This window comes from Haliotis asinina, chromosome 12, assembly GCF_037392515.1.
Source record: "Haliotis asinina isolate JCU_RB_2024 chromosome 12, JCU_Hal_asi_v2, whole genome shotgun sequence".
NCBI lineage: Eukaryota > Metazoa > Mollusca > Gastropoda > Lepetellida > Haliotidae > Haliotis > Haliotis asinina.
In genome coordinates this window covers 7,276,082-7,348,170 of record NC_090291.1, presented here as the reverse complement: position 1 = coordinate 7,348,170, position 72,089 = coordinate 7,276,082, and the positions used below count along the sequence as shown (strand labels likewise).

The following is a 72,089-nucleotide window of genomic DNA, read 5'->3' as shown; positions in this document are numbered from 1 at the left end:
TACAGGTATCTATTAAGTGATGTACAGGCTTCGATTGATTGATGTACAGGCTTCGATTGATTGATGTACAGGCTTCAACTTGTGTACAGGCTTAACTGATTGGTGTGCAGGCTTGTGTTGATTAGGTTAACGAGTTACAGGTAAAGATGTTTGGATAAAGTTTAGTCACTGAGGATAAGGTGGTTCCATACATTGGGTAAGTAACCCCAGAAAACCTCCCTCCGACGGTCAAGACCACCTATTGCTACGATCCTGCATGAAGCCAGCAGCAACATACTGAAACACCAGATAAGCAACCTGAGGCAAGACAGGAGTCACCTTCACTAAGCCATACAGAATGGTAACTCAACCCTTAAACACCAACTGGAGTCAAACATATATGAGAAGATTCAGAACATCACGGCTACCTTAACTAAGTCACTTCATGACCATGTTGTTTCGAACACGTTTTTCTGAATATCTCGAAAATATCAGCCAGCAATAACACGTCCAAATCATGGTAATCACCTAGATTCCTACAGCCCAGTGTTTCCTTCATTAAATAACAGGAGGGGCAGTTTGACCATCACAACGAACGGCCACATACACAAACCCACACGCTTCATGTTCTTGCACCTTTCGTGTGAAACTTTGATCAGTGGATTGAGAAACTGTATCAATTCTAAGGGAGACATGCGCATACAAATCTTTCTATGTCTCCCTTGAAGGACCGTGGCTACAAGTGGACACTTTTACTCTTTTTAATCTTTCTAGTCGTTACAGCTGAAGTCAATTAGTAGTATAATCAAACACTAAACGCTAATCAATGTTTTGACTTGCTGCGTTATTGCACCCCTAACCAAAGTGAAAAGGAAGCCAAATATTTGGGTAGTATTAGTGATAACCGTTCAACTTAAAACTAAAAGCCTGAAGACACTAATTCAAAGTATGGAGGTGACCACACAACCATCTTACTCTAACACGGGCCATCGTCCAGCTCAACACTTGGTTGCTGCTTCATCATGTATGGTAGAGCATGGAAAAGTAATTTACAAAAGCCATCATCTTCATCATCAAGGCCTTGCTTTGCAGCTTCAAAGAACATCCGACAAACAGACAGACGGTTTATTCAGTATCGTAAGGTCCATAATAATACAATGTATCTGTTGACAATAAAGATCTTGCATTCTATCAAGAAAGGGAAACTTTTCAAAACAAACTTTTATAATAAAAATCAGTCTGAATAAATAATGTGCTACACAATTTGATTATTATTACCCAGGGTAACCCACCGGGTACCCATTTTCTGCTGGGCGAACAGAAACAATTTTGAACAAACGCACTTGCCAAGGGTGAGACCACATGTATTACATGTGGTTCGTTGTGAGGAAATCCCAGAAATTCCCAGGAGCCAAGCTGCCAAACACGATCACCCATCCAAGGACTCTCCGCGTTCAGCGTTGCTTACCTTCAACTAGCTAGTGATCTGAGCTCTATGCACAGGACCACATACCAAAACAACATATTTTGTACTATTATTTGTATAAAGAAATACATATAATTTCTGAGGACAATATTTTCGTATGACGCATACACCATGAACATCTAAGGGACAAACACTTATCAGTACCTTTAATCAATCTTTCTGTCTTATCAGTATGTTTTATAGACACTATCTTAAATGTAATTATCTGATGTACGACTTAGTACAACAGTCAATAGAGGTAATGGTTTCTGCACATTGTATTCGTAATATATCGGGTTCCTTGTTAATTCTGCTAAAAATAACTCTTAAGGCATATTCTGACTCGCACGACCTCTCGCGAGACGGGACGATAACAAACAATTGATCTTCACACAACTTCATCGCATATTCATAAAACAGCAACGCCCCACACGGTACATCGTCGTCATTGACTGTGACCTTGGTAGTGGGACATTGTGATAAAATGGATTTTTTAATCAATTCACCTTCTTCAATATCGTCTGATATTATGCGAACAGATTTCGATGGCTTAAATTTACTACCAATTCTGTTAGCAAAATGTGACAGTTTAACATTTGTATTTATCTGCGGATGATTTTCATTTAAAACTGGCGATGCACATAGACACCAATTTTGGTCAAAATTGCAAACTACTATTGGAAATGGCCTCAAGAGAGGTGGTATTTTGCCAGCATTTTCTTTTGAATCTGTTAAATTTAGGATGTTGTTCTGACCAGAAGAATTAGACAATTCCGAAACAATTAAGTTTAATGCATATTTTAAAATGTATGACTTCTTCCCTCTTGTCGGTATAAAAATAAAATATTCAGATGTCGAAATACACTCATCAATATTTTCTATTTCTGTTTTACTATCATCAAATGAATGATAAATGTCTATCACATTGCTGCCTAAAACACTTTCAAGATATTCACGAATTGTAATAATATCAGTGTTTTTATCAATTTTGTCAAAAACTAAACACACTTGCTTTATTTTAGACAGAAATGTACTCAGTGACTTAATATCAAGAGACAGATATCCTTCCTCTAAAACTGGTTTGGTTTTAACAAACCTGTCTGTGCCCTGTGTGGAAAACAAAGAACAAGGAAATAATATTTGACCAGGCCATGATTCAATACATGAATGCATACTTTCCAAGGTTTTACCAAGAGGAAATGCCTCAGTCTGTATCATCAACAACAAATATTCAGCTTTAGTCCCATATTTTTCATATTTAAAATACGAACAAATATATGGCAAATAAACATCATACCTTCTGAGAGGTGTATACACAAACACAAACAGCGAAGGAAGATCATAACTATGAAAAGGTATACCTAATTTCATAATATATAACTCCAAGATGTTTTTAAAATGTCTCATTAAGACATTGTCTCTCATTGTCCCCACTTGTAAAACAGTTTCTTCAAAATCATCAAGAGGCAGATATCCTTCCTCTAAAACTGGTTTGGTTTTAACAAACCTGTCTGTGCCCTGTGTGGGAAACAAAGAATCGAAAACCATCCAAGGAAATAATATTTGACCAGGCCATGATTCAATACATGAATGCATACTTTCCAAGGTTTTACCAAGAGGAAATGCCTCAGTCTGTATCATCAACAACAAATATTCAGCTTTAGTCCCATATTTTTCATATTTAAAATACGAACAAATATATGGCAAATAAACATCATACCTTCTGAGAGGTGTATACACAAACAGCGAAGGAAGATCATAACTATGAAAAGGTATACCTAATTTCATAATATATAACTCCAAGATGTTTTTAAAATGTCTCATTAAGACATTGTCTCTCATTGTCCCCACTTGTAGGACAGTTTCTTCAAAATCATTCTTTTGCTTGAAGATACTTATTCCACTCTGATGTACATCAATTGTGCCAGCTTGTGAAACAGTTTCTTCATTGACATTTATTTGTCGGTAGATTCTTATTCCACTGTGTTGTACAAGTGCTTCAGTTTCTTCCGTCTTCTGCACAGTACCTGGTTTATTGCACAAGGTTGACTGTTCCTTTCTTTCTGGCTCCTGACCTAAATAAAGAAAACGTAGCAACTGCGTCAGGAATGCATCAAGATGTAATTGTCACAACTTCCAAATGTATGGAACAGGGAATAGACAACCAGTTCGACCTATATAATTTTTTTCAGTAAATCGAAGCGACAACACCAGTACTCTCAACAACACCAGTATTCTCATTCTCCTCCCACAGAGGTTACTTGTCATATCTTCCTACAAACCTCTGTTCTAATACGGTCATATTTCGCGGTTCTCATAAAATCCCCTAGCGGCAGAAAATGGCGGCAGATATATTTCCCATTTTTCTGTCCAATCAGAACACGTGTACATCGACTCAGATTCAACTTGACAAGCAATGTGGAAAAACAGAAATGACATGACTGAGTTCTGTCTAGAAGAAACATTTGAGCATCACGCTTGGGAAGAGGTTCTACTTTTAACGATGCATTCGGAAATTACCGAGATCTTTCGACCGATCACTTTTGAAACAAGGTCGCTGACTGCACTAGTAAATCTGATTGCCTCCAATCACGAGTCTTGAGCACTCGCACCTTGAAAGGGTCGTATTAGAACAGTGATTAGTAGGAAGATGGGACAAGTAACCACTGTGGGAAGAGAAAGCAGTAATCTCTGAACAAAGGAGAGTCGATTGTTCAATTACGGCAATATACCTCAGGTTTACCACTCTCCCTTAAGAAAATGGTGATATCAGGTGGGTTTCCTGGTATGTTCATACGGGAAATTTGAATCTTGTAAAGCCACGCAAACATTTTAGAGAGGCAACAATTTTTGTCAACTGCATGTAACACCTCGTCAGTTGTCGTTCATGTATTGACCTAGATTATGTAACCAGTTTCCTACTTTCTCATCCATTTTCCAAGTAAAACAGTTCATGTACAGTTCACTGGAATACATGCGAGAGAACAGCGATTTTAATCGTGTAATCTTCTGTCAACTGCATGTAACGCATCGCTCGGTGTTGTTCATGCATTGACATGTTTTATAAAACAAGTTTCCTACTTTCTCTTTCATTTACCAAGTAAAACAGTCCATTTACAGTTCACTGGAATAGAGGACAGTGTTCTATAGGAACAAAACACGTATCTTTCAGAACATCAATATACTCAAAGATTGTTTGATTGAGCCTCTGATGTGTTTTATAAATAGCAACAATAGAATATTTGTATTGTGCCTTTTCCCATACTATTATGTTCATTATTGTTACATGTCAAGAGGATTGCAAATAGCGTCACATGACCGTTGAATACAACGCCGTAAAGAAACATGAAACGGTTCAGGTAAAACATCTTTAAGAACGTGCCTTCTACTCGCGCAGGAGTCACTATGAAAAAAATCACTTATTAAGAAAAACATGTCCGGTGGACCCGTCATGTAATCACACATACAGCACAATTCAAAATATGGACAGTAATCAATTAATGTTAATGTAAGAAAGATAAAAAATATAAATCGTAAAAGTTATAAAAGAATTGTGCGTACCAAATCTAGGATATTCCTTCAGGATTAGAAATTCGAAATGTGGATTTCGTTGGACAGCCATGACAGCCGTCCACCCAAGGGTATGCACATGCGCAGTTCTTTTGTTGCGCAATTTATCTTGTTCATTACGAGGCTGGCAACACCAGGAGCGAGCAATGACTCAACTGCCTTACGTGTTTACAGACGAATGATAGCTTTGCCACCAATCAGCAAATGACACACAACGTTGTTTGCAACGCAGTCGTTGTGTCATCGTGTAGGACGGTATCACACATGACAGACGAACTGACCTGCTCATCGTGGTTTCACTGGCCAGAGATGTGTGGACGGGACTTCGTCTTCCATGGCATAGGATCACCGTTATAGTATTCAATTCAGTTCAGTTTATTGTATTCATGGCCTCAGGCCCATATACAAATAAATGTAATGTCATACCTATATACATTAGTAATGGTAATGTAACATATTTGTTATGTATCCTTTACAGTTATTCTTTCATCTTTTCGTATCTAATAGAAAGGGCATGTTTCCAAACTTACAGACGTTCCACATAGTTTCGGTATTGCTATTAGACATAAGTATGCAAAACATGACAGGATTACAATTCTTAATGTTTTTCTGTGGAATATATTGTTGTCAAAATTCCATTATACATCTTACAATAACAGTTAACCTGCAAAATTTGCAAATCTTGCAGTTCTTAGTTAAGTTGTATCGTCTCAAAATTGAAAGCTGAAAATTTGTTTCACATTTTTCTCAGATTCTGAGAAAATATTGTGTTTATAAAAAGAATATTTAAACTAAAAGTGCTTTATGGTTCAACTTCTTTATTATACAAGGTCACCACGTTTCGAGACAGATTCTAGTCTCTTCTTCAGGTGAAGTGAGGGTAAAACTAAAGGGTTGTAGTATATATACACATAACAGTGGACCGATAACAATGGGTAACAAGATATACAGGTATCTATTAAGTGATGTACAGGCTTCGATTGATTGATGTACAGGCTTCGATTGATTGATGTACAGGCTTCAACTTGTGTACAGGCTTAACTGATTGGTGTGCAGGCTTGTGTTGATTAGGTTAACGAGTTACAGGTAAAGATGTTTGGATAAAGTTTAGTCACTGAGGATAAGGTGGTTCCATACATTGGGTAAGTAACCCCAGAAAACCTCCCTCCGACGGTCAAGACCACCTATTGCTACGATCCTGCATGAAGCCAGCAGCAACATACTGAAACACCAGATAAGCAACCTGAGGCAAGACAGGAGTCACCTTCACTAAGCCATACAGAATGGTAACTCAACCCTTAAACACCAACTGGAGTCAAACATATATGAGAAGATTCAGAACATCACGGCTACCTTAACTAAGTCACTTCATGACCATGTTGTTTCGAACACGTTTTTCTGAATATCTCGAAAATATCAGCCAGCAATAACACGTCCAAATCATGGTAATCACCTAGATTCCTACAGCCCAGTGTTTCCTTCATTAAATAACAGGAGGGGCAGTTTGACCATCACAACGAACGGCCACATACACAAACCCACACGCTTCATGTTCTTGCACCTTTCGTGTGAAACTTTGATCAGTGGATTGAGAAACTGTATCAATTCTAAGGGAGACATGCGCATACAAATCTTTCTATGTCTCCCTTGAAGGACTGTGGCTACAAGTGGACACTTTTACTCTTTTTAATCTTTCTAGTCGTTACAGCTGAAGTCAATTAGTAGTATAATCAAACACTAAACGCTAATCAATGTTTTGACTTGCTGCGTTATTGCACCCCTAACCAAAGTGAAAAGGAAGCCAAATATTTGGGTAGTATTAGTGATAACCGTTCAACTTAAAACTAAAAGCCTGAAGACACTAATTCAAAGTATGGAGGTGACCACACAACCATCTTACTCTAACACGGGCCATCGTCCAGCTCAACACTTGGTTGCTGCTTCATCATGTATGGTAGAGCATGGAAAAGTAATTTACAAAAGCCATCATCTTCATCATCAAGGCCTTGCTTTGCAGCTTCAAAGAACATCCGACAAACAGACAGACGGTTTATTCAGTATCGTAAGGTCCATAATAATACAATGTATCTGTTGACAATAAAGATCTTGCATTCTATCAAGAAAGGGAAACTTTTCAAAACAAACTTTTATAATAAAAATCAGTCTGAATAAATAATGTGCTACACAATTTGATTATTATTACCCAGGGTAACCCACCGGGTACCCATTTTCTGCTGGGCGAACAGAAACAATTTTGAACAAACGCACTTGCCAAGGGTGAGACCACATGTATTACATGTGGTTCGTTGTGAGGAAATCCCAGAAATTCCCAGGAGCCAAGCTGCCAAACACGATCACCCATCCAAGGACTCTCCGCGTTCAGCGTTGCTTACCTTCAACTAGCTAGTGATCTGAGCTCTATGCACAGGACCACATACCAAAACAACATATTTTGTACTATTATTTGTATAAAGAAATACATATAATTTCTGAGGACAATATTTTCGTATGACGCATACACCATGAACATCTAAGGGACAAACACTTATCAGTACCTTTAATCAATCTTTCTGTCTTATAAGTATGTTTTATAGACACTATCTTAAATGTAATTATCTGATGTACGACTTAGTACAACAGTCAATAGAGGTAATGGTTTCTGCACATTGTATTCGTAATATATCGGGTTCCTTGTTAATTCTGCTAAAAATAACTCTTAAGGCATATTCTGACTCGCACGACCTCTCGCGAGACGGGACGATAACAAACAATTGATCTTCACACAACTTCATCGCATATTCATAAAACAGCAACGCCCCACACGGTACATCGTCGTCATTGACTGTGACCTTGGTAGTGGGACATTGTGATAAAATGGATTTTTTAATCAATTCACCTTCTTCAATATCGTCTGATATTATGCGAATAGACTTCGTTAGTTTAAATTTACTACTAATTCTGTTAGTAAAACTGGACATTTTAACTTTTGTATTTATCTGCGGATGATTTTCATTTAAAGCTGGCGATGCACATAGACACCAATTTTGGTCAAAATTGCAAACTACTATTGGAAATGGCCACAAGAGAGGTGGTATTTTGCCAGCGTTTTGTTTTGAATCTGTTAAAATTAGGATATTGTTGTGACCAGAAGAATTAGATAATTCCGAAACAATTGAGTTTAATGCATATTTTATGATGTTTGACTTCTGTCTTGTTGGTATAAAAATAAACAATTCTGATGTCGAAATACATTTATCAATATTTTCTATTTCTGTTTTACAATCATCAAATGAATGGTAGATGTCTATCACAGTACTATCTATGACACTTTCAAGATATTCACGAATTCTAATAATATTTTTATCAATATTTTCATTATTTTCAAAAATTAAACATACTTGCTTAAATTTACTTAGTAGCAGTTGTGTCAGGAATACGCGTACACAGGTTTATACACATGTAACCTGTCACAGCATCCAGACGTGTCGAACAGGGATGGACAAGCAGTTCAAACTGTTTAATGTTTCCAGTAAATCAAAGCGGCTAAACCAGAAATCTCTGAACAAAGCAGAGTCGATTGTACAATTCCGACTATATCATATGTTTATGATCACTCTGAACACACACACATTCATGGTCCATTGGTATTATTGGACCTATTCACAAACATGGGGATGAAAATCAAACTGGAAATTTTAGAGGCATTGCTCTTCTAAGTATCGTCAGTAAAATATTCACATCAATCATCAATAAACGTTTAGTATTCAGGGCAGAATCATTTGATAAGATAACTGAATACCAAGCTGGTTTTAGAAAAGAATATACTACTATTGACAACATGTTTGTTTTACACTCACTTATGCAGAAATACTTAAATAAGAAAGGTACGAAATTTTATGTTCTTTTTGTAGATTTTGCAAAGGCTTTCGATTCTGTTCACAGAGAGAAGTTATGGGATCTTTTTAAGAAGTATCTATGATGACGTAAAGATGTGTGTGAGAAACAATAATGAAGTATTTTGAGAGCCACATAGGAGTAAGACAAGGTTGTATCTTGAGCCCTTTTTTATTTTCTTTCTTTATCAATGAACTAACAATGCAGATCCATGAAAACTGTTCAAATGGTATCCAGGTATATCCCGACATAGTACAGCTATTTCTTCTATTATTTGCTGATGATATCATACTTTTCTCTAGCACTATCCTCGGATTACAAGCAGAAATATATGAATTAGGAAAATACTGCAATGAATGGAAATTGACCGTAAATAGAGACAAAACTAAAATAGTCGTTTATAAGAAAGGGAGGTAAACTTGCTGCAAAAGAGAAATGATATTATAAAGGTGAAAAATGGAAACAACTACGTCTTATATATACCTAGGAGTTTATTTTTTAAACCACCTATCGTGGTCCTTACATGTCAGAACTGCATCGCTGCAAGCAAAGAAACTATTAATTATATAACTAGATACATTTATATGTTAGGAGACTTGTCACACAAATCATTTATTTTTAAATTTTCGATGCCAAGATCAGTGCCATACGTTTATACGGTTCTGAAGTTTCGGGACTCCAAACATTTGATGCGTTAGAAAAAGTACATAATTATGTATGCACATGTACATAGTATGTATGCAAGAGATTCCTCGATGTGAAAGTTAGTACTTCGAATGGTGAATGTGGAAGATTTCCATTACACGTTGAATACAAAATTAAAGTATTAAAATACTGGTTAAAAACCTTACATATGCCATCTTACAGATTACCCCCAAAATGTTACAACATGATGATATTGTACGACAGAAATGGAAAACACAATTGGGTTACAGATGTTAAACATTTACTGTTTCCTACTGGATTCGGTAATATATGGCTTGAATAGTGCATAGACTCGCAGCCAAATTTTCTCATATCCTTTAAACAAAGGTTACAAGGTATATATCTCCAGACTTGGCTTGAGACCCGTGAAGGTCCCGGGGTAGAATAGGCCTTCAGCAACCCATGCTTGCCATAAAAGGTGACTATGCTTGTCGTAAGAGGCGACTAACGGGATCGGGTGGTCAGACTAGCTGACTTGGTTGACACATGTCATCGGTTCCCAATTGCGCAGATCGATGCTCATGTTGTTGATCACTGGATTGTCTGGTCCAGACTCGATTATTTACAGACCGTCGCCATATAGCTGGAATATTGCTAAGTGCGACGTAAAACTAAACTCACTCACTCACTCACTCACCCAGACTTGGCTTGATCAATTATCTGTGTCAAATAAATGTTTTTATTACAGAATGTTTAAGTAATCTATATACAATGAAACCTACTTATCATCCTTGAATGTTCGGAAATATAGAATCACGCTTACAAGATTTCATTGCTCCTCCCATGATTTGTAAATAGAAACGGGTAGACATGTTGGAACAAAAAGAGACGATAGAATATGTAAAATGTGTGATTCGAATCTATTGAAGATGAATATCATTTCCTGTTTACTTTGAGAAGTAAGTATATTAAGAAATATTACTTTGTACATCACAATATTAATAAATTTATGTCACGACTAACCTATTCTAGTAAGGAACATCTGGAAAAGTTGTCAATGTTTCTGCATCATGCCTTTCAACACAGGAGAAATGTCCTCTCTACTGCCTGATAAGTCAGTATATTCAATGCACTATAGGCCTGTGGCCTCTTAAGTGGAAATAAAGCATATTGACCTAGATTATTTCCTACTTTCTGTTTAAGTTTCTGTAAAGGACGACAAGGTTGCATAAGGAAGCGTTGGAGTTGATCGGACGGTACGGCCCATATATGGCTAACAATACTTTGCATTATGGCTTGGAACTGCGTAATGCACGTAAACAGACATGGTGTCATATTTAGAATTGGGTATCCCACCTTTGACCAAGACTTGTTGGCTTGGCCATCTTTTCGTCAGTTTTATTCTCCACGTCTTTTGGAATATATTTTAGCAGCAGACAGTCGTTTTTCCGGTAGAAAAGAAAGCTTCCATTTTATGGCGTGCGCATAAAACTTGCTTTAGCTATCGGCAATTTGAGGAAACAATACGGAAATGGAATTTTGTTCGGTAATACCCGACACCACTCTAACTGTCACCTATATAGCAAGATTCAAAATCTCATCAATACTCTATTATTTTTAATGTCAGAAAGAAAAAATAAAGATATTTGACACAAGTTATGAAAAATAGCACTTACCTGTGGCGGTTACACAACCATTACAACTCATATCCAAAGAAAACTACATATATATGTGCATGTCGGTGCACATGCGCAGTTCATTGTAGGAAAATTACAATATTAGCTCTAACATTAGATAGGACAGGTATCACACGTCCTGAGAGAAATGTATCTTATGCTCAGGTGTGTAGTTACTACAACAGATCGAATGATACAAAAGAATGTTCATTAGACTATATCATATATATATATAAATGATCTCCGCACGACTGATCTCACAGTAAGCTGCCGTATCAAGTGAAGGTCTTGGAAATCGTTTGAGCGAGGTGGCTCATACACTCTTAGCTCAATATTTCAGTTGTTGAGATGTGTGGCTACATAATGGTCTAAACGAATCCTCAACGTCTCCTAAACAATAAACCGGAAGTTGTTATCCATACTTTTGTACATTTTTATTTACACATCACTTTCTGGAATGCAAATTAAACATACAGTGTGTGTTTCAAAATGGTTTACGTGGCCATCACATTTACACATGCTTATAACAGAGGCCAGGTTGGTGTTCAACAAGGCAGCGGCCTCAGTCCTATTCTATTTTCGTTGACCATCAACAAAGCGTCACCTCCCCCTTAGTTGATGGGTATAAATGTTAGTTTATATGTTAAGTCGATAAGATAAACGGAATGATATTAAGTGTGTGTGGCATATACATGTTCTATGTTGAATATGCAACGAGCAGTCTTGATATTTAAATTTAGGTGGACCCGATAGTGACAGGAGAGTTCGGTTCGCCACTTTAAGTAATATCAAAATATGAAAGTACACCAAAGTTGAGCTTCACCGTTTTACCCATGAGCAACCCTAAGCTAGAATGAGCAAACGTACGTCTACACGTCTACTTTTGCGCACGTTAACATCTTTGTTATGACAAACCCCGATACACTATGTCGAGTATTTCTTTATTAGAGTGTCTAATGCATGCCTGATATTGGATAAATAGACAAGTAAAGTAGCGTTGTTTTTCTTTTTCATATCAATACACTGCAATTAATTAGGTTTGATTTTGGATAAGGTTTTTAGTTATGAATATCCAGGACATTATATGTCTATTTCGTTAGAATGGGGGTACTCATCACCCGAATCTTGCGCTCGTTAAGGTGTATGTTACAATACTGAGGGTTCCATTTAAGTGCAACCAGGGATAATCTACAACAGGGGGATGGGTCGCTCATTGCTTTCTTTACCATCTGTGCTAATTAACGCGTTCCTCGTCATGCTCCAACGCACACAGTGACTTGGTTCGTTTGAAGGGCAACTTCGATTGCGTTTAGCACTACTTCAGCCAGTGCGTTTTGGATCAGTCGGAATTTTACGATGAATGAATGAATTATAGTAAGAATAAAGAACAAGAATGATACGTGAATGAATGAAAGAATAAATGATACACCACGGCCATCCCTTCCAGAACATGTTAAAGAACGCAAAAGTATGGCTAGAACACATGTGTTGACATCAGCCGTCCATTTGTATAAAAAATCTACTTTAAGGCATTTGTTTACATTAATTATTAATTCAGATATCTTATTGCATGTGGGGAATGGCGTGGATATTAACATAATGTTAACTAACACTGTCACTCACCCCTAGAAACAGAGAGTTCACAAAGCGTTGTAAACAGCTTACCATGTTTTTGAATCAAAGGGAGACAATCCACTTAAATTACCTTTGACAATAATAAGATCAACAGGAAAGAAGAAGTAATGGAACTCTAACACTCAAGGACTCGTGAAGGTCCCGGGGTAGAATAGACCTTCAGCAACCCATGCTTGCCATAAAAGGCGACTATGATTGTCGTAATAGGCGACTAACGAGATCGGGTGTTCAGGCTACTGACTTGGTTGACACATGTCATCGGTTCCAAATTGCGCAGATCGATGCCCATGTTGTTGATCACTGGATTGTTTGGTCCAGACTCGATTATTTACAGACCGCCGCTGAGTGCGGCGTAAAACTAAACTCACTCACTCACTCTAACACTCAAGCACTCTAACACTCAAGCCTCACAAGCAAACCAATTTACTTGTGGTTGACATATATAACATTGAAAACAAACATAAAAACAGATGTATCGATATCGTTGTCCTGGTGAGGATCAGAACGGTTTGAAAGCCCCTCGTATGTTAAGTAGGTATTCGTGGTCAGTGACAATGCACAAAATGCAGTGAATACAGTAAAACCTGTATAGTCACGATTCTATACAATGTGGCCTTGCTAGTGCATTACAGACATAATAATAGACTGCATGATTAATGTCGCCAAACCAAGCCGCACCCTATATTTATATCCATATGACATGATGTATGACGCGCCGTCACGTCTCCCCAGCACGCCATCTGTGCTGTTGGCTGGTACACACGCACCCTCACAGCCACGTCATGTCACTCATGGTGGTATTCAGTCACCAGTATATACACATGTATTGTACCGGGTTTCAGTGCTTTATTTAAACTAGGTGACAGCGGCTTATAAATAGTTAAGTACTTAGTGAACGAGAAAATCAAGTACATTTTGAATTCCACTACTGTTTTGAAGAGCATGTGAGCATATATTCCACTGTTTTAAAAAGCGAAAAAAAATGGAAATCCAATTTTCGCAACACAGTCTTAATTTCGGAGCAAAGATTTCTTTTGCAGTGCGCCAAGCATACATAAAGGTTTCTGAACTTTCCATGAAGCTCGGAGGCCTCTGTCCAGCAGAATGAGTCGGTGAGGTAGGAGATAAATGTACCGGTCCGAAACATTAAGAGAAGGGCAAAGTGTCACCATCATTCTCAATAGTCGTAGGAGCTTTCCAAGGACTTGTTGCTTCGCAATGCTTTTCTTAACGATATTGAAAATACAACCCTCTGGTCAAAATTTACTTGCGTGAGGTCAATTCATCTGAGGGGTTTGCACTTTCTAAACCAAAGACTAACTCTAACGAAAACATATTGCTTCCACCAACAATTTATGATAATCATTTCATGTTTACATTAGACCCCCTCCCTCCCTCACACACTCACTCATATGAACAGATGGTGTTCTGTCTATATGGGTAAAGTCAATTATATTTAATGAAAGAGGCCAAATATTGCAATACTGCGACGGTTTATAAATTGCCGTGACAAAGGATATAAGTGTCCCCTTTGAACCAGCAAAATATAACACACACAAGTCTAAAACGTTCAATAATATATTGAGCTAACAATGAACAAGTTACAATGATTCACAATACAGATTTCTAGCACAATGCAATTGAGTAACAAATCTAAGGTAATGAGTCACAAATATCAAGTATTAACTCACTAGAGTCTTGGCATTTACAGTGAGAGCAGAAATACTAAATGCAATGAATGGCGTAAGGCACTAAGTGTAAATCTTAAATGAAAGTCAAATAATGTTGATAGACAGACGACGAGGCAGACCGATGTATCCAATGAAAGTCCGTGTGTGCCCGTCACCACAACTACTAGCCTTTATATACTATTCTCTCAGAATCTTCTCCTCGTGTTTATCACAAAACAGATACATGCATGAAAGATTGCCTCAAGGGAGGCAACTCTGAAGCGCTATATACATTGAACTCATATGATGCAAGATGTGAACCATAATAGCTATCACCTAATCAATGATTAAAAAAGACAACACACCCTCGTAACAGTATCAGAATCACACAAACATGTCTGATATTATTCATAGAACCACACATCGTTACAACATATCTGACTAGACCCACCCACTAGACTCACCTGTTAAAACAGGTGCCCCTGTATTGGTCATACTGACACTACCAGGTAGTGAATCACTTTCAGATAACAGTAAACAAGGGGATCCTTGTTCAAAACGATACAGTAACGAAACGGCATCCAGTGTCAATTTTGTTTGATTTTGCGCTGCCTCATTTACCTCGGGCAAGCAACTTCACGTCCGAATGGGTTAAAACCAATCTGAACATTACAATCAGGATCAGGGTGTTCGACAGGGCAGAAGTTGTTTTCTTAATTTCTCCTAAACTAAAAAGCATATTAGATGGTTTTTAACTAATTCAATAAAAATATCCCTATACGTGAATGTTTTTCTATGTTTTTCATTTTTTTGTATCCCTATACGTGAATGTTTTTCTATGTTTTTCATTTTTTTGTGGTACAAATATACGCACACTTACAAATCTGTGTCAACAGAATTGATAGATGGTGCCTTAAAAAGGGGGTTTGAATTTTCTTAATCGAAAACCAATGGCATCCATATCTGCAGAAATTATAAACGACACTGAAGAGTCTGAACTATTTCTAAATGGCAGCCTTAACCAAATTGTAAAGGAAGTGTTTGGGCAGCATTACTGAATGACTATATAACTTAATTCTAAATGTCTGAAGGCACCCGATTTGTGGTAAATCATTTCTAATTCAAAGTAGGGATGTGGTCACACAACCATCTTGCTGTAACACAAGTCACTTGATTGCTGCTTCATCGTGTATGTACAGCACTGAAAGGTAATTTACAAAAGCTAGATGCTATCCATCATGAAATTCTGAGGCGTTGCCTTGTAGCGTCAAAGAACGTCAGACAAACAGACAGCAGTTTATTCAGTATCTTAAGGCTTAATAATAATACAGTATATCTGTTTCCGGAAAAAAGACCATGCATTCTAACAAGAAACGGAAACATTTAAAAAGGAAACAAGCAAAAAATAATAATATAACTTAACTTATAACTTAAGTCTCTTACGCAGGACTTACTATCTCCTACGGAGGACTTACTACTTAGTATCTCCTACGTAGGACTCAGTACTTAGTACTTAACATCTCCTACGTAGGACTTATTATCATCTACGTAGGACTTATTATCTTTTACGTAGGAGTTAGTATCTCCTACGTAGGTGTTAGGAATACTACCTTCTACGTAGGACTTACTACCTCCGACGTAGGAGAAAGTAAGTCCTACGTAGGTGATTGTAAGTCCTACATAGGTGATAATGAGTAGGACTTAATATCTCCTACGTAGGAGTTAGGAATACTATCTTCTACGTAGGACTTACTAACTCCTACGTAGCAGATAGTAAGTCCAACGTAGGTGATAATAGGTCTTGCGTAGGAGATAGTACTTAATACCTCCTAAGTAGGACTTACTACTTAGTATCTCCTACGTAGGACTTAGTACTTAACACCTCCTACGTAGGACTTACTAAGTCCTATGTAGGAGATAATAAATCCTACGTAGGTCATAATAAGTCCTACGTAGGTGATAGTAAGTCCTACGTAGGAGATAGTGACACCAAAATTATTTTCACCGTGGCCCTAATACGCCGCCGTATGTATTACATGTGCTTCGTTGTGAGGAAATCCCAGAAATTCCCAGGAGCCAAGCTGCCAAACACGATCACCCATTCAAGGACTCTCTGCGTTCAACATTGCTTAACTTCAACTAGCTAGTGATCTGAGCTCTATACACAGGACCACACACCATAACAACATATTTTGTACTATTATTTGTATTAAAAAATACATATAATTTCTGAGGACAGTATTTTCGTAACGCGTATACACCATGAACGTCCAAGGGGCAAATACTTATCAATATCTTTCTGTCTATCAATATGCTCAATAGGCCTTGTCTGAAATGTAACTACCTGGTGAACGACTGAGTACAACAGTCAATAGAGGTAATGGTTTCTGCGCATTGTATTCGGAACATATCGAGTTCCTTGTTATTTCTGCTAAAAATAACTCTTAAGGCATATTCTGACTCGCACGACCTCTCGCGAGACGGGACGATAACAAACAATTGATCTTCACACAACTTCGCCGCATATTCATAAAACAGCAACGCCCCACACGGTACATCGTCGTCATTGACTGTGACCTTGGTAGTGGGACATTGTAATAAAATGGATTTTTTAATCAATTCACATTTTTCAATATCGTCTGATATTATGCGAATAGACTTCGATAGTTTAATTTTACTACCAATTCTGTTAGCAAAATGTGACAGTTTAACATTTGTATTTATCTGCGGATGATTTTCAGTTAAAACTGGCGATGCACATAGACACCAATTTTGGTCAAAATTGCAAACTAATATTGGAAATGGCCACAAGAGAGGTGGTATTTTGCCAGCATTTTGTTTTGAATCTGTTAAATTTAGGATGTTGTTCTGACCAGAAGAATTAGATAATTCCGAAACAATTAAGTTTAATGCATATTTTAAAATGTATGACTTCTTCTCTCTTGTTGGTATGAAAATAAAATATTGTGATGTCGAAATACACTCATCAATATTTTCTATTTCTGTTTTACTATCATCAAATGAATGATAAATGTCTATCACATTGCTGCCTAAAACACTTTCAAGATATTCACGAATTGTAATAATATCAGTGTTTTTATCAATATTATCATCAATTTTGTCAAAAACTAAACACACTTGCTTTATTTTAGACAGAAATGTACTCAGTGACTTAATATCAAGAGGCAGATATCCTTCCTCTAAAACTGGTTTGGTTCTAACAAACCTGTCTGTGCCCTGTGTGGAAAACAAAGAATCGAAAACCACACAAGGAAATAATATTTGACCAGGCCATGATTCAATACATGAATGCATACTTTCCAAGGTTTTACCAAGAGGAAATGCCTCAGTCTGTATCATCAACATCAAATTTTCAGCTTTAGTCCTATATTTTTCATATTTAAAATATGAACAAATATATGGCAAATAAACATCATACCTTCTGAGAGGTATATACAACAACGAAGGAAGATCATAACTATGAAAAGGTATACCTAATTTCATAATATGTAACTCTAAGATGTTTTTTAAATGTCTCATTAAGACATTGTCTCTCATTGTCCCCACTTGTAAAACAGTTTCTTCAAAATCATTCTTTTGCTGGAAGATACTTATTCCATTCTGCTGTACATCAATTGTACCAGCTTGTGAAACAGTTTCTTCAAAAACATTCACTTGCTGGAAGATTCTCCTTCCACTCTGCTGTACATCAATTAAACCAATTTGCGAAACAGTTTCTTCAATAACATTCAATTGCTTGAAGATTCTTATTCCACTCTGCTGTACATCAATTGTACCAGCTTGTGAAACAGTTTCTTCGTTGACATTCAATTGCTTGAAGATTCTTATTCCACTCTGCAGTACATCAATTGTACCAGCTTGTGAAACAGTTTCTCCATTAATATTCAACTGCTTGAAGATTCTTATTCCACTCTGCTGTACATCAATTGTACCAGCTTGTGAAACAGTTTCTTCAATAACATTTAACTGCTTGAAGAGTCTTATTCCACTCTGCTGTACATCAATAGTACCAGCTTGTGAAACAGTTTCTTCAATAACATTCAAGTGCTGGAAGATTCTCATTCCACTCTGCTGCACATCAATTGTACCAGCTTGTGAAACAGTTTCTTCAATAACATTCATTTGCTGGAAGATTTTTATTCCACTCTGCTGTACATCAATTGTACCAGCTTGTGAAACAATTACTTCAATAACATGCAACTGCTTGAAGATTCTTATTCCACTCTGCTGTACATCAATTGTACCAGCTTGTGAAACAGTTTCTTCAATAACATTCATTTGCTGGAAGATTCTTATTCCACACTGCTGTACATCAATAGTACCAGCTTGTGAAACAGTTTCTTCAATAACATTCAATTGCTTGAAGATTCTTATTCCACTCTGCTGTACATCAATTGTACCAGCTTGTGAAACAGTTTCTTCGTTGACATTCAATTGCTTGAAGATTCTTATTCCACTCTGCAGTACATCAATTGTACCAGCTTGTGAAACAGTTTCTCCATTAATATTCAACTGCTTGAAGATTCTTATTCCACTCTGCTGTACATCAATTGTACCAGCTTGTGAAACAGTTTCTTCAATAACATTTAACTGCTTGAAGAGTCTTATTCCACTCTGCTGTACATCAATAGTACCAGCTTGTGAAACAGTTTCTTCAATAACATTTAACTGCTTGAAGAGTCTTATTCCACTCTGCTGTACATCAATTGTACCAGCTTGTGAAACAGTTTCTTCAATAACATTCAAGTGCTGGAAGATTCTCATTCCACTCTGTTGCACATCAATTGTACCAGCTTGTGAAACAGTTTCTTCAATAACATTCTTTTGCTGGAAGATTCTTATTCCACTCTGCTGTACATCAATTGTACCAGCTTGTGAAACAATTACTTCAATAACATTCAACTGCTTGAAGATTCTTATTCCACTCTGCTGTACATCAATTGTACCAGCTTGTGAAACAGTTTCTTCAATAACATTCAATTGCTGGAAGATTCTTATTCCACTCTGCTGTACATCAAATGTACCAGCTTGTGAAACAGTTTCTCCATTAATATTCAAGTGCTTGAAGATTCTTATTCCACTCTGCAGTACATCAATTGTACCAGGTTGTGAAACAGTTTCTTCAATAACATTCAATTGCTGGAAGATTCTTATTCCACTCTGCTGTACATCAATTGTACCAGCTTGTGAAACAGTTTCTCCATTAATATTCAACTGCTTGAAGATTCTTATTCCACTCTGCTGTACATCAATTGTACCAGCTTGTGAAACAGTTTCTTCAATAACATTTAACTGCTTGAAGAGTCTTATTCCACTCTGCTGTACATCAATAGTACCAGCTTGTGAAACAGTTTCTTCAATAACATTTAACTGCTTGAAAAGTCTTATTCCACTCTGCTGTACATCAATTGTACCAGCTTGTGAAACAGTTTCTTCAATAACATTCAAGTGCTGGAAGATTCTCATTCCACTCTGCTGCACATCAATTGTACCAGCTTGTGAAACAGTTTCTTCAATAACATTCATTTGCTGGAAGATTTTTATTCCACTCTGCTGTACATCAATTGTACCAGCTTGTGAAACAATTACTTCAATAACATTCATTTGCTGGAAGATTCTTATTCCACACTGCTGTACATCAATAGTACCAGCTTGTGAAACAGTTTCTTCAATAACATTCAAGTGCTGGAAGATTCTCATTCCACTCTGCTGCACATCAATTGTACCAGCTTGTGAAACAGTTTCTTCAATAACATTCTTTTGCTGGAAGATTCTTATTCCACTCTGCTGTACATCAATTGTACCAGCTTGTGAAACAGTTTCTTCAATAACATTCATTTGCTGGAAGATTCTTATTCCACACTGCTGTACATCAATAGTACCAGCTTGTGAAACAGTTTCTTCAATAACATTCAAGTGCTGGAAGATTCTCATTCCACTCTGCTGCACATCAATTGTACCAGCTTGTGAAACAGTTTCTTCAATAACATTCTTTTGCTGGAAGATTTTTATTCCACTCTGCTGTACATCAATTGTACCAGCTTGTGAAACAATTACTTCAATAACATTCAACTGCTTGAAGATTCTTATTCCACTCTGCTGTACATCAATTGTACCAGCTTGTGAAACAGTTTCTTCAATAACATTCAATTGCTTGAAGATTCTTATTCCACTCTGCTGTACATCAATTGTACCAGCTTGTGAAACAGTTTCTTCGTTGACATTCAATTGCTTGAAGATTCTTATTCCACTCTGCTGTACATCAAATGTACCAGCTTGTGAAACAGTTTCTTCGTTGACATTCAATTGCGGGAAGATTCTTATTCCACTCTGCAGTACATCAATTGTACCAGCTTGTGAAACAGTTTCTTCAATAACATTCAATTGCTGGAAGATTCTTATTCCACTCTGCTGTACATCAATTGTACCAGCTTGTGAAACAGTTTCGTCAATAACATTCAATTGCTGGAAGATTCTCATTCCACTCTGCTGCACATCAATTGTACCAGCTTGTGAAACAGTTTCTTCAATAACATTGATTTGCTGGAAGATTTTTATTCCACTCTGCTGTACATCAATTGTACCAGCTTGTGAAATAATTACTTCAATAACATTCAACTGCTTGAAGATTCTTATTCCACTCTGCTGTACATCAATTGTACCAGCTTGTGAAACAGGTTCTTCGTTGACATTCAATTGCTTGAGGATTCTCATTCCACTCTGCTGTACATCAATTGTACCAGCTTGTGAAACAGTTTCTTCAATAACATTCAAGTGCTGGAAGATTCTTATTCCACTCTGCTGTACATCAATTGTACCAGCCTGTGAAACAGTTTCTTCATTGACATTCTTTTGCTGGAAGATTCTTATTCCACTCTGCTGTACATCAATTGTACCAGCTTGTGAAACAGTTTCTTCGTTGACATTCAATTGCGGAAAGATTCTTATTCCACTCTGCTGTACATCAATTGTACCAGCTTGTGAAACAGTTTCTTCGTTGACATTCAATTGCGGGAAGATTCTTATTCCACTCTGCAGTACATCAATTGTACCAGCTTGTGAAACAGTTTCTTCATTGACATTCAATTGCGGAAAGATTCTTATTCCACTCTGCTGTACATCAATTGTACCAGCTTGTGAAACAGTTTCTTCACCATCGTTCCTTTGTCGGTAGATTCTTATTCCACTCTGTTGTACACCAAGTGTTTCAATTTCTTCCGTCTTCTGCACAGTACCTGGTTTATTGCACAAGGCTGAATGTTCCTTTCTTTCTGGCTCCTGACCTAAATAAAGAAAACGTAGCAACTGCGTCAGGAATGCATCTAGATGTAATCGTCACAAATTCCAAAAGTATGGAACAGGGAATGGACAACCAGTTCGACCTATATATTTTTTTTCAGTAAATCGAAGCGACAACACCAGGACTCTCATTCTCCTCCCACAGAGGTTACTTGTCATATCTTCCTACGAACCTCTGTTCTAATACGGCCATATTTCGCGGTTCTCATAAAATCACCTAGCGGGAGAAAATGGCAGCAGATATTTCTCCCATTTTCTGTCCAATCAGAACACGTGTACATCGACATGACTGAGTTCTGTCTAGAAGAAACATTTGAGTATCGCGCTCTGGAAGAGGTTCTAGTTTTCACGATGCATTCGGAAATTACCGAGATCTTTCGAACGATCTATTTTGAAAGAAGGTCGCCGATTGCACTACTGATTGCCTCCAATCACGAGTCTTGAACACTCACACCATGAAAGGGTCGTATTAGAGCACAGGTTAGTTGGAAGATGGGACAAGTGACCACTGTGGGGAGAGAATGCAGTAATCTTTGAAGAAAGGAGAGTCGATTGTTCAATTACGGCAATATACCACAGGTTTACCATCCTCCCGTAATATAATCGTGATATCAGGTGGGCTACCTGTTATGTTCATACGGGAAATTTGAATCTTGTAAAGCCACGCAAACATTTTAGTGAGGCAACAATCTTTTGTCAACTGCATGTAACACCTCGTCAGTTGTGGTTCATGTATTGACCTAGATTATAAAACCAGTTTCCTACTTTCTCTTTCATTTTTCCAAGTAGAACAGTTCATGTACAGTTCACTAGAATACAGCGTTCTGTAGGAACAAAACATGTATCTTTCAGAACTTCAGTATACTCAAAGATTCTTTGATTGAGCCTCTGATGTGTTGTAATAATAGCACATAATAATACTAACTTATTCCACTGTGTTGTACACCAAGTGCTTCAATTTCTTCCGTCTTCTGCACAGTACCTGGTTTATTGCACAAGGCTGAATGTTCCTTTCTTTCTGGCTCCTCACCTAAATAAAGAAAAACTAGCAACTGCGCCAGGAATGCATCTAGATGTAATTGTCACAAATTCCAAATGTATGGAACAGGGAATGGACAACCAGTTCGACCTATATAATTTTTTTCAGTAAATCCTTGCGACAACATCAGTAATCTCTGAACAAAGGAGAGTCAGTTGTTCAATTACGGCTGTATACCACACTTTTACCACTCTCCCTTAATATAATTTTGATATCAGGTGGGCTTCCTGGTATGTTCCTACGGGAAATTTCAATCGTGTAAATCCATCTTCTGTCAACTGCATGTAACGCCTCGCTCGGTGTTGTTCATGCATTGACATGTTTTATAAAACAAGTTTCCTACTTTCTCTTTCATTTACCAAGTGAAACAGTCCAGAACATCAATATACTCAAAGATTGTTTGATTGAGCCTCTGATGTGTTTTATAAATAGCAACAATAGAATATTTGTATTGTGCCTTTTCCCATACTATTATGTTCATTATTGTTACATGTCAAGAGGATTGCAAATAGCGTCACATGACCGTTGAATACAACGCCGTAAAGAAACATGAAACGGTTCAGTTGAAACATACTTGTTTAAGAACGTGACTTCTACTCGCGCAGCCGTCAATATAAAAACATCACTTATTAAGGAAAAAAACATGTCCGGTGGATCATGTAATTACACATACAGCACAATTCAAAATCTGAACACTAATCAATTAATGTTAATGTCAGAAAGATAAAAAATGTAAATCGTAAAAGTTATAAAAGAAGTGTGCTTACCAAATCTAGGATATTCCTTCAGGATTAAAGATTCGAAATGTGGATTTCGTTGGACAGCCATGACAGCCGTCCACCCCAGTCCACCCAAGGGTATGAACATGCGCAGTTCTTTTGTTGCGCAATTTATCTTGTTCATTACGAGGCTAGCAACACCAGGAGCGAGCAATGACTCAACTGCTTTACGTGTTTACAGACGAATGAAATCTTTGCCGCCAATCAGCAAATGACACACAACATTGTTGCAACGCAGTCGTTGTGTCATCGTGTAGGACGGTATCACACATGACAGGCGAACTAACCTGCTCATCGTGCTTTCACTGGCCAGAGACGGGACGGGACTTCGTCTTCCATTTCACAGGATCACCGTTATAGTATTCAATTCAATTCAGTTTATTGTATTCACGGCCTCAGGCCCATATACAAATGAACGTAATGTCATACCTATGTTCATTAGTAATGGTAATGTAACATATTTGTTATGTATGCTTTACAGTTATTCTTTCTTCCTCTCGTATCTAATGGAAATGGCGTGTTTCCAAACTTACAGATTCCACACAGTTTCGGTATTGCTATCTGACATAAGTATGCAAAACATGACAGGATTACAATTCTTAATGTGTGTCTGTGGAATATGTTCTTGTCTAATTTCATCATACATCTTACAATAATATGGAATCCATCTTCTTTTACATTTAAGTCGCAAAATTTGCAAATCTTATCTTCTTTAGGCATATTATTTCTACGTCCAATATCTACCAGGCGCCTACAGTTCTTAGTTAAGTTGTATCGTCTCAAAATTGAAAGAGGAAAATTTGTTACACATTTTTCTGGGAAAATATTGTGTTTATAAAAATAATAATTGTCGTATCTAGTACTCTCTGTTATAACTCAGTCCCGTTCTTGTATAGAAACATCTTTAAGTCCCATCTTTATCTCGTGTGGAAATAACTGACAATGGCCTGCTTCTTGGTGTATCCATGCATATCCGAGACGAAGTTTAAGTAGTGATTTTCTAATAAATCATATCCAGTTAACTCTTTTTGTATATCTAAACACAATATCATATTATTGAATCCTGTTATCTGTCATGTGTAGTAATGATAACCAATAACTACTGCTTCTGGTAAATGTATCAAAATAAATTGGGAATCTACCACATTCACCAGTAGCCATTACATTTGGTGTATTACTCGGTACTCCTAAACGTCTTTTACAGGCTATTGTAAACGTTTGGTATCCCTACAGATCTTCGTTGTACACACAAACAGGTTTTATCTTCGTATAGAACATTTTAAAGTGCAACACGTACGATAGCTTGCCCAGCGGCTTCATTGATTTCAGTAACTCATATAGTGCAGCTTTACCCTTAATACAAAGACTTTGGACAGATTCGTGCACATGGAGTTTATATGAAAACAAATCCCCAAGGTACTTATATTGTGGAACTATTTTAACCTAATCGTTTCCAAAATACCATTTTTCACATTTTCGAAGACCACCATGTTTTCTATACACGACAATATTAGTTTTTTTGTAAATTGTCAGTTGTTGAGTAACCTTCCCGAAAACCCGCCTGTTCTTATAACTTTACAAACTGCTTTGCCCATACTGTCAGTCTGAGGTTAACAATCGATTTATATATCTTGCCAAGTACACTCATTAGGTTGTTCATCTGTAGTTGTCAGGATTCATTCTGTCACCAGGTTTATAGATAGGTTATACCCACGGACCATTGTTGTGGAAACAAACCATTCTTGTACGTGGTTGAATAACTTTAGCTGATAATATATTGTTTTCCTTCTTTGAAAAATTCAGTTATTATCACCTCTTTTCAGTCTACTTATTTCTTGCTTGTCTCATGTTCTGTGATCACAACATTAAAACCTACTCACGGGTTTCTTCATTTAAATCATCAAAATCTTGATCTGAAGATTCATCTTCAACATACAATATACAATATACATACAATATACAATATACATACAATATACAATATAGAAAAGTATTCAAACCTTTCATCAGTACTAATATTACATACTGTACGGGAAGTGCCCCGAAGCTTCTTAAAACTATGCTAAAAGTGAGTTAAATCATTTTTAGCAAATCGTTCAAAGCTAGTGAGGTCTTATGTCTGTATTCAATCTGTTTCCTTCTTCTCAAAGATTTATATCTGTTCCTTATGGTTCTGTATGCTGTAAAGTTTTCTCTCGATGTGTTACTACCTAGTTTGCGTAATGCCCGCTTCTCTTCACGTCTGTCCTGCCCAGTCCCATGAAAACATTTCCCTCTAGTTCGGCTACCAGAACTACTACTACTGATCTCAACCCGGAAACATTCTGCAGCTTTGTCTATAGCACTTGTAAATAGATCTATAGATTCATTTGTATGTGTAGTTATCATATCTTCTGCAGATTTGATTGCACCGATGCTGTCATCTGAACACAGGTTTGTTACAAATATTTCTTACTTATCAATGTCCAGACAAGCTTGTTGAATGTTGAACGACTTTCATCCCTGCATACAATTGCATTATAAAAACATGGTAAAGGTAAATGGCATGATTCCGATCTGTTAACAACATTGAAAACCGGTAAACGGTCACTCACATCTAAAGATAACAAACAGTAATCTATCAGACTCGCACTCATATTGCCGAAAAACGTCATTGTACCTACGTCTGTCATTACCATATCCACCATTCACGATATGTGAACCAAACACTGAGCAGAGGCCTATTAATGATTTGCAGAATGTGTTAACATAATTATGGTTGGTTTCTCTTTTAACAATGTCCGTTTTAATTACATCCACATCACCTCTAGTACTGTCATCAATATCAGGAATACTCTCCAATAAATCATCCGATCTTGCATTAAAATCACCACCAATCAAAATAACCGGATCTAATGTAAAACTTCTAGGTGTTCAACAATGACGTGCTCAAGATGAATGATTCCATTATGTTCAGTCACATTCTCATAATATTTTCAATATTGAAGGGGATATATACACAACCGTAATATTATATAACACATTTGTATAGCGCCAATATCCAGTTCGCCTGTTCAACGGCTCGAGGGCGTTTTGTGTGTCCCCAGATCATTGGATGTCCATCACAACGGTACATCGTATTTTCAATCACAACTCCCTGTGGATCACACAACCCTTTCAGCCTTCTATTAGCACATGGCAGGTGCACACAACATGACAAGGGCTCATACAAATGACAAGGGTCATACAAATGACAAGGACACTCGCAACATGACAAGGGCACATACAAATGACAAGGGCTCATACAAATGACAGTTAGCCCCTCACCACGGTGAGCTGAAATTACACGACAAACAACGGAAGCTTCTTCTTCCCAACGTAATGCGTTCTACCTCTTATTGTGATATAACACTGTTTCAAAGTAATTGAATCCATAACATAACATATTTACATGTGTAAGGTTATAACGGATACATGTAGTTACTTACACAGCATGTGTCACAAGGACTCTTAGTTATACTCATGTTCATATTAACATTATGTATTTGTTCTGAGTAACATAAGGGATGTTGTGCATCTTCAGATGTAGATTCTGGAGGAAATAAAGAATCCCATTCATTCATTCAGTCCTTCTTTGTCTTCGAACTTTTCCTCCCTTAACTGCCTTAGGAGTTGAGCTGACTTGAAACCAATAACGTACAGAACCTGGTGCTTTTTATAACCCATTGCGTTTGAAAGCCAGTTCTAAGATAAGATGAGAGATACCGCGCCATATTTTCCCATGCTAAATACAACTGGTTCTATCCTATTTGGCTCCGTTTTCCTTGCCGTCTGATTTTGACCTTTTTGGGCATACCGACAGCATTGTATCGAACAGCTTTACAATTGTAACCGGGTGTAGGATTTTAAATTCTTTGATCTCCATCTTCCCCTCTGCCGAATTTTCTCATCAGACCAGCCTTTTAGCGCTGTAGAACTCGCGGCCCCTATTCTAAAACTGTGCCCTTTGTATTTGGTAGAATGTAGATGAATGAAGTTGAGAATATTCTGAACACCGTCTGATTGAATTTGGACCTCCAATTCGGAGGAAAGCAATTGTCACAAAACATTGGACTCGGGTCAGCGTCCTCCACATTAGGTATTCCCGTAGAGCCGCCACTGGATACATTCCCTAACTTCTCCAACGTCACCACTTTGGATGAATTTGACTTATTACGTTTAAAGCTTGACATGCTCATATACGCTGCATTATCAGAGAAAGAGATGCCTTGCACCTGCAAAGCTGCCACCCCTCCCTAACTATGCACTGTAACCTCTCTATCCGGAAGAACCCATAAAAGGCGACAAGGAACATTGTCCGAGACAATATTCGTTCGAATGGGTTACCTATAACCCTTCTCATTTCTCAATCTATTCTCGATTTTCTCTTGAATCCGGTTAGCCTCTTGAAGCAAAGTCTGAAAGAGGAATGAAGTTGAATTGTCTTCTAAACCACGCAGCTTGTGTATGTAACCCAACGCAGATATATATGTTATTGTCGTATCTTCTTGAAGCATATAAGCCTCAAAAAGTGAGTAGATTGATGCTGCTATCGAGAGCTCCGACTCTCTTTTCAAACAGTCCATACACACAGATAACAAATAATTCCCATGCTCTTATTAGTGGCAGATTCTATATCCGATTTAGCCATGTAACAGTCTTTGCCAAAACTAACGATATTGTCCATATCTTCGTCTAAAAATATATATTGTACCCTACAGACCTCTTGCGAAATTCCATCATAAACAGAATTCCCAGACAAGAATGTACCCGTTGTAGGGCCTGCCAAACAAATGGACTGGCCTTGCCCTTGTCTGCTAACAAAGCGAAGTCGTTACCTTAGATTATAGCCTTAACTTTGTCTGGCACCCCCATGCCCAGTGGAACAGAACCAGATTCACATTGATGAAAATCATTACTGCTCATTGATAATGTACCTCAGTTCTCTATGGCAAAGGAATTAATGATAGCCTCACCGTCGTCTACTTCGTAAGCGGAGGTACTGACACCATCTGAAGCTATCCATCGTTTTCTCTCCATTTATAATCAACCCGTATATCTTATACCCGTCACTACGAAGTGTGTTTACCTGGTGTTTGAACGGTTTCTTCTGGAATAGGGCCTGTTTGTAGAGGACATCTTTAATATGTCGTCTCACCACGTTCTTTTTCACACCCTTAGCCTTTCTTATTTCAGCGTTGTTTGCATTTCTGATAGAATACATCTTAGGTCTCAATCCAACCTATTCGGTAATCGGTGGGTGGTCTTTTGGGTTATCGTGCAGGTGTATACTGTTTTTCATATCCTCGTACACATCCTCAGTTTGAATCTCTGTCAGCAGTGAATCCGAATCAATGTACATCAATTCATACCTGTTGCCGTACTGCTTGTTGAGCTAGTTGTAGTAAAAATCATACATCATAGAATACTAATACCATCATAGACCTGTCGATTACGTTTAATGGGACTCTCTTTCATATATATCACTGCCAAGTCATCACAGAATATAGTACTTCTACTGTATGCGGGATTTGCTATCAGTTTCCTGAACTTGTCTTCCTCGCTCGACCGGACTAGCTTCTAGTTAATGTGTTTTCATAAATACTCCATCGTTTTACCGAATACAGAGTTGTTCATTAGTTTTCTTCAAAGTCGTTGGTGGCCAACTTTCACAGCTGCGTGTTCATATTGATATATGGCTCCATCCAGGGGCTTTGATCGAACTTCAGTATTCTATGAACTTCATACCAAGTTATAGATACATCTGTAAATTACGATAGTGAACGATATACTTTGTTTTGATCATCAAATTTGGTACCAGTTTGTCAACGTTTACCGGCGGCGCATCCAGCAAGTTATGTTGGTACTTGGACATCAAGCGTTGGTTAACCCCCAACCGTTCGGGGGCCGGGGGCAGCTGTTGTGAGATGTGTGCAATTCCTCCTGATATTCTAAGTCCACTTCAAGTATATAACCCTTGTTCGAATCCGGCGCGATGCTCATAGTGTCCTCCGGATGGGTGACGTTAAATATTAACTCACTCACTCACTCCTCCGGATGGTAAACCTGTTGGTCAAGCACCTATTCGAATCCCCCTGTGGGTGGATATTGGGTCATGGCCCAGCCGTACATGTTGTTGACATAGAGTAGGTAGTTTGAAGGTTTCTTAGGGTTGTAGCCTTTCACATACTTGTTGTTAGCTTTGGCATTACATTTTGATACCATAGACATGCCACTACGTAACCCTTTCTCTATGAATAGATGTATAGTCTGGTTCATAATTATTGAGAATTTTTCTTTTTACTTTGAGCTATCCTAACACCTCAACTGATTCACTGATACTTAAAACTAAGTAATGGTATAAGGGAGGTAACTCATCTTGGCCTACTGAGTATACTACAATTGGAGTTACCTCCCCTGAATTTGTAGCAGACGTCATTTTCCTCAGTACTGTCAACAATGTCTGCTGAAGATAAAAGAAGGTTGATTTTTGAGTTGTGTAATCAAGGAATTGATGATGTAAATACATTGGCAGAGAGAACAGGAACTCCTCTTTCTACTGTGTATAGGATTAGGAAGAATTTTAAAGAGGGAAAGGATTTTGGGCACCAGAAAGGAGCAGGGAGACCCAGAAAATTGGACTTCTCAGATCGCGTCCGGCTGGGAATTTTAGCGTCTAAAAAGCAAAGGGCAAGCATCTCCAACATCAGGTATGAAATGATAGAAAGGGGATCAACAGTTGTATCAAAATCTACAGTTAGAAGAAATTTGATTGATATTGGATGGGAGAAAAAGACTGGAATTCCTTCTCCTCTCATGAAACAAGAACACAAAGACAGGCGTGTTGAGTGGTGTTTGGCACATGAAAACTTTGACTGGGAAAATGTGATTTTTACTGATGAAAGCTCAGTATGGGTATATCCCAATAATGTGAAAATATGGAAAAAGTCTGCGTCAGCACTGTTGTATCGACGACCTAAATACAGCCCAAAGTTTCATGTATGGGGAGGGATATCCTTATTAGGAACGACCCCGCTGTGTGTGTTTGAGGGAAATCTGACAAGTCAACGCTACACTAACATATTAGATAATTTTCTCCTTCCAAGTGCACATGTGTTTTATGGAAATGACTGGATTTTGCAGCAAGATAATGATCCTAAACACACCGCAAAACATGCCAAGCAGTGGTTTCAGGAGAAAAATGTGACTGCATTACCATTTCCTGCATATAGTCCTGACTTAAATCCCATTGAGAACATTTGGGGGATGATGAAGGAATGTGTGAATCAAAAGGGGTTGACAAAAATTGAAGACATGAAGAGAGAAGTGGTCCGATACTGGGACAGCATAACTCACGAGACACTAACCTCTCTGATAGGAAGTATGCCTACCCGTCTTAGACTGTGCCGTGAAGCTCAAGGAGATTTGATAAAATATTAAATTGTTACCTACACAACATGAAAAGGTCAGTTCACTTTCACAATACATTCAATTTTATCTGATTTGTTCTCGTTTAATAATATGAAATGCTTTAGCTATTCTCAATAATTTTGAACCATACTGTATATTGTAATCTGTGAATAATTGTAATTCCACACCGGTTTTCTTCAGTAGGGCATTCCACGAGAGCCCAGGACTTGAATAATACCATGCCGGGTCCAACCCATGTTGTTTCGAACACGTTTTTCTGAATATCTCGAAAATATCAGCCAGCAATAACACGTCCAAATCATGGTAATCACCTAGATTCTTACAGCCCAGTTTTTTCTCCATTAAATAACAGGAGGGTTAGTTTGACCATCACAACGAACGACCACATACACAAACCCACACGCTTCATGCTCTTGCACTTTTCGTGTGAAACTTTGATCAGTGGATTGAGAAACTGTATCAATTCTAAGGGAGACATGCGCATACAAATCTTTCTATGTCTCCCTTGAAGGACTGTGGCTACAAGTGGACACTTGTACTCTTTTTAATCTTTCTAGTCGTTACAGCTGAAGTCAATTAGTAGTATAATCAAACACTAAACGCTAATCAATGTTTTGACTTGCTGCGTTATTGCACCCCTAACCAAAGTGAAAAGGAAGCCAAATATTTGGGTAGTATTAGTGATAACCGTTCAACTTAAAACTAAAAGCCTGAAGACACTAATTCAAAGTATGGAGGTGACCACACAACCATCTTACTCTAACACAGGCCATCGTCCAGCTCAACACTTGGTTGCTGCTTCATCATGTATGGTAGAGCATGGAAAAGTAATTTACAAAAGCCATCATCTTCATCATCAAGGCCTTGCTTTGCAGCTTCAAAGAACATCCGACAAACAGACAGACGGTTTATTCAGTATCGTAAGGTCCATAATAATACAATGTATCTGTTGACAATAAAGATCTTGCATTCTATCAAGAAAGGGAAACTTTTCAAAACAAACTTTTATAATAAAAATCAGTCTGAATAAATAATGTGCTACACAATTTGATTATTATTACCCAGGGTAACCCACCGGGTACCCATTTTCTGCTGGGCGAACAGAAACAATTTTGAACAAACGCACTTGCCAAGGGTGAGACCACATGTATTACATGTGGTTCGTTGTGAGGAAATCCCAGAAATTCCCAGGAGCCAAGCTGCCAAACACGATCACCCATCCAAGGACTCTCCGCGTTCAGCGTTGCTTAACTTCAACTAGCTAGTGATCTGAGCTCTATGCACAGGACCACATACCAAAACAACATATTTTGTACTATTATTTGTATAAAGAAATACATATAATTTCTGAGGACAATATTTTCGTATGACGCATACACCATGAACATCTAAGGGACAAACACTTATCAGTACCTTTAATCAATCTTTCTGTCTTATCAGTATGTTTTATAGACACTATCTTAAATGTAATTATCTGATGTACGACTTAGTACAACAGTCAATAGAGGTAATGGTTTCTGCACATTGTATTCGTAATATATCGGGTTCCTTGTTAATTCTGCTAAAAATAACTCTTAAGGCATATTCTGACTCGCACGACCTCTCGCGAGACGGGACGATAACAAACAATTGATCTTCACACAACTTCATCGCATATTCATAAAACAGCAACGCCCCACACGGTACATCGTCGTCATTGACTGTGACCTTGGTAGTGGGACATTGTGATAAAATGGATTTTTTAATCAATTCACCTTCTTCAATATCGTCTGATATTATGCGAACAGACTTCCTTGGCTTAAATTTACTACTAATTCCGTTTGTATAAATGGACATTTTAACATTTGTATTTATCTGATTTTCATTTAAAACTGGCGATGCACATCTAAAGCAGTTTTGGTCAAAGTTGCAAACTATTATTGGAAATGGCCACATGACGGGCGGTATTTTGATAGTACTTGAATCTGTTAAAATTAGGATATTGTCCTGACCAGAAGAATTAAACAATTTCGAAACGATTGAGTTTAATGCATATTTTAAAATGCATGACGGCTCCCCTCTTGTCGGTATAAAAATAAAATATTCAGATGTCGAAATACACTCATCAATATTTTCTATTTCTGTTTTACAATCATCAAATGAATGATAGATGTCTATCACAGTTCTACCTATGACACTTTCAACATATTCACGAATTCTAATAATATTTTTATCAGTGTTTTTATCAATATTTTCATCATTTTCGTCAAATACTAAACACACTCGCTTCATTCTAAACAGAGATGTATTTAGTGTTTTTATATCAAGAGGCAGATATCCTTCCCCTAACACTGGGTTGGTGTTTAACATACTGACTGCGCCCTTTGTGGAAAACAAAGAATCGAAAACAACCGAAGGAAATAATATCTCAGTTGTTTTCTTTGCAGGCCATGCTCGAATATATAATTGTATATATTCCATAGGTCTATCAATAGATAATGGCTCAGTCTGTATCATCAACATCAGATATTCAGTTTTAGTCATATGTCGTTCATCTTTAAAATATGAACAAAAAACTGGTAAAGTAACATCGTATCTTTTGAAGAGTATACCTAGTTTCATAATATGTAACTGCAACACGTTCGTAAAATGTCCCATTATGACATCAAGTGTCCCAACTTGTGATTTAATATGTTCATTCTCTTGTTTTTGTCGGTAGTTCATTATTCCACCATGCAGAACATCAAGTGTCCCAGATTGTAACACAATATCTTCATTATCTTGTTTTTGTCGGAGGTCCCATATTCCACCATGCAGAACATCGAGTATCCCAGAGCGTAACACAATATCTTCATTATCTTGTTTTAGTCGGTAGTCCCATATTCCACCATGCAGAACATCAAGTGTCCTAGAGTGTAACACAATATCTTCATTATCTTGTTTTCGTCGGTAGTCCCATATTCCACAATGCAGAACATCAAGTCTCCCAGAGTGTAACACAATATCTTCATTATCTTGTTTTTGTCGGTAGTCCCATATTCCACCATGCAGAACATCAAGTCTCCCAGAGTGTAACACAATATCTTCATTATCTTGTTTTCGTCGGTAGTTCATTATTCCACCATGCAGTATATTGAATATATCTTCATTATCTTGTTTTAGTCGGTAGTCCCATATTCCACCATGCAGAACATCAAGTCTCCCAGAGTGTAACACAATATCTTCATTATCTTGTTTTCGTCGGTAGTTCATTATTCCACCATGCAGTATATTGAATATATCTTCATTATCTTGTTTTTGTCGGTAGTCCCATATTCCACCATGCAGAACATCAAGTATCACAGAGTGTAACACAATATCTTCATTATCTCGTTTTTGTCGGTGGTCCCATATCCCACCATGTCGAGCATCAAGTCTCCCAGAGTGTAACACAATATCTTCATTATCTTGTTTTCGTCGGTAGTTCATTATTCCACCATGCAGTATACTGAGTGTCACAGAGTGTAACACAATATCTTCACTATCTTGTTTTTGTCGGTAGTCCCATATTCCACCACGCAGAACATCAAGTGTCCCAGAGTGTAACACAATATCTTCATTATCTTGTTTTTGTCGGAGGTCCCATATTCCACAATGCAGAACATCGAGTATCCCAGAGCGTAACACAATATCTTCATTATCTTGTTTTAGTCGGTAGTCCCATATTTCACCATGCAGAACATCAAGTATCACAGAGTGTAACACAATATCTTCATTATCTCGTTTTTGTCGGTGGTCCCATATTCCACCATGCAGAACATCAAGTGTCCTAGATTGTAGCACAATATCTTCATTATCTTGTTTTCGTCGGTAGTTCATTATTCCACCATGCAGTATATTGAATATATCTTCATTATCTTGTTTTTGTCGGTAGTCCCATATTCCACCATGCAGAACATCAAGTATCACAGAGTGTAACACAATATCTTCATTATCTCGTTTTTGTCGGTGGTCCCATATTCCACCATGCAGAACATCAAGTGTCCTAGATTGTAGCACAATATCTTCATTATCTTGTTTTCGTCGGTAGTTCATTATTCCACCATGCAGTATATTGAATATATCTTCATTATCTTGTTTTTGTCGGTAGTCCCATATTCCACCATGCAGAACATCAAGTATCACAGAGTGTAACACAATATCTTCATTATCTCGTTTTTGTCGGTAGTCCCATATTCCACCATGCAGAACATCAAGTGTCCTAGATTGTAGCACAATATCTTCATTATCTTGTTTGCGTCGGTAGTTCATTATTGAATGTTCCTTTCTTTCTGGCTCCTAACCTAAATAAAGAAAAAATAGCATCTGCGTCAGGAATACACGTAGACAGGTTTATACACATGTGAACTGTCACAGCTTCCAAATGTGTCGAACAGGGAATGGGCAAGCAGTTCAAACTGTTTAAATGTTTCCAGTAAATCAAAGCGACTAAACCAGAAATCTCTGAACAAAGCAGAGTCGATTGTACAATTCCGACTACATTATGTGTTTATAATCATCCTGATTATGGTGATACCAGGTGAGCTTCCTTGTATGTTCCTGTGGGGAATTTTAATATTGTAAAGCCACACAAGCATTTCAGTGAGACAACCGCCCCCAGTCAACTGCATGTAGTTGTTCGTGTATTGACCTAGATTATAAAACTGATTTTCTACTTTCTGTTCCATTTTTCCAAGTATAGCAGTAAATTTATATTTCACTGGAATACGTACGAGAGAACGGGTGTTTTATTGGAACAAAATATGTATCTTTTATAACACCAATGTGCTCAATAATTGTTTATTGAATCTCGTATCATTTACGTATCATTAAAAAAACATGTCCGGTGCATCCGTCATTGTTCACACAGTAACTGTCACATATATAGCAAGATTCAAAATGTGAACGATATTCTATTAGTTTATATGTCAGAAAGATAAATAAAGATATCTGAAAAGTTATAAAAACAGCACTTACGAAATCTTGGATGTTCCGTCATAAGTCGAAATTCGAAATGCTGATGTCGTTGGACAACCGCCCAACTGTTAGTACATGTCAGTATAGACATGCGCAGTTCATTGTAGGAAAATTACGACATTTCTCCTAACATTAGATTAGACTAGCACGAAATGTCCACAGAGATATGTGCCTTATGCTCTGGTGTGTAATTACTACAGCAGATCGAATGATACAAAAGAATGTTCATTAGACTATATCAAATATAGCAACATATATACATGATCTCCGCATGCGTGACGTCTCATTAAGCTGCCGTATCAAGTGAACTTCTTGGAAACCTTTTGTGCGAGTTGGCTTATACACCGTTAGATCAATATTTCAGTTGTATGGTTGTGTGACTGCATAATGATAAAGGAAGTGCATCGAGTAATTCGTAATAGTAGTTGGGTTGAGTCGCCATTACGACATCGCCATTATTCCAGCCATATAGTGACGAGGATAGTAATCATATGATATAGTGGTCCACTAGAAACACGACTTTTACGATTAATGTCCCATCAGATAACATAAGACAGGTTCCTTATATACACATATTATGTGTTTGCTGTCTAAAAGTCTGCTTCTTATTCCAACATGCCAAGTATCTCTCCTCACCAGTTTGAGCTCATTTCAGCTAAGAGCGGTGTAATGCTCAAAGTCGCTGAGACAATAAACCGGAAGTTGTTATCCATAATGTTGCACTTTTTTATTTACCCACGACTTCCTGGAATACAAATTAAACATACAGTATGTTTAAATTGTCACACTTACACATGTTTAATACTAAGGCCAGGTTGGCGTTCAACAAGGCAGTGGCCTCAGTCCTGTTCTATTTTCGCTGACCATCAACAAAGTGTCACCTCCCCTTGATGATGGTTATAAATGTCAGTTTACATGTTAAGTGTAAAGAAGGTGTTTTCATTGAATATGTTGTACTTATAGCAGACACGACTGAGTCGATAAGATAAACAGAATGATATTAAGTGTGTGTGACATATTTATGTTCTGTGTTCAAATGTAACAAGCAGCCTGGAGAGGTAAATTAAAGTGAACCAGTTAGTGAGAAAAGAGTTCGGTTCTACGCCGTTTAAGCAATATCGCATCGGGAACACCTGAGTTGAGCTGCTCCTCCACTGCTCCTAGACTAGCAGCCCCAATATAGTACGAGTAAAAGTTCTAAATACCAGTCTACCGTAGCGCACATTAACACATTTGTTTTGATAATCCCTGACACACTATGTTGATTATTTCTTTTTAAAAGTGTCTAATGGATGCCTGATGTTTGATAAATAGACCAGTAGTGTAGCGGTGTTTTTCCTCATATCATAACACTGAAATTAATTAGGTTTGACTTTCTATAAGGTTATCAGTCATTAATATCCAAGACGTAATATGTCTATGTAATGTTGTTAAAATACTTGAATTAATCATCAGAATCTTGCACTGGTTAAGGTGTAAGTTACAACACTGCACAATAAGATTCCAAAGTACACATATCAAAAGCACGTAATGGAGAAGGGTGGCGAGAGAACACTATACACCAATTATCAGACGTCGGAGGGCAGTATTGCAACTAGATTATCACAAAACTATTTTGAGTGCACTTGTGCAACTGAGTTTATCATAAACTTGATAACACCTTCATGAAAGACTTTATGGCCGTGACAAAATGGCGAATTCCCAGTGCAGTGTTCGCACTGTATGTTGGGCAAATCACAAGTGTAATTGAATTTACAGTCGACTTGAAAGCACGGAGTTCTGTCAAGGATGTGACCCTTACTGCTTACCACAGGTAGCACATTTTGGCGTCCAGGGTCCCGTTTCACAAAACTCTCGTAGGCCTAAGGTCTCGTAACTTTTCTCGTAGCATTTGTACCTGGCATACTGTAACATCGGAGGTGCAAAGGCTACGGGAAAAGTTACGAGACCTTAAGCTTACGAGAGTTTTGTGAAACGGGGCCCAGGCTCGGCTACCCCGGGAACGGGCAATGGCTCAATTGCTTTATGTCATGTTTACAGAAGAATGAAAGCTTTACCTCCAGTGAACAAATGGCAGAAAACATTGTTTGGAAGTGGGGTAGCTGATTCACAAAATATCACCTCTCAATTTATCTGGTATAGTCAAAACTATATCCCATGTATGTTAAAACAAACTTTCTAAAAATTCAGGATATCATTAACCCAATGAGAGCATTCCTCAAAAGCGGTAATATCAACTTAGCAACCATATGTGTTAAACATTTTGGCTAGACAAAAACATTTAAGTAAAATATTTTATAGGGATTTACTTGAAACAAAATCAATCACAGATCAACATTTTGTTAAATGGAATAGGACACTAGAGATAATCGATACAAACTATTGGAAACAATATACTAGAAGAAGGTTCCAATTCCCGTCCTGCTGTTCCAATGACACCAATCTGCAATGGTTTCAATGCAACCTCTTGTCTTTTCCAACAAATAATAAACTTTATAAGATGTAATCTATCGTGACTTGAGCAGTTATATTGTTCTGGTTGTTTAGAGATCATATTTTATGTTGGTGGCAAGGATACTCCTATTTGGAAAAGTCTTAAAAAACTTGTAAGTTTAAAGTTCACGGAAGAACAAAGTTTGCTCGGGTTCGGCCGAGATTCCATCAACGCGATTCTTATTCTTTTAAGCAGTCTCGTCTTTAACTATACCATAGTTATCCAAATAGATGTCAACCTTTCAGCTTTTGCAACAGGAGATTCAAAAATATTATGGAGTTACAAAATATCCTGCTATGATAAGTTCAGGAATCAATTATTTTTTCAAATTCCACATACTGCTTCCTGAATGATGTTTTAACTTCTGCTTCATATATTCTGTTAATGAATGTTTTCTTACTGAAATATAGAATACGAATTTTCACGAATTTTCTTGCAGATATCTGAAGTTATCTGTATTTGAGACATCAGTTCAAGACGTGTTCAAGTCGCAAATACAGGTGATTTCAGATATCTTATTTCAACAACTGATGTAAATAATCCTCAGAATAATTATGTCCGTACTTTCACTTTTGAAATGAAATCATGATCAATTGAATTATATGCGCCCGAAGTACACCAATATCAGGTGATGGATTTGTGGATAAAACCTTTCGATCTATCTGGATTTATATGAATATTTACAGTGCGGTGGAAATTGTTTTACCGATAGCGTCACACTGAGACATATATATGTATAGGTAACTGAAGATATCCTTGATTAACTTCTGAATAGTTTCTCATACATGTTTCAATTATATTTTCGGGAAGCGCAGGTTTGTGGCTAATCTTGCATACAGCCTCCAGCAGCTGAGGGGATGGTGTAAATCCAGCTAGGGACCATGCAGGTACCAGAGGTATTGTAAGTCCCCATGGTCCCTAGTATGGTGATCTACCCTCGGTTGCTGGCGATCTATGGCCTGTTTTGTGTTGTTCTGTCCAAATAGTGATACTGTTGTATTTTTGTGGGTTTCCATGCTAGCTTTGATGATAACTGTGATAGTCTAGTGGTTTTACTGTCCTCCGTCGACAGGTTCTTAGGCACATATATTTCTTTTTTTTGTCACGTGTGTTCTCGTCACGATATGGCTGTAATATTGCCGATGTGACGTTAAATATTAACTCAATCACTCATTCGGCTCTTCTCCGTATATATATGAAGTTGACCTTCACACACACACACACACACACACACACACACACACACACACACACACACACACACACACACACACACACACACACACACACACACACACACCGCACATTAGAAATTAATCAAGGGCATCTTCAGCTACTTAAAGTGTTTAAACGTGTTTTATATTTTTAAATAAATTAACTGGAGATATTCGTCATTTCATGCTTCATGTGGAAAAGGATTTTCAATGTTTGGTGATATTTTCAGTACATATGTGTATATTGGAGAAAACAAGTGAATAGCCGTTTATATATATTGTGGATGGATATTGAATTTTTGTGTTCTTTAAATATCCCCAGAATGATATAATGGGTGATGAAATAAAATATATCATAATCACTTAATCACCTCGAAACCCATAATACTGTGCCTATTTCAGATACGAAACAGTGGCCACATTTTGATACAGTTAAAATGGCGGCGCCCAGTGAACAATGTGAGAACCGGCGACTGCAATAACCATTTGCGTTTAGTACGACGAAGAACAAATTACCTTTATAGAATTTTAAGGTGATTATGTCATATTTGCACAAATTTGAATTAGGAAAATGTCGATAGCAGAATTTGCAGGGTGGTAAATTGTAAACACGATGCATTCGATTGTCGTGTGAAAGCTCTTTTGCCTGGCAGTTTCAAAACAGGCTTGCTTATGAGATGAATGAGCAGATATTGTCATAAATAGTTATTGTGAACTTTTGTCTCGTAATAATTTTGTGACAGATCCCACAGAAAGTTATTTAGTCTGCAATTATTGAAAGGCATGTCCCCCTTTCTGTAAGTAGAGGCGTGAAGACCTATATCATTGTCATTGAACACAAGCGTGTTAAAGGTTTGCTAAATTTAACACTAGTGTGTATCATGTGTAAGCCAACTGTTGTCATCAGTAAGAATGTGTTGTAGATAAAAACACCTGTGTGATCATTATGATGATACGTGTATAATTCTACTGTTTGCAGTTTGAAGTGAGCCAGCAAGATGTATTCTGTGTACAAGCAGATCCACCCTCCCACTGGGATTGAGCACTGTGTGTACTGCAACTTCTTCAACTCATGGGAGAAGAATCTTGTCATTGCCGGAGTAAACCAACTTCATGTGTACAGACTCAACTCCGAGCTGGAGGTAAGACATGAAAAAATCAAACATTAACAACGATGTGACTGAGTTGAGGACTAGACAGTGCACATCTAGCCTGTCAAGACTTGGTTCATGTTAAGTAGTGTAGACCTTGTAACATTCTGATATGATGTGACTAGTTATTTATAGCTTACATGCAGGAACTACTTGCTGTAGCCGCATAAGATGCAACATGTGATTGTGAATGTATGCTTTCATATTTTACCATGTGCTTCCCAGTTTGTTGTAAAATGTCGACTGACACCTTGAAGATGTACTCTATTCTCAAACTCAACATTCATAAAACATGACAGACCTGTCTGAATAATCATGATGAAAAGAAGAGCAGTCTAAGTAAACTTTCTCTCACCACGGAGACTAACAACATCTAGTAGAAGGTCGCATCAGGTAACCTTTCAGCGACCTATGACCATCCAATCAGTAGGGAGATTTAACCAATCAAACAACGGCTACTATAAAATATTCTGGTCACTGACACAGACTTCTCCACAAACATAAATCTGCATATAACACAGTTGTTTGACCTGCAGTATATACGCTTTGGGGTTTCTGTTGACATGGTTACCATTAGCTAATATTTCCACAAGAAGACATCCTGGAACATTGCCAAAAATACTATTTTCAGTGACTAAATAGCATTCAGAATCATTCGGGTACGAACCTTTTCGAGATAAAAAGTTCTAAAGGTGTGTGCGAATGTCCACTGTTGCAATTTGGTAAACTGTGTTTTAATTGGTCAATCTCAAAGGTTACCTTACACGACCTCCCATAAGGTTTTCTTACACGAACACCCATAAGGTTTTGTTAGACTCAGTTGTGGAGTGTAACAAAAAGTACTGAGGCTAAGTTTACTTAGACTGAAAATGAGAGCAATATGGTGTGACCACTATAATTTGAGTTCGTATACCTATCCCAAAACATTCATTCACAGAAACTATGTACAAGTACCAATCAGGTATTCAAAAACTGGTTATGACTAGTGGTGGTTCGATTTATTAATTGTAATAATCAAAGGTTGGTCATATTTTCTCATAAATGAACACAGACAATTTTTGAACACGTGTTTGCGTTTGCAATATTTTGCACGAAGTTGGTTTTGTCTGTTACTATCTGTATGTGCTACAAGCTTGTTCCAAGTAATGGTTGAATTTATCTACAGACTACAGAACGTTTATGCTCCTAACATACTAGTCATTCTCAAGGAAGTTTGCAAAAACAAAACAAAGAAAAACCCAATAACAACCACCTGTCTTTATTCCCTTTTTTTTTTAAGTGCATTAACAAGTAAAACAGGTAATTTCATAAATGACACTCACCAATTATTTTTGGTGATTGAGTGCTTGTGATGAACTAGTAATCAATTATGACATTTTAACCAATCCCCAACAGTAGTTATGATCCAGTTCTTAAGTTGATTTGTGATTTGGATAATTTTTCTTGAAGTATGTAATGTCTTAACTGGTTACCTCAACTGTGTTTGCAATGCTTTGATTTACCAGCTGGCCATCAGGGCTTGCTACCTGCAGGCTTTAAAATCGACAGGCCCTGAATGAAATCTGCAGGCCCATTTTGTTCATGTCAAATCAATAAAAACAAAATAGACAACATTGTACACAGGTTCACACTGTTTTATTTGTTAGACTGGTGTTGACATTCCTACACCAAAAGCACTGAAATACCATGAAGTGAAACTGGAGGTTATTGCGACATGATGAATCATGGATAGGAGAGAAAAAGACCACAAAAAAATTCCAGTTAAAAATAATGGACTGATAATTTACCAAAGGTCATAAGGGCCCGCATATATTTGAAACTGCCGGCCCAATTCAATAACAACCAGCATTGGGCCTTTGGGTTGGCAGTTATTTTGAACACTGTACCTCAGGTTTCTTTCTTTGGATAGTTGGCAAAGTACACTTATCAAAGATTTACCCTTTATGACACCTGATATGTGTCTATCAGCTGTAGTGCCCTTTATCTCACCTGATATCATGTATCTATTAGCTGTAGCACCCTTTATGACACCTGATAAGTGTCTATCAGCTGTAGCACCCTTTATGACACCTGTATCATGTGTCTATTAGCTGCAGCACCTTTATGACACCTGATGTGTGTGTATAAGTTGTTTGGCGTCACCATAGCTGCAGGTCATGTTCTGTTCTAAGTACACGTTAAAAGGGTAGATATAACATAAAAATATCTTGTGTAGTCCGGTACAGTGGCACCTTCTACAATCACTTGCCTTTATATGTTAGGAGATGCAAAAGTTGATGCTTACTAACGCGATATGTTCTCTTGAAGATGTCAGACACTGCAGAGGAAGAAATGGCAGCAGGTGAGATATTTCTTTATATCTTAAAGTTGAGTGAGTTTAGTTTTATGCCACACTCAGCAATATTCCAGCTATAATGATGGCGGTCTGTAAGTAATTGAGTCTGGACCAGACACTCCAGTGATCAACAACATGAGCATTGATCTGCGCAATTGGGAACCGATGTTATGTGTCAACCAAGTCAGCGAGCCTGACTGCCCGATCTCATTAGTCGCCTCTTTCGACAAGCATAGTCGCTTTCTATGGCAAGCATGGGTTGCTGAAGGCCTCTTTTACCCTGGGACCTTCATGGGTCTGTTTTAAAGTTCAGTATCACTGACTGGACACTGGATATAGGTCATGTTGACAGTATCTCAGTATTCACAGAATCACACTATATCCACATAATTGTGATAACTACAAACAGTTATTCTGCATGTGCCTGTATTAATATACACATAGCTAAATATTCTTTGTTGACCTGTAATTAAGCAAACTAATACTAAATGTGAGCCAGCCGGACCCATTAGATATAAGTATATATTTTGATCCTACAATGAATAAACTGTCAGAAAATACAGAGTTTCTGAAAAATATGCACATAGGTGAAATTCACTATCAGCAAATATCAAATTTTGCACATTATGTCAAAATATGACTATTTAATTTTTCTATTACATTTTCATTCATGTCATCCAGGAACCTGAACGCCTATCAATAACTGTAGCAAATATTGTTTAATCATGTTAATCATTGTCATAAATACACTTAACACCAATTCTTTGTAAGGTGGAGCCATATGCATGTATTAATATTGCTATCACACTTAAACTGTAGCCTCAGGAGTTTGGATTTGTATTTAAGAATATGTTTGCTGTTATCAACCCAGAGGCATTGCAGACAAAGTTAAATGGCATGCCTTCATGCTTATCTGACTATCCACAGATGTTAATATGGTTTCCTTTTACCATGTTTATTACAAAACACTTGTTGACAGAGTACCTTTCTATGCAATCAACCTATGACAGAGAATCTTGAAAATATTTTTGAAATATTATTTGTAGCTATTCTATATGTTGTTCTCTCAAGAGAAAATAAAGAATGGCTTTTAAATGTTACCTTTTAAAGATACATTACCTTTTTTACATTGTCTCCAGTATACCTCTTTGAGAAGTATTTTGTCCAATGTTAAAAGCTGTATCCCACCAACTGTCATTGATTTTGATGGAGAGAGTTTTGTACTTCTTAATATCAACATTAATGTAGTTACATTTATGTTTTCTTAATCTGTGTTATTTGATTTGTCACAGAAGTCAAGAAGATTATGAAACAAAACAGATCCCTGCATTGTCATAAGACTGTAATGGGCCAGGGGAGTGTTCCGTATTCTTGATTTTGCACACCATGTTCCATGAAATGTTATGAGTTGAAACCTACTAAAATTTCTCAGAAAGTCAAGACTAGATTTTTCAAAAATATATTTTGCTATTGGCTCCATTTTACAGAGAATTGGTGTTCAAGACATGTTTTTGTGTGACAAGCATAATTTCCCTGACTGTTATCAGGCAGTCATGGGAATGAAAGACCCCTCTGAAGTAGTCATGTGACTGACAAGTGACCTTAGACAGCATACTTTGTAACTCTCTTTCTACAGTTATGTCCCTTAGTAAGCTGAATCACATTGAAAAAAATTGTATGTTCTCTTTTCATCTGAGCAAACATCTGAGAACATCACATTATGAGACACTGTGCAAACATCCTTTCATTTGATTAGTGAGGGTGTTACTTATGAGAATGGGAAAGTTACAGTTATAATGTGTTTTCTGATCATGATAAAATGAAGTAGCTAATAGTATTCTGACTGACCATTGAAGGTAGTAGGTAGTAGGACAATGCCAATGCCAGAATTGTCTCTCTGCCACTTCAGTGTTGAAACATTTGAAGAAAAGAGATCTAGACTTCCATTTCGACCATCTGTTATACATTCCAGAATGTTATTATGTTCTATGTTCAAATGTTGAATCAAGAACTAAGATCAAATATTTGAAAATGTAGTGTGCAATGAAAGTCACCTGTTTGAAACCTGTAGGGAGAGAAAATTCCTTTCTTCTTGACTACTGTCGACTTCCCATTTGAAGACAAATGTACTGGATGGTGTAAAACTGCTGGGACAACTCCATGTACTGGTGCAAGAAGAATGTCTGACACAGACACCAACGTAGCCACCAGGCAAGGAAAGGCATATCTACTCTTTTAAATTTTCCTTATCCTTATGCTTATGCTTATTTGACAGATAATTTACTGGATAAGTGTAAAATATCAATTTTTTTCAGAGAGTCGCAGGACAAGACTGGAGAACCTGGCTACATTTACGTTGTTTGGCAATGTGATGTCCATGCAGACAGTGAAGCTTGCCGGCTCACAGAGGGATGCCTTGTTGCTCAGTTTTAATGATGCAAAGGTAAAGACTTTTCACAGACATGTTTAGAAGTATTTACTACAAAAAGACTGATCTTGTTAATTTTACCAGTGTTTTAATTCATGTCAGGGGTGGATAACTCTTTTGGTTGAAATAGATTACATGTTTTCTTTATTTCAAGTGAACATCTTTCGTATATTTTTAAAAGTTTCGCTTACTGACTCTTCAGTATGATCCAATCATATTTCTTTGAGAGAACTGAAAAACAATTTCAGACATATATATATGTTTCAGTTGTCAGTGCTAGAGTACGACCCAGGTACACATGACCTAAAGACATCATCACTCCATCAGTTTGAGGAGCAGGAGTTGAAGGTAGGTTACCCGTGGTAGCGGGTTACCTGTGGCTAGGGGTTACCTGTGGTAGTGGGTTACCAGTGGCAGGATTGTTGTGTATGACTCAAGACCACAATTTGACCGAGTCTTTGCGGTCATTCCTTCACTGTTTTGTGTGTGCCAGGTTCAGTTATGTCCAAGAAAACCATTAGGGAACAGTGGTTGATCTCAGTGTTCATCAGTGCTTCAGGTCCTGTTTACATTAACATGTGAGAAGTTTGCTTTGATATGATCTGCATTCAGAGCTCCAGATAAGATTGAGCTCATGTGGGTACTGTAACCACTGCATTTGGGAGCGGGTATTATGAATGTGGAGTGGGTATTTCATATTCCTTTACCCACTGCTTTCAAATATGTGGGTATTGCAGTGACTATACTCAACTAAATATATGTCATTGAGTAACTTGACTAAGCCTGTGTGTTCTGCCTCATGTCATACCAAATCAAAACCAACATAGATATAATAGAAATGATTTCATAAAAATTCTGTTTGGATATGTTTTTAACTGTTTGCTTATGTAACATTTTAAATGCATAATTGTTTCGCAACAATTATTTTTCGATGCATAAATGGACATTTTCTATGCATATTATTGTCCAGATATGCAGCTTATCAATATCATTGCCTCTATGCATTACCAGTAATACCAGTACTGACTATGCTACATGTATGATTACAGGAAGGGTTTTATAAGCCACACACAATCCCCATAGTGCGAGTTGACCCTGACGGCCGCTGTGCTGTAATGCTGGTCTACGGCACCCACCTGGTGGTGCTGCCATTCAAAAAGGACGCTGTGTTGGAGGAGATTGACCCACTCATGGGGGGATCGTGAGTCTCTTGTTACCATAGTTACAGACATGGCATGACTAACCTAATCAGTAATCCCCAGGAACTTGAACATACCTAATAATTGAACCTACTTTGTACATATTTTGAATTATCAGGTATAAGACTTGTGAGGATCTGTTTTAGAATGGTCTCTCATGGACATACTAGCTCTCATGGTTGATACATTACGTGATTGATGCCCAGAATATCAATCACTTGATTTTCTGACTTTCATATGACTGAATACTGCAAACAAACATGTCAGTATGGACCATATCTGTATGTAGAAATCACTTTGTGAGTACATCTGACGCTCAGGCTGTGAATCATGCTTCTGGAGTTTATTGCTCTTGAGATAAATTTGTTGAATTGATTGGTTTATAGACAGAGCATATGAAACCATGCAGGTGGATTTGCCTGGGTGTCGCATCTCAGTCCTTGTGGCTGCCAAACAGCTGATCGCTTCAAAATGTTAGAGTTGACGTATACAATAATGAGTATGAACAGAGTAATGAAGCTGTAACACCTTTGTAAATTCTGTATTTGGCCTCAGGAAATATGGAATTTACAAGGGTCTTACAGTCTTGCACACCCTTTGAAAACACTGAGTAATATCATGTCATGGGATGAAACTACACAGGTTGTTCAAAGTTAAATGCTGCTAAGTACTTAATTATGGATAACACAGATTTGAAAACATTTAGTTGAACTTATAACACTTTCTAACTCTTTTTCCCCAATTTGTATTTGAATTGCACTGAGTTTGGAAGGCTGGATACGCCCCTCCTCTGCCACCATCTTCTGTCTGTTGTCAGGTTCAGTAGCAAATCCCCCATTTTGTCATCCTACATCATTGACTTGCGGAAGCTGGATGAGAAGATCACCAACGTCCATGACATTCAGTTCCTGCATGGCTACTTCGAGCCGACTGTCTTCATCCTGTACGAGCCCCTAATGACATGGACAGGGTAGGTAACTGGATCGGTTATACATAGTACTTGGTCTGTGGCAACCTGTGCTGCTTGTTTGGGGATGACTAAGTGGAGAGGTTGGACATTGATGGGTCTCTTGATTTCATTGTCATTGTACCTAGACAAAGTGAATTGTTGCTCACAATATCTATCACTGGATTGTCTGGTCAGTACTTGCTTATGTACAATCATGAGTTGGAGTATAGCTATGTACTTTGCCACAATAAACAAATCTTTCATATGCCTAGAGCTTTGTGTTATTGTTTCTCTTTTGGTATATGAAAATTGATTGATCAAGACACTTGCATACTAACTGATGGTTTAATAACTATGGTTTTCTTTTGTGATAGTTTATGATATTGTCATTTCATATTAAAAAATTGCTGTGACACAACAAACAAGGTCATACACTTTGGAACAGAGCACAAATAAATCCTTTGACACCTTCTTTTCATGTTGTCATTAATGTGTTTGATTGTACATCATACAGACGTACAGCAGTAAGGGCGGACACCTGCTCTATTGTTGCTATCTCCCTCAACATCCAACAGAAAGTCCACCCCATCATCTGGTCACTGAGTAGTCTCCCCTTTGACTGTTTCATGGCGGTTGCTGTGCCACGACCAATTGGTATGTAGTAATGATCTAGATGTGTGGTTAACATCCTTTCCTGTCACACTTCTGCCTCACCAGCATTTTTTGATGGTGTCGAGACTAGCTGACTCCTAGCTAGAGTTTTCGGTTATTCCTGAAACACAGTTTTTTCCCCCATCTTGTCCAATCTGTTATTGACCAAGTTGCAGAGATTATCAGTACATAATGTAATGTTTGTGTGTTCACACTTTGTTACGTGACACAACCAGGTTGATATGTTTGGTCGACTTCCACGATGTTTGTGTTCCAGGTGGTGTGATAGTGTTTGCTGTCAACTCACTTCTCTACCTGAATCAGAGTGTGCCTCCGTATGGGGTCTCTCTCAACAGCATCGCAGAGGCTTCCTCAGCCTTCCCTCTCCGTAAGTAAACACAGAGAAACCTATTGTGATCTTTCTTAGTTTCTCTCATTTGAGTAGGTAACATATGATCATGCCTGTAGTCCTAGTAGGATATTTACTGTTCACAGATATATTTAGATCCAAATATATATCAGTGACATAAATTGCAGGCTTTGAATGTTGTCCCTATATGGTTTTATAACTCAAACTCTTTTTGTTAGGAGGTGTTGTAGATGTAAATAGTACTGAACATCATTAGTTTTGACATTTATTGGCAGGGGAAACATTCATCATGATCATTATCTTCCCATGGACGTCATATTAAGATCACCATTCGGGGAATAATGCTAGTTGTATTGCATCATTTCTAGTTGGCATCTCCCCACAAATACCATCTCCCGGTCCGTACTTTGTTACCTCCTGTGGGCGTCTCTTCACAAATACCATCTCCTGGTCCATACCTTGCTACTTCCTGTTGGTGTCTCCCCACAAATACCATCTCCTGGTCCATACTTTGTTACTTCCGTTACTTCCTGTTGGCATCTCCCCACAAATACCATCTCTTGGTCCATATCTTGCTACTTCCTGTTGGTGTCTCCCCACAAATACCATCTCCTGGTCCATACTTTGTTACTTCCGTTACTTCCTGTTGGCATCTCCCCACAAATACCATCTCCTGGTCCATACCTTGCTATTTCCTGTTGGCATCTCCCCACAAATACCATCTCCTGGTCCATACTTCATTACTTCCTGTTGACATCTCCCTACAAATACCACCTCATGGTCCATACTTTGTTACTTCCTGTTGGCATCTGCCCACAAATATGGTTTCCTGTTCCATACTTCATTACGTCTTGTTGTGCTGATGTCAGTAGCATCCACATTCTGAGTGTGATTTGTTCCAGGGATCCAGGACGGAGTGAAGCTAACGCTGGACTGTGCCAGGGCCTCCCTCATCTCCCATGACAGACTGGTGTTGTCCCTGAAAGGCGGGGAGCTGTGAGTGGACTCTACCATCAATCCTTTCTACAATTTGTTATTCATTGTTAACATGTTATTCCTAGAATGATGCTATGGCAGTCTATCCATCAGTGTTGTTTTTGTGATATTTTTTTAATCTGTCAGACCTTGTGTCCAGGTATGTGTTGACCCTGGTGGTGGACGGTATGAGGAGCGTTCGCAGTTTCCACTTCGACAAGGCTGCTTCCAGCGTGCTCACCACCTGCGTGAGTATTTGAAATCTATTCCTACAGCTGTGCAGAAAGATAGTTTATGTGTTCTAGCAAGAGCTATGTGTAATCTTTTAAAGACAAAGACTGACTTGTTTTAATATTTGCATCAATGAGGAATTTCTGCAATATTATGCGATTAGTCAGATTCTTAAGCCAGTACCACCTGATCTGACTGCACTCACATGGTCAACGGTTTCCATAAGTTTCTGTCTGTGAAGGGTCTTCAGTGTGCTTATAGACATTTACCAGGCTCTTGTGTCATATATAGTGACACAGGCTGAACTTGTGTAATCCATATGGACCAGAACAGGAGGTGATTGATTCAGCCTCAGACCACCCATGTCCCTGAATGTAACCAAAGACATTTCTCTGTGTGAAAAGGATCAATGTTATTTGCACAAGATATGGGTCTTGATGTGTGTTTGATGTCAACAAGTACACAGATGGACAGGTCTCTTGACGACTGCTTCTCTGGTGATGCCTTTACCTGTCGTTTTCTGTTCTCCAGATGTGCCAGTGTGAGGAAGGCTTCCTTTTCCTGGGCTCGCGGCTTGGCAACTCACTGTTGCTCAAGTACGAAGAGAAGGCCCTGGACAAGTCCGAGAAGCAGGAGGCTGACAAGAAACAGGTGTGTGTTATATCAGTGTCCAGTCTTATGTTATATGTGTTTTCTGTTGTGTTGTCTTGTGTGTCATTCTTGAGTATGTGTTTAGTTCTGTCTTGTGTGTGTGCCTTGTGTGTGTGTCTTGTGTTATGTTGTATCTGTCTCATTGTGAATTTGTAGTGTGTCATGTTTGTTTATGTGTTTATGTATATGTATGGTATGTTTTATCTGTAGTGTGTGTGATGTGTCGTTTAAATGTGATGTGTCATGTGTCAGACATGTGTCATGTGTGATGTGATGCTTGTGTGATGTGTGCATGTGATGTGTTGGTTGTCATGTGTCATTTGTGTAAGAGATATGTGTCATGTGTGTGATATCATGTGTGTAATGTATTTGTGTCATGTGTCATGTGAGTGATATGTCATGTGTGTGTGATGTGTGTGAGACGTGTCATTTGTGATGTGTCATGTGTGATGTGTCGTGTGATGTGCGATGTGTCATGTGTGTGATGTGTCATGTGGATAAGAGATATGTTCATGTGCGTTACGTTCATGTGTGTGTGTGTGTATGTGTGTGTTTGTTTGTTTGTTTGTTTGTTTGTTTGTTTGTTTTTGTGTCTTCCATGTTATGTTTGTCTTCCTTCACCAGAACTACAGCGTACATATTCCTTTGTTCTTCAATTTCAAATGACCCAGAAATGACTCTCTGCGATTTATTCTTATGTTTGCAGAATGAACCAGCTTCGAAAAAGAGGAAAGTTGAAGGGGCGGAACAGTTAGGTAAGTGTGTCACACATTCAGCATTTATTCTAGAGGATCAGTCAAACATGCTTTAGACTTTGTGGCTTTAGGACATGTAGGGCATTATGTTCATGTGTATGCTGTTTGATTCCATCTACCAGTAGGGCGGTGGGGTAATCTAATGGTTAAAGTGTACACTCGTCACACTGAGGAATCAGATTTGATTTACCACATAGGTACATTGATGAAGCCCATTTCTGGTGTCACCCATCATGATATTGCTGGAATATTGCTAGAAGCGGTGTAAAACTAAACTCACTCGCTTACTTACCAGCAGTGTTTCAGCTGCATGACATCTATCTGTAGATAACTAGTTCTGAACCAGACAAACCAATGATTGACATCATGATCACTGCTGCATGACAACATGGCATACTTTTCAGTGATTCCATCAGTCGCCCCTTACAGCAAGAACTGGTTGCTGAAGACATCTAAGCATGGTGTTCATATTTGCTCCCTCGCTCACTGCGTATCTGTGTTGCAGCCTCTGACGTGACAGAGATTGAGAACCTGGACGAACTGGAGGTGTACGGTGCCAGTGAAAACACGTCAGGAACCACCATTACGTCCTACACCTTTGAGGTCACGTCATATGGAAATCATCACTCAAACATGAATAAAGAAATGCTGAATGAGTAATGTGATGTATTTTTTAAATGACGTTTAAAAATTGATTGTTGAAATTTTCTGTTTGAATTGTCTATTTGTAATTTTATAATCTTCCTCTGTAAAGTGTTAACCAACCTGGCAGTCAGTAACTTCATGCAAGCATTGATGAGTTGCCTCCCTTGTAATGGAGCAGGTCTGTGACAACATATGGAACATCGCCCCATGCGGACAGATCACTATGGGAGATCCTGTCTTCCTGTCCGAAGAGTTCAGCAGCTCCCTTGACCCTGACCTTGAACTTGTCACGACCTCTGGCTATGGCAAGAATGGGGCCTTGTCAGTATTACAGGTAAACATACTCCAGCTCCTTCTTTGAAGGACAGTTCATACTATAACATTATTAAACTGAGTTGCTTCATTGAGTGGTTTGGTGTACGTTTTTTTCTTGACTTAACAATCTAGGGTCTTTGGTATTCCTCTGTACGAGAGTCTTTTCAGGAAATATGAAGATGATGAAATGTTATAGTGAAGTATTCTACACAGTTCCATAATTCAACTAATAACTGGAGTTTCATAACTTTGTTCAAGAATTTGGTGATATTGAATCATTGTAACATCAGTGTGTGACCTGGTGACATTGTTTTTGTCTGCGTCACTTCCATACACGTATCGGCTCATCTGCTCAATGTTAATGTTTTTGTTTGAAAATGATAAAGAAAGCAAAAGCAGATCAACACATTGTCACAGACACTAACAATGGCCTGGGTGTAAATATTAGGTTGGAGTTGCGTCCGCTTCTGCTGTGATCCGTCTGTATGCTTTTGTTCCAGAGAAGCATTCGGCCGCAGGTTGTGACGACGTTCGAGCTTCCCGGATGTCGAGACCTGTGGACTGTGTTCAGCTCTGTTCCCCTAGTAGATGATGTGAGTCTTGTTTGTAGATGGTGTTGATAAGTGAAGAGATTTTGATTACAGTGTCATTGAAATGGATGACATAATGTTGGTGTCGATGATTTTCTTGTGAAGAGGTGGATGTGATGATGTTTGTAGGGTTGATGTGATGTGCATGGTGTTGATATGGTTCATGATGTTTAGGAGGATGACAGTTCTGTTGATGATGTTGATTGTACTGACAGTTCTGTTGATGATGTTGATTGTACTGACAGTTCTAATGATGATGTTGATTGTGCTGAGAGTGATGTTGATGTTGATTGTGTAGACAGTACTCTTGACGATTTTGATTGTGGTGACTGTGGTGTTGACGATGTTGATGGAGCTGACAGTGATGTTGACAATTTTGATTGGACTGACTGGTGTTGATGATTTTGATGGTGTTGACAGTGATGTTGATGATACTGACAGTGATGTTGATGATGCCTTTGCTTGTGTTGACAGGAGGCAGAGAAGGAGGAAGGAGAGAAAGAGGAGGAGCCCAAACCGGAGTTGAAAGGCGGTCATGCCTTCCTCATCCTCAGTCGTGCTGACACAAGCATGGTCAGTTGTCAAGTGTTTAAAAATAAGAGATTACCATCATTTCTTCTTGTTAATGTTGATAGCTTTTTGATGTTCTAATTCAGCCTATGTTTACCAGAGTCGAACCTCTATTGTGTCTTATCACCTTGTTCAGGTCCTGAAAACAGGCCAGGAGATCATGGAGTTAGACCACAGCGGTTTTAGCACTGAGGCTGCGACAGTATACGCTGGGAATATCGGGGCCAACTACATCCTGCAAGTCTGTCCGAAGGCTATCCGTCTGCTTGAAGGAGGTACCTCTCATCTACAATATACTCTGCTAGGAAAACAGTTGTAGGATCTAAACTAGATATTGTATTTAATGCAAGAACACTGAGATTACCTACAAGAGTATGAGAGAATCATCAACCTAACTCTGATCTATTTGTGTCTTGTGACAGTGACATTTGAACTATGGCCTCCTTGTGTCTTGTGACAGTATCCTGTGGCCCTTGACCACCTTATGTCTTGACAGTGACAACTGAACCTTGACCTTGTGTCTTGTGACAGTGTCTTTTGACCCCTGACCTCTTGTGTCTTCTACCAGTGACATTTTAATCCTGGCCTATTTGCATCTTGTGACCATGACGTTCGACCCCTGACCTTGTCTCATGGTAGTGATATTTGACCCCTGACCTCCTTGTATCCCTTGACAGTGAAGCAGCTGCAGCACATTCCCATGGACATCTGCATCACCAAGTGCACCGTGGCCGACCCCTATGTACTCATCATGACAGAGGATGGAGGCTTCATGTTGCTCACGCTCAAACAGGACAGCTTCGGCACTGGTGTCAGACTGGCTGTCATGAAACCACAGCTACAGATAGTAGGTCATAACACCATCCCAAGGATAATAGGTTTTGTTTGGGGGTCAAGGTCACTTGAAATGGTTATGTAAAGAAAATGTAGTTGGTTATTATATAAGTTGGATGCTGATAGACATACAAAGAAAACAGACTATATGCTTCATGAGACTGTGCTGGTGTAGAGTATAATCACTTTTGGCACCACATATTTTCTTGGACCTTGTTTCAATTGCTATACTGTGTTAGCCCAGATATATTCTCTAGGTTTGTGAGCAACACACGTGTCATCAACTGTATTCTCTCTCTGGTGTGTTCTCTTGTCCTCTCCCTGATATGGTGTGTTCTCATGCTAATGCAGTGTATTTTCTCTCTGTGTGATACGGTGTATTCTCTTTGTGATATGGAGTATTCCTTCTGTGACAGCAACCCCTGGTGGTGAGTGTGACGGCCTACAAGGACCTGAGTGGCATGTTGACAACATCATCCATCAAGACAGAGGAACATCACACTGAGAAGGCCAACAAGCCTGTAGTGGAGAAGCCTGTTCTTCTGGATAGTAGGTTGGTGCAGTACCCATGATATTCTCTTACCCATTAATTCTCTATGCATATTTGTGTCTTTTTACCTGTCTCATATTGCTTCTAAACATGATATTATACCCTGTCTTACGTTTAGCGCAATGTAGGGGATATAGTACTTGGCTCCATCCATCTGACATTTCAAGGTCTCAAGGGGACTTAAACAATTTACCCTTGTCAACAAGATATCTCAAGAATCCTTCACTGAATTCTCTTCATATTTGACACAAAGCATCATCTAGGGAAGGTACTGGTTCACTGGTCATGCGTTTGTTGACTTGTAGCTGCACCTGAAAGCACAACCTTGACTTTCATTACTTTTTATGTTTGATTTGATACTTTGTGGCAGGTGATTATGTCACCTTATTGACAATGTTAGTGTTTGATTACATTCATTAAACGTTTTTGTGTTTTATTTCAGTGCCATCGATGATGAGGATGAACTGTTGTATGGAGACTCGGACACATCAGCCTTCACCTCCTCCTTCAGCATGGGCACACAGGAAACCAAGCACACGTAAGTTGGGATGTTGTGACAGGTGTAGATGGGGATGTTGTCCCAGATGTAGGTGAGGATGTTGTCCCAGATGTTGAGAGGAATGGATTCACAGACAGAGGTGAGGATGTTGTCCCAGACGTAGGTGAGGATGTTGTCCCAGATGTTGAGAGGAATGGATTCACAGACAGGGGTGAGGATGTTGTCCCGGATGTAGGTTGGGATGTTGTCCCAGATGTTGAGAGGAATGGATTCACAGACAGAGGTGAGGATGTTGTCCCAGACGTAGGTGAGGATGTTGTCCCAGATGTTGAGAGGAATGGATTCACAGACAGGGGTGAGGATGTTGTCCCGGATGTAGCTGGGGATGTTGTCCCTGATGTTGAGAGGAATGGATTCACAGATAGAGGTGAGGATGTTGTCCCAGACGTAGGTGAGGATGTTGTCCCAGATGTTGAGAGGAATGGATTAACAGACAGGGGTGAGGATGTTGTCCCGGATGTAGGTGAGGATGTTGTCCCAGATGTTGAGAGGAATGGTTTCACAAACAGAGATGAGGATGTTGTCCCGGATGTAGGTGGGGATGTTGTCCCAGATGTTGAGAGGAATGGATTCACAGACAGGGGTGAGGATGTTGTCCCGGATGTAGGTGAGGATGTTGTCCCAGATGTTGAGAGGAATGGATTCACAGACAGGGGTGAGGATGTTGTCCCGGATGTAGGTGAGGATGTTGTCCCAGATGTTGAGAGGAATGGATTCACATCACAGACAGAGATGAGGATGTTGTCCCAGATGTAAGTGGGGATGTTGTCACAGATGAAGGTGGCAATGTCCCAGATCTAAATGGGGATGTTGTCCCAGTTTAAAATTGGAAAGTTGTCCCAGAAGTATGTGGGGATGTTGTCCCAGATGTATGTATGATGTCATCCCAGGTGTAAGTGGGGATGTTGCCCAAGGTGTGAGGAAGATGTAGTCACAGAGGTAGGTGGGCATGTTGTGACAGATGTAGGTGGGGATGTTGTCACAGCTGTAGATGAGGATGTTGTCACAGAAGTGGGAATGTTGTCCCATGTATGTGGGGATGTTGTGACAGGCATAGGTAGGGATTTTGTCACAGATCCCAGGGGAGATGTCACAGAGGGACGTGGGGATGTTGTCACAGATGTAGATGGGAATGTTGTCGCAGACTTAGGTGGGGATGTTGTCGCAGATGAAAGAGGGGATGTTGTCCCAGTTGTAGGTGGGGATATTGTCACAGACTTGAGGGGGGCATAGTTCTATGTGTGATTGGATATGTTGTGCCAGATGCATGTGAGGATGTCTCAGATATGATGGGGGTGTTGTCCCAGACGTAAGTTGTGATGTTGTCAGAGATGTGAGCTGAAATGTTGTCCCCGCTAAAAGTGGGGAAGGGAAGATGGAGATGGAAGTGTGAATAAAGGAAATATTATTTTGAATATCTTTGACAGTAAAATAACCCCATCATAATATTTTCAGAGCACCAGGAAAGGTCATCAAGGACATCAAACCGTCCTACTGGGCAATCATGTGTCGGGAGAATGGAGATATGGAGGTCAGTGACTAGTTGGCACAGTGTACCATGACTTGGGTACATGGCTTTTGATTGGTGAATGAAGCATATTCCTCCATGCCACCCAGCCCTGAAAGTAGGCCACACTCACAAATGAACCACTGTGTTCTGATTGGGTGATTAAAGCATTGGCGAGGCTTGTATTGTGGATATTATATAACAGTTGACTTGAAGATGTTTCGTGCCTATGGAAATAAAAGAGATAATGTGCTCAGAAAGTGCATACACTATTCATAGAGGTATTTATGTATTTTTCTCACAATATTGAAGTAATTTCCTATTAATAAATATGTTCCAGTGAAGCCGTTTTAAACAATTTACATAATTTTTCTTTGAATTTGTGGCTGAAATTCTTAATCTTTTAATGTAACTGTGATGCTAATTCTAAGTCATGCCACATTTTAAGGAATACATCTTCAGTTGATTTCAGTGCTCAACAATTTCTGTAGTTCTTTTTGAGAAGAAGTCCTCCTTGGGGTACATATAAGCATTTTTATGTCCAATTAAAATCCCTACGACAGTTGTAACTATTTTGATAATAAAATATTTACAAAACAAAAACTCTTTTTTGTCTCATGGGACCACCTTTACAGGGCCGCCCAGTCCCCCTACAGCCAAGAGCAGGTAACTCTGGCCGTCTACCTCGCACCTCACTTTTCATGCTGTCGTTCGACTAGAAAGACGTGCGTGGTCCATTTCAGTATTCTTTGTGCTATCTATCTACAGACAGAATTATGAGTGAGGAAGAGTCAGCTACTGTATGTATGGTTCCTTTTCTTTTGCACGGGCATTAGTTGGAATTTCTTGACTGAAATTTTCATTCATAAATTGTTGTGACTTTGCCGGTTGAGAAATATCTTCCTGTTATGTGGCTGGCAAGATGGAGGCCTTTATGGCTTCTTTTTAGTGCCGGAAGTGTTTCGCTTGCGTCTCACATATTCCTTGTTGCTTGCATTTATCTGCTTATACTTTAAAATAAAGTTGTTTAGCTGGGTGCAGTTCCGCTTGTGGGTGCCGGTCCATCGGTCTCGTACCATTGGTCACTGGCAACCTAACTGGTGGTTCTTGAACACCGGCTTGCCGCCTGTCTCGGTTCCGCTCAGTGCACCGGGGGTCCGTGCTTCGGCAGCCGATCCCACGGGGTCTCGGCGCCCTGGTTCTTTGCTGAGCCAAGGGTAGGCTGATTCAAACAACTTGGCTTCTCACTCGCATCGTCCTTGCGGCATGTACGCAAACATATTGCTGTAATAGTGCTGCAGGTGGTCACCCCCCGATCCCGTGTTTCGTCTTCCTGGTGAAGCGTTTACTCCGTGCAGGGTAGCCGAGATCCAACTGTGCACATTACCTTCGCTCATTAGCGAAGTCGTTTATACTGTTCAGTATTCTGTCGGGTTGCATCTCGTTGTTTGATCTGCCAGAGCTCAACCACCGCTACTTGATGGGAGAAGATGCGCTTTTTGACTCTCCTGTTGTCTGCATCTATGCCTTGAGGGTGGTCTGACCACAGTCAGGCGTTGGCTCACCGTTCCTTTCAGGAGCAGTATTGGAATGCATTGTAGCAACTTCAGGTTACAGTATACCCTGCCTACCTCACTATCCTGCAGAGGCAGCTGGTATCGCAGGAGACGGGTACGAGGAAATTACCTCGTCCATGTTAGTGCGGCAGCTGATGGAGGTCTATTCACATCTGGCGCGTGACTCCATGCGCTCTTGCGCGAGTCAGATGATGTGTTCCTTGATGGGCCTTCGTAAGCTATGGCTGTCTGTTTGCCCAATTTTCACTGGCAACACAGTAGACACTACGGTCTTTGCCTTTCTGGCCGGGCTCTACCCTATTTCCGGGTTCTTTGACAGTAGTTACGGAGGCCACGGAGGTTGTTAGTCAGTTCAAGGACTCTAAGAACTTGCTCGAACAACCCTCCCCCTCTCGCACGTGTCTGAACAACGTGATAGAGGTGCGGTCAGTGATCTCATCTGTAGAGGCAGGGCATTGTCTCCCGTCAGTCGACCTCAAAGATCATGTCTCCATGTACCGATGCATCCCAAGTTCAGGAAACACCTCAGGTTTTCCGTCGATGGGGTTTGTTATCACTTTCGTGTGCTCCCCTTTGGCATCTCCACAGCGCAAAGGGTGCTCATGCTAGTACCAGCTCAGGTCGCCAGGGCACAGGGAAACTTTTGTTTCCCACACCTGGAAGACTGGATACCCAGGGCGCTCTCCCAACATGTATGTCAAGAATCCACACAGTCGGTCATGGATATTCGCACCAGGTTATGTTGGGGTATAAATCTTAAAAACACAGAACTGGTGCCGACACAGTGCTGCTAGTGCAGCCGCCTGTACTATTACCATTGTGACCGAACCTCCTATCCCAGAACTGTCAGCCACACCCCTATCCCAGGATTCAGTAGGTGGCCTGGCTACTGTCTGGCATCGCTTCCAAGTGAGCTGAATTCGTGCATCAGTTGCAGACATAATTCTGGCTTTGTGGAGGGATCTCACGAATGTTCAGTATGAGGATAGATGGGCCTGTTATACGCTCTGGCGTGGAAATAGAGGGGATTTTTTATCCCTTAGTTGAAGCGTTGGAGTTTTTACAGTCTCGATTACAATCCAACTTAAGTCGCTTCTACTATTCAAGGCTACTCCACGGCTATTTCAGCCTTCCAGATCCCCGTCGATGGTGCCTTGTTTGGACAATACCTCCTGGTACAGCATTTTCTTGCAGGCGTCTGGTAGTTAGATGGACAAGTCCTCCATGGGATTTGTCTAGAGTATTGGAATGGTTGCCCACTGCTCTCGTTTATGACTTGGCCAACCTGCCGTTACAACGGTTACGTCTGGTAGACGTGTTAGTGACTTGCACGTCATATCTTCACACCTGGAACTTACTGTGTTCCATAAGGATCGGATTAGCATGCGCCCAAAGATCAATCATTCGATCAAGGCTCATGTATTAGATGTTAGGAAAACTCTTAAAATGTATATTAAGAGAACAGCCTTACTCTGTGAGGGGAAACTGCTATTTTGCTCTTATGGTGGCAGCAAAGCTGACTGTCCGGCTACCACAGAGGTGGTATCCCGATGGATTGTATCGGCATACCTCAGCTTTGTCATGCCCCCACCTTGATTGACATCAGCGGTCAGGTGACCAGGTCAGTGCCTTTTCTATTTCTGTGTGATTGTAGATTTGCACTTAGATCGAATGGACTGTGCTGTCAGACAGAATACCACTCTCTATTGTTTATCTTTGGGAGTCTCTTTAATGCTTATATATAGCCCAAGGAGGACTTATTCTGAAAAAGAGTTATACAAACCTGTAGAGGTTATGAATTCTTTGAAGAATGTCCTCCTTTGGGTACGGCCACCCGCCTCTCCTCATTCTGTCTGATATGTTCAGCATGAAAAGTGAGGTGCGAAGTAGACCTAGAGTTACCTTCTCTTGGCTGTAGGGAGCCTGGGGGGAGCCTGTAAAGGTGATCCCACAAGACAAAAACAAGTTTTCTGTTTTGTAGATATTTTATTATCGAAATAGTTACAACTGTCGTAGGGATCAACACTTCTGCAGGTGAGGAGGGTGTTGCACACATAGGTCGATGCTTTCATGTTTTCTTAAATATCTGACAGTATTTCCTGGTTTGTCCTACCAGACATGATGTTCTGGACTGACTGTCACCATGATGTGTGTCTACAGAAGTGTGGCCTTCAATCTGTGTTTCTATATGTATGTCTTGTTCCAGATCTACAGAAGTGTGGCCTTCAATCTGTGTTTCTATATGTATGTCTTGTTCCAGATCTACAGAAGTGTGGCCTTCAATCTGTGTTTCTATATGTATGTCTTGTTCCAGATCTACAGCATGCCTGACTTCAAGCTGTGTTTCTATGTCAAGAACTTTCCCATGGGGCACAAGGTGCTGGTAGACAGTGGGCAGGTCGTAGACACTGCTGCTAAACAAAGGTAGGCTTCTGGTGTTGGGGCATTGTGGAATATTTTGCCCAATCAGAATTTCATGACATATATAATGTGTTCAGTTTGGGTCACAACCAGCACAGGTAGAATCTAGGAAGTAGTCAGAGCTTGTCAAGATCATCCTCTCCCCTAAGTCTCTATTTCGTCACAACTTGACTTTACAGGTTTTGTCCCAATCCATGAAGATCTGGGATAGAATTGCTCTGCAGCAACCCATTCCTGTTATAAAAGGCACTAACGGGATCAGATGGCCAATCTTGCTCTATAGATCGATGTTCGTGCTATTGATCACTTGATTGTCTGGTCCAGAGTTTGGCATAAAACAACAAACTGACCAGCCCCATCTGTAGTCACTGTCTAACCAGTGAGTGGTTAAGATCTTCTCACTATAAGCTATCCATTAGCACTGACTGTTGTTTTCTGTTGTTTCCTGTTGTGTGATGTTTGCTGAATGTTCCAGTGCAAGCTTCAGTGACAAGTCAGGCATGGTGGGTGAGGTGCATGAGGTCAAGGAGCTTCTGATGGTGGGGTTCGGACACAACAAGTCACGCCCATACCTCCTGGTGAGAAGCAAACTTTGTTTGAGTCATGTTCATGAGTTTCTGGCCATTTTCATATCTAGCTAACCTGGCTGAAAATAAAAAAAAATTACATCATGTTCATCCACTTTTGTGGGTCAATAGTGAACTAGTACAAGCAGCCACACGCACACATAGTTACACCTCATCTCTCCTATGTTCCTCCCAGACCCATATGGAGGACTCACTGCATCCAATTTTGTAAGTCAGTAGTGGACTGACTAGTACAGGCAGCCACACACAAACATGTAGTTACACATCATTTTTCCTTTGTTCCTCCAGGCTCGTGTGGAGGACTCGCTGCTGATCTATGAGGCGTTCCCGTACCAGCAGGAGAATCTGTCCCGCACAGAGAACCACCTGAAGATCCGCTTCAAGCGCTACAACCACAACATCATGCTGAAGGAGCGGAGGCCGCCAAAGGGGAAGAAGAAGGATGACAAGGAGGAGGAGGAGAGGGTCGCTGTGTACTCCCAACAACATCTGCGCTACTTCGAGGATGTCTCTGGCTATTCGGGTGTAAGTAACCCGGTTCCAGCCTAGAGCTGCTTGTAGACATGTTAATGAATGAGTCTGCTGCATTGTACTATATGGCAGCGGTCTGTAAATAATGAAGCCTAGACCAGACCATGCAGTGATCAACTGCATGAGCATTGATCTGTACAATTGGGAACTGATGACATGTGTCAACCAAGTCAGTAAGCCTGACCACCCAATCCCATTGGTCGCCTCTTACGACAAGCATGGTCGCCTTTTATGGCAAGCATGGGTTGCTGAAGGCGTGTTCTACCCTGGACCTTCACCCTTCACAGGTCTTAGGTGTGAGGAGGTGTGTTTGGATAATGTAATGGATAATGTGTACAATCTGGGGATGGAATAATGATATGGGCTTCTTCTGTTGATAATAATAATCATGTTTGTTTCCTCAAAACGTGTGTGTAGAGGGCATGGTCAAAGTAAGAATGACAATCAACTTGTTTAGACAAATTCCATCATAACAGATCTGATCTGATCTGATGTGCTCTGTATGGTAGGATAAGCAGTTAGTGCTGTCATTGGATAAACACTCCATCCCTTCACACAAGACCTAGGTGAACTGTTTTAATGTCAGCTTACCTGTGACTTAACAGGTAATAAAGAATACTGAACTAGGTATCGGGGGCTGCTTGCAGGTATTTATCTGTGGTCCATACCCCTTCTGGCTGTTCATGACGTCCAAGGGGTCACTCAGGATCCATCCAATGAGCATCGATGGTGCCGTCACCAGTTTCACCTCCTTCCACAACATCAACTGCCCCAAGGGATTCTTGTACTTTAACAAACAGGTGAGTGGTGAACCATTTAGGTGTGTGAACACAGAGATGTGGGAACTTTCAGATGTAGGACCTCACAGATGTATGAACATGTAGAGATATATGATGTGGGAACTTTCAGATGTGGGAACTCACACATGTATGAACTCACTAAAATGGGACTCGCAGACGTATGAATTCATAGATGTGGGAACTCGTAGATGTACGAAATCGCAGATGAGGGAATGCACAGATGTATGAACATGCAGATATGGGAACTCAAAGATGTATGAACTGAAATGTGTAGGAACTCACTCTTGTTTCAGCAGGCTGCAGAGCAGAAAGAAAGGAGAAAGTTTTTGTTAAACGTTAGGATATCGCTTTCACCGAATCATATTTCAGTGCCAGGAGAATCAGGACGGAATGTTTACCACGATATGTAATCTCAAGGATGTCTTGTGTTCCAGTCTGAACTGCGGATCTGTGTCCTGCCCACCCATGTGACATATGATGCGCCATGGCCGATTCGTAAAGTCCCACTCCGCTGTACACCTATACATCTGACCTACCATTCTGACAGCAAGGTTGGCACATGTGGGGATGGGATGCTGTCTTTATTCTCAAAACAGACTCGTCTTGTAGTTTATTAGCCTACAATGAAAATATTATCTATAAATTATGTCATTATTTGGTTGACTTACATGCTAATCTGTTGTTGATACCTACAAGGTGATTGGCTAACAGTTATTCAACTTTATTTTGTGGTAACATGTAGTTGATAGACAAAATATGACATTTGATTGTCTAAGAGTGATGCCTGGTCACTGACTGGCTGTTGTGTTAATTCAGATGTATGCTGTTGTCACCAAGACAACAGAGACATGTAACCTGTTGCCACGGACAACATCAGACGAGAGGGAATGGGACACAGTGGAGAAAGGTACTTATGTCTGGATGTAAACTCAGTCAATTGTGTCAAATGTCATACCTACTCTTTACCCAGCTGCCTCTTGGTATGTGTACATGGAGGCTTTGCATGTATCCAGATGGCACTTTCCTTTATATCCATACTCCTGGGTCAACATCACGGATTATTTGATCTAGGTTGACTTAATAGAGAAAGTGAATCAGTGTCATGTAGTCTTGTCATGTCTCTCCCATGGTAATGGAGCTGTCTTTGTGCTTCAGACGATCGCTACATCTACCCGACGATGGACAGGTACACTCTGCAGCTGTTCACCCCTAGCTCGTGGGAACTCATACCCAGGGCCAGGTGAGTAGTTCATTCTGTAGCTGATGGTGTGTGCAGATGATGATGATGTGGTTGATGGTGTGGTTGATGTATCCTTCACTGACTATGGATACCCAAATTGTGATTCATTCTCATTGGTTGACCAGCACACCAGTGAGTGTTGAGATGCTGTCTGGATCTCTTTGATGTGGATAATTTGTATTAAGATATTTTCTTTTAATTGTTAAGGATCACTGCAATGCAACATCAGAGAAAAACAAGCCATATGAACAGCCAAATGTTATTGTTCCATGTTGCAGCTATGAGACAGAGGAGTGGGAAGACGTTACAGTGCTGAAGAATGTTATGTTAAAGTCCGAGGGGACGCTGTCTGGTATCAAGGGCTACATCGCCATGGGAACGAACTACAGTCTCGGGGAGGAGGTGGTGTCAAGGGGGAGGGTAGGTCAAACTTGTCAGGAATGAAGGGCAGGAGAGGACTGACTTGCTGATCGTATACCAGCTTTACTTGGTGACTGGAACATTCTCTCTTTCAAACAGACCTTGAAGGTCCGGGGTAGAATAGGCCTTCAGCAACCCATGCTTGCTATAAAAGGCAACTCTGCTTGTCGTAAAAGGTGACTAACAGGATTGGGTGATCAGGCTCACTGACTTGATTGGCACATGTCCTCGGTTCCCAATTACACATATCGATGCTCATGCTATTGACCACTGGATTGTTTGGTCCAGACTCGATTATTTACAAACCACCACCATAAAGTGGAATCTCATCACTCAATCACCTGTGGTTATCTCGCTTGTACCTGTGGTTATCATCACTCATTCACCTGTGGTTTTCAGCACTTGTTGTCATCTGTCAATTACCTGTGGTTATCATCACTCAGTTCACCTGTGGTTATCTCTCAGTCACCTCTGGTTATCATCACACAATCACCTGTGGTTATCATCACTTGTTCTCATCTCACAATCACCTGTGGTTATTATTATTCATGCACCTGTGGGTATCATCATGCGTCATCTCTCAATGACCTGTGGCTCCCATCGCTCAATCACCTTTGGTTGTCATCACTGATTCATGTGTGGTTATCATCACTCATTATCATCACTGATTCACCAATGATTATTATCACTAGTCATCTCTCAATCACCTGTGGTTGTCTTCACTCATTCACCTGTGGTCAGTTTCATGCATTCACATGTGGATGTCATCACTCAATCATCTGTGGTTACCGTCACTCATTATCATCACTCATTCACATGTGGTTATCATCACTCATCATCTCTCAATCACCTATGGTTATCATCACTGATTCACCTGTGGTTACCATCGCTCATGTTATCACATCTCAGTCACCTGCAGTTATCATCACTCATTCACCTGTTGTTATCATCAATCTCAATCACCTGTGGTTGTCATCACTCATTCACCGATGGTTAGTTTCATGTATTCACTTGTGGATGCCATCACACGATCACCCATGGTTATCTCTTTTTCACCTGTGGTTATCATCTCTCAGTCACCTGTGGTTATTATCACTCAGTCACCTGTGGTTATCATCAGTCAATCACCTGCGGATGTCATCACACATTCACCTGTGGTTATCATCACTTGTTCACCTGTGGTTATCAGTTATTCACTTGTAGTTAGCTTCAGTCATTCACCTGAGGTTATCTTGACTCATTCACCTGTGGTTATCATCACTCATCTTTTGATAATGTGAGCACCTACACCAAAACATCACACTCATTGCAATGAAGAAGTTAACTCTCCAATAGAACTTACTTTTCCTTCACCTATACAACTTCTAAAATGCCTCTAAAAAAATTAATACTCAAGTACTTGTTAAGATGTTATATGATACTTGCTGTCAGTTGCATTCTCCTCCTTCATCTTGCAGCTCATTATATTTGAAGTGATAGAAGTTGTTCCAGAACCGGGTCAGCCTCTCACAAAGACCAGGATCAAGGTCAGTGCAGGAGTCCCCACCATACAGTTGTAGGCAATATAGTTGGTCCACTAACTGTATATGATGTGTGATGTGCTGCAGTTCATATGCTGCATACAGTATCAGTTCGAACATTATTAATTTCTCAGAGAGTATTGATGTGTAGAACTCTGGAAATGATCCACCCTGACAATGTCTGATCCTATATTGCCTGCTGTCTGGATGCTCAGATGTTTCAAATTTTGAAAAATTACTGTATTGTCATTTGAGCGAATATGGTTTCTCATCCAAATATATTTTAATATGGAATATACTAAACAAAAAGGGTAGTGCATGTTAAATAGATGGAGGATAGCTTTGATGATGAAATCAGAGCACAAAATGTCTATGAAATCAACAACACATTATATTCCTTAACATACGTGTCTGGTATACATCGTAATGTGTTAGTAAAAGTTTAAAACTGCTGTTCAAACCAACTTGCTCATTTCTGCTTGTCTACCTCTTATGTACAGGCTGACTGGCAATGTGTTGAGTCTTGTGTTTCAATGTTTCCAGATCATCTATGAACGAGAACAGAAGGGGCCGGTCACCTGCCTGTCTCACGTCAATGGCTTCCTGCTGTCTGCTATAGGACAAAAGGTACAGTCACCTGTACATCTAATCCACATGTACTTACACTATGTCCTGTTGTTGTTGAATGAGGTAAATAGGTTCAATCAGTTGGTCAGACTTGGATGCTTGATTGATTGAGTCTTATTGGAGCCTAGTTGCTCATAATATCAATCACTAGATTATGTAGTTCAGGTGCTTATGGATGTTTAGTCTGTCAATGTTTACTTTCAGTTGTACATGTGGACGCTGAAGGACAACGACCTGATCGGTGTGGCCTTCATCGACACCCACATCTACATCCATTCCCTCTGTGTCATGAAGAATCTCATCCTTGCTGGAGATCTGTTGAAGAGCATCTCACTGTATCGCTTCCAGGAGGATCTCAAAGTGCTGTCCATTGTCAGCAGGGTAAGTTTCCAACCTCTGACCTTCTCAAGAGCATCTCACTGTACTGCTTCAGAAATCTCAAAGTTCTGTCCAGTGTCAGCAATGGTTTGCTTGTTCAAAAAGCTTACAAAAATCATATGTTGCAAAATTTGTTGTACAAAGCTTGAATTTGATAGTGAGGTTTGTGAAGCACTAGTCTAGTTATTTACAGACTGATGCACAGATGTTGTAGCAATGCTGACCATGGAATGCTGACCTCATGAACACAATTCTCTATGATTGTAGAGAACCGATCCCTATACAAAATGTGAACTGTCTGTTGTTGTTGCCAGGATATCAAGCCCCTGGAGGTGTATGCTATAGACTTCATGGTGGACAACAACCAGGTCTGCTTTGCCGGTGAGTATGTCAGACGTAGCTGTTGTCACTGATGAGTAGTCAAGGATCAGCTGTTTTCTTGGTGACAAGTTTAAGCTGAGTTGTTCCCATGTGGGTAGTTCCTACCATTGGATGCAAGCGAGTAGTTCCTCACAAGCAGCGTTTGCCTAGTCAAGACAAAACAAGCCATGGCAGGTTGTGTTTCTTGTGAGATAAGATCCGGGAGCAGGATGTCACATCGCCTACATTGCCAATTTCGTCAAATACTGTTATATGTGATTCCAAATCGTCGTTGCTCACTCATCCACTGTCTAAGTAAAACTGTAAGTGTCATGTTTGCTGACAGCTGTTGTTTTTCCTTTCAGTATCTGACAGATTCAAGAATATCATCGTGTATTCGTATCAACCAGAAGGTTAGTGTTGCCTGTGACTGAAGCTTTGACTGTGAGTGACAGCAACATGGCTCCAGGAGGTGTATCTACTGCTGTGTTTTCATTCACCTCTGATGTCTGATGCATCTCTTTGGGTGTTCACTATCTGACTAGTGTTAGATGTTTTACATCAATGAACAGACCTTGGTTTCAGGTGGCATATGAACTACATTTGTGGGGATGCTAGCTCACAGTAGCAATGGATGTCAAAGTTACAAGAGAGATGTAGTGTGAGCGTAGTTTACTGCAAGTCTGCATCATAGCGGCGTTTAGTCAGTCAGTAAACACTGGTGTACTGTGTTCATCATACAAAGTGATGACTTTTTTAAAATATTCATGTGCAAGTAACTCAGAAAAGTTCGGTCTATGGTGATATGTGTATTCAAATTCCTATCAAGATGACCATGCTAGATGAGGAGAAGGCTGCTGCTAGTGATTCTACCTAAGCTGAGTACTGTCTGGGTGTAATGGTGCTATGTTCTTGTTCTGGTGAGGGAGAGTCACGACAGTAAATGTGTTATGTTATTGTTCCAGGGAGGGAGAGTCATGGCAATAATGGTGTTATGTTATCGTTCCAGCAAGGGAGAGTCACGGCGGTCAGCGACTGCTGCGGAGAGCAGACTTCAACGTTGGATCTCACATCAGCAGCATGTTCAGAGTCCGATGTCGGCTCACGGACATTGCCAGCGACAAGAAGCTGATGTCGTTATACGATAAGCGGCATATTACTTACTGTGGTGAGAATGACAGTGTTTAAGATGTAAAAGATGTTAAAATATTTTACAGGGGTGTCTGGGAAAATCCATCACTACAAGCTGATTTTAATTAGGCAAAAACTCTGTTACCCAGACAACAAGCTTCTCAAAGGGAATGCTAAGATTCATTTCTCCATATAGGTACTGAAACCCATTTTTAGTCTTTTCACTTGTTCTGTCTCTCTCAGTCAGAGCTTGTTTGATTTTCATTTGAATCCTGTTCTGAGTATGTATTTGACTTGTATCCTGCAGCCAGCCTTGATGGAAGTCTTGGTTACTTGATGCCGATCTCGGAGAAGGTGTACCGCCGCCTGCTCATGTTACAGAACGCCATGACAACACACGTGCCGCACACTGCAGGATTAAACCCTAAAGCTTATAGGTGAATTGTGAATTGTTTTGACAGGTCAATCAGTCCTGACATCGTCTTCCCCTGATTGAAATAGATGATATGTGTGAAGAACACTGTTTAGATACGAAAGTAATTTAACATAGCAAAATGTGTTGGTAACCTAGCTCTCAACTGACATCAATGTGGGATTATCCTCTGTTTGTTATGAGATGGGTGGTTTAGACATTGGGACTGTATAAATGTTTGCTGTAACATTGGTCAGCAGTAAAATATTGTCAGCTATTTCAGTTGCTGTCACAGCCTTGTTTCTGTATTTCTGCCACAGCCTTGGTTCTGTATTTCTGCCACAGCCTTGGTTCTGTATTTCTGTCACAGTCTTGGTTCTGCATAGCTGTCACAGCCTTGGTTCTGCATTTCTGCCACAGACTTGGTTCTGTATTTCTGCCACAGCCTTGGTTCTGTATTGCTGTCATGGCCTTGGTTCTGGTTCTGTATTGTCTGTTTTGTCCTGCTGCAGTGTTTATTGCTATTACATTGTTTCATTGTGTTACTGGGCTGTAGATTAGCCTCATGCAATAATACACATACTGAAACAGGACCCATGCTTTCTGTATTAGTTAAGCACAATGGCTGCTCAGGGTTGAAGCCCACTCAGCCAGAACTGATTTGCCAAGCAGAAAGTTTTACAGATGGTTACTGAAGAAATTAGAGACATTAAATCATTGTGTATGTTGACAGAGCATTAGTGTTGTCCATTCCTGAGCTGGCCAACCCCAACAAGAACATCCTTGATGGCGAGCTGCTGTGGAAATACCTACATCTCAGCATTCTAGAGAAGAATGAGATTTCCAAGAGGATTGGAACGTCCACTGACCAGGTGAGCTATGAAAATGTCGACTGACCAGGTGAGGTATGGGAATGTCTAATGACTAGGTGATCTACAGGGAATGTCCACTGACCTGGTGAGCTACAGGAATGTCTACTGACCAGAGGGGCTGTATGAATTTCCGCTGACCAGGTGAGCTGAAGGAATTTCCACAAGGTGGGTGACAGGAATGTCACCTGACCATATGAGCTACAGGAATGTCCACTGACCAGGTGAGTTATGGGAATGCCCACTGACCAGGTGAGCTACAGGAATGTCCACTGACCAGGTGAGCTGCAGGAATGTCCACTGACAAGGTGAGTTATGAGAATGTCCACTGACCAGGTGAGCTGTGGGAATGTCCACTGACCAGGTCAGCTATGGGAATGTCTACTGACCAGGTGAGCTACAGGAATGCCCACTGACAAGGTGAGTTATGAGAATGTCCACTGACCATGTGTGCTATGGGAATGCCCACTGAACAGGTGAGCTTGAGGAAACCTATAGGAATGTTTAGATGTGATGAATGATGTTAAATTGAGATATAGTTACAAAAGATGTTGAAAATAAGTGGGCATTCCTTGAACATATTATTTGCTCTAGAAATGGACATTTAAATTAATCTTGTTGTATGATAAATACATATAATCACATTATACAATATCTGTAATTAGATTTGTTACATACATGGCTTCTTCATACAAGAAATGAATGGAAATACGATTACATCTCATGTTAGTCCAGTAGAGCACTCAATGATTACAAGAATTTGATTTTCAGTTTTTCTGTGTGCGAAGTGCATGTTTTTGAGTAATTGTCCCCCAATTTTGGCAACACATGTATGCATCATTGTGGCAACCAGCTCTTGCAAGTGCCATATTGGATAAGGAAGCAATCAATATTCATGATTGACACATGACAAATCCCATCACACACTCTTTATTCAATATTCACCCTTTCAGATAATGGATGACTTAATGGAAATAGATCGAGCAACGGCCCACTTTTAGCTCTATGCTGACACATAACAGCTGACAGTGTTTGTCTTGGGCCTACTTGACAGGAGTTATCTCCCCTGAGACATCTCCTCATACAGAGCACCAATACCAGGTTGTATGCAGTTCTGGTACATGACCTTATCAAGCGCATTCATCTGAGAGTATAATTGAACAGAACTCCAGATCAGATGGACAGTGGCATGGATATGTTTCATATTTGTGTATTTCATGAGATGAGAGGTATAGATAATGGATTTATCTGACTGAGCAGCTGTTGCAGGGAGTCAGGGTGAGGTGATTCCATTCCGGAGAGTCCAGTGCTGCATGGAAGACCATACACACAAGTTCCACAAAATGGATGGCGTTCATATCTCACCAGTGTAAACTGAATGACTTCCAATCAAATTGTTTATAGTTCAATCATCGGTTACATTATTGTTTTCATTGTGTAAATAATCGTATATTTTTTTATGTATCTCATTGTACATACATGGTGTATGTAAATACTGAATAAAACACACAAGATCTCCTTCTGTTACGTCGCTATAGAGATAGTCTCATCACTGTAGTAGGTGTGCTTGCTTGTAGTCTTAACACTGTATTCCAGCTAAAATGTAACATGGCTGGTTTGATTGTTGTTAACCGCAGCACTTAGCAATATTCCAGCTATATGACAGTGACTTGTAAATAATGAAATCTGGATCAGTCAATCCAGGGATTAATAGTAAGAGCATCAAACTTCCAAATCGAATATAACATGTCTACCAAGTCAACAAGCCTTACCACCTGATCCCCTTACCGCCTGATCCCCTTACCATCGGATCCACTTAACACCTGATCCCCTTAACACCTGATCCCCTTACCGCCTGATTCGCTTACCGCCTGATCCCCTTACCACCTGATCCCCATTCTGCCTGATTTCCTTACCGCCTGATCACCCTGATCCCCTTACCACCTGATCCCCCAGATCCCCTTACTGCCTGATCCCCTAATCACCTGATCCCCTTAACACCTGATCCCCTTACCGCCTGATCCCGCCTGATCCCCACCACCTGATCTGGTTTGTCACCTCTTACAACCAGCATAGGTTACTAAAGATAGCTGAATGAAAGCAGTCAGAGTTCCAGTGAGAGGAGCTTGTGTTTGATACGACAAACGC

At 39.5% G+C, this 72,089-nt stretch overlaps 2 protein-coding genes, 1 long non-coding RNA gene and 1 pseudogene across 3 annotated transcripts; 1 reads left to right on the top strand and 3 right to left on the bottom strand.

Moving 5' to 3' along the window:
* Window positions 1–1,090: 1,090 nt before the first annotated feature.
* LOC137258406 (uncharacterized) lies at window positions 1,091–2,741 on the bottom strand. The gene has a single exon (XM_067796080.1). The coding sequence runs from the start codon at window positions 2,660–2,662 to the stop codon at window positions 1,667–1,669; it is 996 nt and encodes a 331-aa protein (XP_067652181.1). The 5' UTR covers window positions 2,663–2,741; the 3' UTR covers window positions 1,091–1,666.
* Window positions 2,742–27,530: 24,789 nt separating this feature from the next.
* On the bottom strand, window positions 27,531–28,207 carry LOC137258707 (uncharacterized; annotated as a pseudogene).
* Window positions 28,208–32,015: 3,808 nt separating this feature from the next.
* LOC137258072 (uncharacterized) lies at window positions 32,016–36,188 on the bottom strand. The gene is made up of 2 exons (XR_010954613.1): window positions 36,096–36,188; window positions 32,016–35,422 (listed from the first exon to the last, which is right to left on the bottom strand). It is a non-coding gene; the product is annotated as an uncharacterized lncRNA (long non-coding RNA).
* Window positions 36,189–40,221: 4,033 nt separating this feature from the next.
* On the top strand, window positions 40,222–71,478 carry LOC137257983 (cleavage and polyadenylation specificity factor subunit 1-like). The gene is made up of 39 exons (XM_067795507.1): window positions 40,222–40,336; window positions 40,783–40,945; window positions 43,262–43,295; window positions 45,605–45,732; window positions 45,985–46,065; window positions 46,767–46,918; window positions 47,734–47,886; window positions 48,380–48,519; window positions 48,794–48,904; window positions 49,789–49,882; window positions 50,022–50,109; window positions 50,624–50,743; window positions 51,450–51,498; window positions 52,004–52,101; window positions 52,322–52,477; window positions 52,959–53,051; window positions 53,523–53,621; window positions 53,755–53,893; window positions 54,296–54,465; window positions 54,869–55,005; window positions 55,445–55,540; window positions 57,017–57,092; window positions 60,960–61,069; window positions 61,542–61,644; window positions 61,942–62,178; window positions 62,832–62,984; window positions 63,419–63,535; window positions 63,801–63,891; window positions 64,140–64,224; window positions 64,503–64,644; window positions 66,102–66,170; window positions 66,708–66,791; window positions 66,996–67,172; window positions 67,484–67,550; window positions 67,895–67,942; window positions 68,539–68,697; window positions 68,968–69,097; window positions 69,806–69,944; window positions 70,895–71,478. The coding sequence occupies exons 2-39, from the start codon at window positions 40,802–40,804 to the stop codon at window positions 70,940–70,942; spliced, it is 4,317 nt and encodes a 1,438-aa protein (XP_067651608.1). The 5' UTR covers window positions 40,222–40,336; window positions 40,783–40,801; the 3' UTR covers window positions 70,943–71,478.
* Window positions 71,479–72,089: the final 611 nt, after the last annotated feature.

Bases quoted from the DNA above. Each gene is read 5' to 3' on its own strand.
- LOC137258406 (XM_067796080.1), bottom strand. From the start codon at position 2,662: ATGATACAGACTGAGGCATTTCCTCTTGGTAAAACCTTGGAAAGTATG.
- LOC137257983 (XM_067795507.1), top strand. From the start codon at position 40,802: ATGTATTCTGTGTACAAGCAGATCCACCCTCCCACTGGGATTGAGCAC. The intron at 62,179-62,831 runs GTAAGTAACCCG...GGCTGCTTGCAG, and splicing joins ATGTCTCTGGCTATTCGGGT to GTATTTATCTGTGGTCCATA. The intron at 66,792-66,995 runs GTACAGTCACCT...GTTTACTTTCAG, and splicing joins TGTCTGCTATAGGACAAAAG to TTGTACATGTGGACGCTGAA.